This window comes from Equus caballus, chromosome 18, assembly GCF_041296265.1.
Source record: "Equus caballus isolate H_3958 breed thoroughbred chromosome 18, TB-T2T, whole genome shotgun sequence".
In the NCBI taxonomy this organism is placed as follows: domain Eukaryota; kingdom Metazoa; phylum Chordata; class Mammalia; order Perissodactyla; family Equidae; genus Equus; species Equus caballus.
In genome coordinates this window covers 45,795,799-45,867,887 of record NC_091701.1, presented here as the reverse complement: position 1 = coordinate 45,867,887, position 72,089 = coordinate 45,795,799, and the positions used below count along the sequence as shown (strand labels likewise).

The window sequence follows — 72,089 nt, the reverse complement described above, 5'->3', positions numbered from 1 at the left end:
AAACTTTAAGGGGAGAAGTAAGAAACAAAAATAAAGTTGCATTTTTATTATAGTGTATTTGCTAGCTATGCCAATGTGTCTTCAAGACAAACAAGGTAACACCACCAACTATCCCCCGCCGCCCAGCCTCTTCATCACTGATTCCAATCACTGGTTCCAATCAGACTGCCTAGAAAATCTTAAAGCTTCCACTACCTCGGTCAATCAGTTATGACTGCAAACAGAGTCATTTTGTTAAAATACAGATGCTGGTGCTCCTTTCTTTGAAATGTGTGTGAGGATAAAGGTAGATATTAAAAATTAAATGTTGAAGACAGAATCTTAGAAAGAGCAAACAGAAACTGTGCACATGAGTTATGCTGTAAGTAGCAGTTAATAGCGTTAAGTAGAGTTAGCCTTTTCTTGTTCCACTGTGCACTGTAGGGGAGGAAGAAATATTTCTCTACCTTCCTAGGTTCTTCTGGCTGCTCTAAGAATTAAATTGACATGAGACAGGGGCTGGCCCAATGGCGCAGCAGTTAAGTGCACACCTTCTGCTTCAGCAGCCTGGGGTGCACTGATTTGGATCCTGGGTGCAGACGTGGCACCACTTGGCAAGCCATGCTGTGGTAGGCGTCCCACATGTAAAGTGGAGGAAGATGGGCACAGATGTTAGCTCAGGGCTGGTCTTCCTCAGCAAAAGGAGGAGGATTGGCAGCAGATGTTAGCTCAGGGCTAATCTCCCTCAAAAATAAATAAATAAATTGACATGAGACAGAATAACAAGAGAAAAATCAAACATGTTTAATAAGTAATATAGTTATTAACATGTATTGTTAGTTTTCTGGGAGAGACACAGGAAAACTGAGTAACTCACCAAAATGGCCAAAGCTACCACCTTAAATACCATCTTCAACCAAAGACAAAGAAGGATGTTGGGGGTAGTGATTTGGGACTTCAAAGGGGAGGAAGGCAATTCACATGGAGATGGAAAAGCAAATGTTTGGTAAACAAATCTTTGCCATGCCTTCCAGAGACAATGGGACACAAAGGGGTCTTTCATCCAAGGGGCTTTGCTAGGTTTCTCCCTGTCTGGACACCTAGTTCATATTACACTATAGTTATCTATGGCAATAGATAGATAGATAGATAGATAGGAGATCCACTCCTTCCCGGAACAGGCCTTCTATCTGAAACTCTTTAGGCAGTTAGGGGGAAGGTCAAAATTTCCTGCTGAGTATTTTATTCTTAAAAATAATCAAGTCAAAACGACCCATTTTGGGGTAGCAAATTCTGTTCCCCTATAGCACCATGAGAAGAGCTTAAGTTCTCCTGCCCGGAAACAGTAAAGACTCAACATCACTACATCCAGCATGGAATCTAGTCTCTAGAAAGTAAAAGGAAGGAAGAATAGATTGAGGAAATGGGTGGAGAGAAGGCAGAAAAAAGAGGAGAGAAAAGAAAGAAAAGGGAATTCCCAGATTCCTTTCTGAGGTGGACTGTATTTGGGCTGACTGGTTACATGATGAGAAAAGTTTTTAAATGTTTGCACCATCCGCTGGACCCCAAATACAACTCTCCAGAGATGCTTTGTAGCCAAATTGGTCTAGAAGATCTCAACTCCCCACAGTATGGGTCCCAGGACCTGGACATCCTGCTTCTTTAAGGACTAAGTCACTGGATTGTATAAAACGAATTATGAATAATTTAACTACTGAAGACCGTGTTTCTCTGACTGAATATTTTTATTATCACTGGAATCACTGAAGGAGTTAAGCCACCCCCCCTTGAATCTTATCAGCAGACACAGCACACAAAAAAAGATGTCAGTTAGTAGCTTACCAGAAAAGTAACTAGAGATTATTTGATCCAACACAGAAACCTACACAAATGGATTAGGGGATAATAATGTTTTCCACTTCATTTTTTTTTACGTGATTTTTAATCCTACCTTTTCCCATAAATATTGGGGAGTAGATAACAAAAGAGACATACATAAAACGAGTATGTATAGTCACATGATACTTTAAATAGAAAATTATTACAAAAGGAATTTCTAAGAGGGAAATATTTCTGCTAACTAGGCTACAGAAAAATGTACAAATGAAAAAAATGTATTTGTTTTTCCATCTAGCTCAATCAATGAAGAGTTATGCTGCCCTGGTAGCCACTGGCTAGTTAACTTAAAGGGGAAAAGTGTACATGATTTATTTTCACTCCCCCAGTATTTAGTTTGATTTGTGTGTGTGTGTTTGTGTGTTTTGGGGGAAGATACACATTAAACATACTAGATTGCTCTTATTTTTCCCCAGAAGTTATCAAAGAGGTAAATTTACAGACTTTTTAGTACGACGTACTTCACACCAAAAAGTTCTCTGATTTTTACAATTAAATTTTACGTTTATCTTTTTTTTTGTTATTTTTTTGTTATTTTATTTTATTTATTTACTTATTTATTTATTTATTTTGAGGAAGATAAGCCCTGAGCTAACTTCTGCCAATCCTCCTCTTTTTGCTGAGGAAGACTGGCCCTGAGCTCACATCCATGTCCATCTTCCTCTACTTTGCATATGGGACACCTACCACAGCATAGCTTGCCAATCGGTGCCATGTCAGCAGACTGGATGTGAACCAGCAAACCCCGGGCTGCCGAAGCAGAACGTGGGCACCTAACCATTGCACCACTGGGCCAGCCCCTACAATTAAATTTAAAACACACACATATATACTGCTTTTTTATGGCTTACTTAACTCTGGTTATTGCTACTAGTCTACATGTCCAATCATTAAGTCCATGGTTTCTTCCCTTTAGATAATTTACATTTTAATTGCACTGTGTTTTACATTATTTAATTACCATTTTTTTTTTTTTTTTTTTGCCTTTCTAGTGGGGACATTTAAGTCCAGGCCAACACCATGCATACAAAAACTTAGCAAGGGCTTTGCTGTCCTGTGTTTCCCACCACATCCGGGTCACGTCCCAATGAAGGAAGGTCATGAGAATGTGGCCGCGGTCTGCCTTGCTTCTTTTCCAGCCCTTAGGGAAATGCAGGTCCTTTTGGACATTAAGTTGAAGAAGGTAGTAGTACTTAGAACAAATATGCATGGATTCTTATCATTCTTGCCCATTCTATTTTAAAACTGCTTTTTATAATCAGGCTGATTTCCTGACTGGCTATGTGGCAAGAGGCCACTTTGTTTACACTGACATTTTTCTAGAAAACATCTCAGATATAGAGTCTCATGTTGAGAAGGAGATAGGTTGGAATCTCTGTGAGAAAGAAACACAGCCAAGGAAGAGAAAACTAAACAAAAATAAACTGAAATTAAAAACAAACGCCTTATAGAAAAGAAAGAAAGAAAAATGGATCAAGTAAAAAAATGCTTCATTCTTGCTTTCACTTCATTTCCCACGTGGCTTTCTATAGAGAGAAATTAGCCACTGGTAGGAACAAAGCCACTTATTACCACACATTATTTTTAACTTCATGAAACACTCATAGTGCTTCATATTTTAAAAAAATATTTTATATCTTCGCAAATTGAATACCTGTTCTATTTTTTGTTTAGTAATACGTGCATGGTACCTCCACAGTTAACAGGAAGAAAGTTAATATTAAAAACTGAAAAGTAATGAGAAATAATAATAAAACTAACTAAAATCTACCTTTATCTAGTTCCAAACACCACATTCTCTTTCTTATTTTATTTACCCCAATAGTAGCTGTTTCTGCCTTATTCCTCATATCAGGAATTGCCATAACCTCCCCTTATCTTACTTTCAATGATCAAGGTCCAACTCAAAACCTACCTCACATAATGGAATTGACGAATTACAAGTTCCAGAGGAAACTTAAAACTGTCTAGTGTCTTCATTTATACTGGTCACGGTTCAGGCCAGTGCTCAGGCTTACCTTTAGCTCAAACTGTTTCCTCAGCCCTATTCCCCAGTGCTTGGCAGGGAAGCCACAGTAGCTGATCCAAGGGTCTGATCATTGACTGGCTGTGGGATTGGAACCTAATCCCAGGAGAACTCATCCGTAAGCTGGCAGCCACCCAGGAGGAGGTGTGGTTCAAACGGCTGTGCTCATCAGAGATGAAGGCATTTGGCTGAACCTGTCAAATTCGCTCCAAACTCTTTTCCTCCAGCAGAATAGAGACTAGCTGGTCACGTGCAAGAGAAGAATAGGTAGGTCCACAGAGAGAACCAAAATTCCATGAGACAAAGATCACGCTAGCCATAATAGACAGCAAAAGCAAATATCCAGGGCTATCTGGAACACTGCAAAATTTTCCAGCCCTAGATCCAGTATATAAATTTTTCTTGTCCCTCCCCATCCATTCCTAAGGAAGTTCAAGTAAGTTTCTATTTGCAAACAAAGAAGAAAATCTTCCTATCCTTTATCATCCCATACAATAATCTATAATACAACATCCCTGCCTGGTTGTCATGCCTATATTTAAATATCTGCAGTAGGAATTTACCACTCAAGTCATTCCAGTATATCTCTAGGTAATTAGATTATAAAGCCATTCCATATATTGAGTAAACCCTTAATCCCCTGAATTTTATATTCTCCAGCTATTTAAAGCTTCAAGAGACTTTTCATCATTCTGATTCTTCTTTTCTGAAAAATTCCTCTCTTCTAAAAACTTGTAAATTTCGCAAATTGTGGCTTCCATAGCTAAAAACAATAGTCCGTGTGTGGTGTAACCAACACAGATAACCAGAACTACCACTTTCCTTGTTCTGTGTAATATATTTCAATTACTGTTGCCTATGACTGCAGTAGACTTTTTTCAAGGAGATTGTTGAATCATTTAAAACTTATTATTAACTAAAAGCACTAATTCATTCTGAAATGAGTTTCAGATAACCCACAAGTTTGCCAGCCTAAATTTTATCTGTTTCCAGTCTGCTATCAAATGTCCCTGACCACCCACTCCAGCCTTTTATGATCACTTGATCCTCTGAATTGCTCTAGCAAATGCATCTATTTCATTCATTTGGTACATCATTCATAGTACTTAATTAAGTTATTCATCTTTTAATGAAGGCTGGCTCCCAAGTACTGAGCTGATATATCTTGTTTTCAGAACCTACAGAGTGCTAAACTCAAAAATCTTATTTGTAGTTAATAATGATCAAAAATGAAAATTGTGACCATATCCAGTAGATCCTACACCTTTTTTCTAGTCAACATCTGTGAGCTTGCAGATACATTACTGGAGTGGGGCTGTGCTGTGGAGCCCAGCACATTCCTAGTACATCCACTCATTGTAGAGGATGAGTGGATAATCCTCTTGAAACATGAGTGGATAATTTTTACCTTCGGCTGTTATTATTTTGGATGTCCTTGACATCTTTCAGCAATATTTCTACTAAACATTTGTAAGACAGACAGTGCCTCTCACAGGTGGCTGAAAAGTGTCATTTGTCTTGAGTCTTCAATGCTTGAAGATTCTCAGATTTAGACATTAACTCAGAAGTAAGTTATACATACAACTATAGAGATATATTAATGAGATTAAATTCTGTCACATGATTAATTTCAAGTCCCATGAAAATGCCATCCCATTTTTATGCATTATGAATAAATATATTTTAATAATCCTATAATTATTGTATAAAAGAATACCACACTGTATTTTGCAGTTAAAAGCAGAGCATTAATTTATTAAATGGGAACACTTAAGACTGTATTACAACTTTGTGTCACCCTTTTCTATAATTTATTTTTTTCAGTATTCTAGTTGCATTAATAAATGGAGATGATCCAGGCCTTTCTCAGCTTCTCAAGGGCCCTGAAGGCAAATGAGCATCATAATCTCATTACTGAAATGTTCTCCTGATGGCCCTTATTTCTGGCCAATTTAAAACTCAGTCTCACTTAACAAGGCTTTTTACAAGCTGATTCCTCTTGAGATTGTTCCTTCCATTTGGTATATTTTTAATGAGCAGTAGAAATTGTATGAATCAGTGTGCTAGGTTCAGTAAACAAAAAACAACATTATCAACAAGAGCAATATAAATGTGATCTTTTCCCTCAAGCAGCTTACTATTTCCATAGACAAGTCCACAATTACCAGTAGCACAGAGTAAAGGATTGGGTATTGCATTTTAGGAATAATCAAAATGATCTAAGACCAGAAAGAAAAAGACATAAATTAGATTAGGAGATTCGGCAAAAGTTTGCCAGCCCCATATTTCTACACTATGGGTAATCCTGGCTCTAGTCACAAAGTTCTTTTTGGTCTATTTGCTCTCACTTTCTGATTTTAACCCCACCTGCCATTCTTTGTGACAAAGAGCATTTCTGGCACATGTCATGCATGAGAAGGCAATGCTTCAGCTGGGAGAGGATACACAGTTACGGTTGTTCCTAATACTTCTGCTGCCAAGGTTCTGCCACATTCTCTGCTCCAGTTCTGCACGTGCTTGAGCTGACGAAGTCAAGAGCACTATCTTGCAGAGTCTCTGATCTTCCTAGGCAGCCCAGCTGAGGGGTACACAATATTCTTTGTCATGGCTTAATTCAACTGACACCAGGCTGAAATATTGCAAATGAAACTTTACTAAAATAAAAGGAGAAGAAAGACCAAAGTAGGCAAATGAGCTCCTATTTATTTTAGTGTAACCTTTATAGATTACCTTGACTAATAGGTACTAAAGAGCATGTAGCACCCAATTTCATCTCTTCAACCTTGTCACTTTGGGTGTGCTCGGGCATATTTATCTATTTATCTATCTATTTATTTATTTATTTATTCTGAGGAAGATTAGCCCTGAGATAACTACTGCTAATCCTCCACTTTTTGCTGAGGAAGACTGGCCCTGAGCTAACACCCATGCCCATCTTCCTCTACTTTATATGTGGGACACCTACCACAGCATGGCGTGCCAAGCAGTGCCATGTCCGCACCCGGGATCCGAACTGGAGAACCCTGGGCCACCGAGAAGCGAAACGTGCAAACTCAACCGCTGCGCCACCGGGCCGGCCCCAGGCATACTTATTAATGAGTGATAAAAACTGGTACTATTTGAATATAAATCTCAGCTTGCTCACCTGTTGTCATGCATCATGCTATTCTAGTGGGCATGAAGTGACTAAGCTGTAATAGCCATTCACCAGCTCCAGCTTCTGGAGTTTGGGAAATGATTCTAATGTTATAAAGTAAATATTGTGAGCTGCAGACATGAAGGATCAAATCTGAGTTTGGATTTCCAATAGAAAAACTTCCTCTGATAGAGACTTAAAATTGCATTCTCTATCATATATGCTGAGAATACAGGCAGTAGAGTGGGAGACGCTGAGAGTGCACTTGAATCAGAGTCAGAGCTGCAGTTTTGCTGATGGGTGCCCAGGTTAATGATCAAGGACTAAGAATTCTTTGTGGTGAGTGATGCAGACCCTGAAGGAAGACATGGACAACCAGTGCTCACCAAACACCTAAGGATCTAAGGATAAGACCAACACAGGACACACAGAAGAGGACCCACGCCATATTAGCAGAGTATTCCCCCAGCCATATTAGCCAAGGTTTCTCACCAGCTCATCAATGAGGCCAAACTGAAAATATCAAAATCTAATGATTTATAGTTTATTATATATGCATGTAATAGTAACTGTATATATTTATTAATATACAGTTTAATTAATCACAAGGAACTCTCCTTTTACTTCCACAACGAATTTGGTTAAAGAACCTCTTTAGGTGGTGTTATATGGAAATGTCTGGATTGGATGAATCTTATTTGACTATTAGAATCAGAGTCTTGGTACCCAGAGGAAGCATGCTAACAAAGATTAGATTTGTCTGTAAATGACAGAAACTCCCAAATAATAGCAGTTTAAACAAGATAAAGTTTATTTCCTTCTCATATCACCTGAACAATCCCAAGCTGCCATATCCACCAGGGACCGAGGCCCCTTCTATCTTGTTATTCTGGGATCTTCAAGATGAAGTTTCCAACAGGTGGTTGTCCAGGATAAAGTTCCCTTTTCAGCCATGTGTCTCTGTACCCCAGTCAGTAGGAAGAAGCAAAGGAGAGAAAAAGATATTACCCATCTCTTTAAAGACATATATTCCTTATGTCCTTAAGAACATATGTCTTTGTGTCCAAGAGGACCTACATCCTTTTGGTCAGAACTTAGTCACAACTGGCTGCAAGTAAAGATGTGAATGTTATTCTTCTTTCTAGGTGGCCACGGTCCGGACAAAAATCAGAGGCTCTATTATGGTGGAAGAAGGGAGAACGGATATTCAGAGCCAGATGGCATTTTCTGCTGCAAGAGTCAAAATTCCCTTTACCTTATACAATTTTGGCCTAATAAAGTATTTATCTGTTTGGATATAGCAGCACGAAACATTTATTGAGAAAATATTATGTGCCAAGCAATTAACTAAAACCTTTTGAAATAGTCTGATAAGTTGAATTGTCACTCAATTAAGATACATTGAAGTCCTAACCCCAAGTACCTGAGAATGTGATCTTTTTTGGAAACAGGGTCTTTGCAGGTGTAGTCAAGTTAAGATGAGGTCTTTAAGATAGGCCCTAATCCAATATGATTGGTAGCCTTATAAAAAGGTGATCCTGGACACAGACACAGAGGGAAGAGAATGTGAAGAGACACAGAGAGAATACCACGTGAAGATGGAGTACTGAAGTGATGCATCTACAAGCCAAGGAACATCAAAGATTGTCAGCAAATCACCAGAATCAAGGAAGAGGCAAAAAAGGATTCCCCTACATGTTTCTGAGACAGCACGGCCTGATAATACCTTGATTTCAGGCTTCTAGCCTCCAGAACTGTGAGAATAAATTTCTGTTGTTTTAGGTCACACAGTTTACCATACTTTGTTATGGCAGCCACACTAACACAAGTAGGGTATCTCATTCGATTCCCACAACTGCTATGAAAGAGGTACTGTTATTCTTCCCTTTTTAAAAATAAGGAAATTAAGGCTTAAAAAGTCACACAACTTGCCAAGATCCCTTGAACTTTTCTGATTCCAGAGCCTCAATTCCTAATCTTCTATACTAAAAAAATTAACTGAAAGTGCATATTTTTTAGATCTTCCATCCCTTCTCAGCTTGGACACCACTAGAGAAAACCCTGAGTGCTATGCAGATATTAAGTGGTGTTATTATCCCTCAGGTGCCTTTGTAGCATGATGTCGTGACATCATCCAAACTGGGACACTTTAGAGAAGGAAAATGATGTTATTCATAATTACACTGGGACAAAACGCCTAAATCAGGACCATCTTGGGCAAACCAGGCTTCCAGTTAAATTAATTTTAACTCATTCCTCAGTGCCCCAACCACTCTGACTTTTAACCAGAAATGCCATTATAGTGGCTTTACGTAATTCTACTAATTAGTTAGAAAACATCAAAATACCTTAACTATGCAATAATAACAATAACATGGTACCACAATAAGATATTCCTTGATAATGAGCAATATATAGACCATAAAAGAGTGTTACGAAAATAATTTTGTAAGATAACTGAGGCATAAAAAGAAAGGATACATTTTGATTATTTGGCCAAAACTGGCTGGGCAGTCCTTCCAGACCTCTAACAACTGAGGACTCCCACCTCTGGAAAGTTAATAAAGGGAAAGAAAGGCCTGTCTTGTTGGAGACTGCATTTTAAGGTTCTACTTGTTACAGCAGCTAAGCCCATAATTGAATACTGTAGAGAATATCAAGCATCTGTTTTTACACAAAACAAAATTATCTCTCATCAAGACTTCTTTCCAAGGTTAAGGAAAAAGTAACTTCCCAGGGATGGGGATTGAAAGTTGTCTCTGGTCTCATCCAAACTTGAACCTTACCAGTGTCAGAAAGGAGTCAGGTTAGCCGTCAGGAAGAACTTTGTAAATTCAGATTTCTGCCAAGATACAGCCTTCTCTGATTATTTCTAAGAGAGAGAGGTGCTCTTAAAAGTCACCTAGTCTGACAGTAACCAAATAATGAAGAAAAGTAATAACCCCACATGAGCATAGTATACTATCTACATAATTATACGATCTGATAAAAAGCTCAAATTAAGGCTGTCTACTTTCCTGAAAGTCTGGCTCCCATGGCCTTTATCTGGGCTAAGACAGACTCAATAAAACCGTTTCTGTGCATGTAAATACGCACTTACCCTCCACATCAAACACTGTATAATCTGAGTAAACTGTAGGGTTCTACAACGTTAGCTGTGTTCACCTCTGCATGGGAAGATTTCCATGATTCTTTGTATTCTATTCTTTCTTCTTCATGTTTTCTCACTGCGAACATAATACTTTTGAAGTTACATGAAATAAATAATACTTTTGAAATTAGAAAAAAGGTCTTTATGAAAGATCATTAAAATATATAAAAAACTTTCAGTTTCTGGTCCAGTATATAACAAGCTGAAATATGCCACTTTGTCCTAAAAATGAGTAAAAAGCTGACCAAACTGAAAAATTGACAACTCTTCTTAGATCCTTCAGAGAAGTGAGGTTACAGGGCAAACTGCTACCCCCAAAATTAGACAGACCAACAGACAAATACAGAGAATTACAAACCTGAGTGGGACCCAGAGCCAAGGTACGGACACCAGAACCGTAACTGACAAACTGCCAGAGGCCTAGCATTACATGTCTGAGAGATAAAAAGTCCAGGGGGACCCAGTCATTAGGGGCCCCCACACTTTTGTGAATTTCACCTTCAGGAGCTCAACCAGGTTCTCACAGTAAATACTAGAGAAAAAATCTCTTGCTTCCTGCGGCAGGAGGGAGAAGGAACCATTTTTAAATACTCCAGAGAATTCTTTGCTTCTTAACAAGGTCTGTCCTCAGGAGAAACTATTTAACCAGAGGCTAACCTGCTGGGATTTAATCAGAGCCTAACTGGCCTGGAGGAAGGAAAACACATAACTCCAGCTTACTCTAACTATCCTATCCCACCTAAGGTCGAGGGGAGTACTGAGAAGCTTGCGTGGAGTTCACAGTCCAGAGGTATGTGCTCACTAAAACATTAAGACCTACTCGTAGGACTACAGAATGCTTCCCAGCCCCCTTCCTCACCATCACATTACCTATTACAGCATTGCCTATTTACAGCAGTTGCTTTTACCCAGTGCATCATGTTCAGCTATCAAGAAAAAATTACAAGACATACTAAAAGGCAAAAAACACAGTGTGAAGAGACAGGGCAAGCATCAGAACCAGACTCTCATATGAGAGGGATGTTGAAATTATCAGACCAGGAATTTAAAACAACTATGATTAAGATGCTAATAGCTCTAATGGGTAAAATAGACAGCACGCAAGAATAGATGGGCAGTGTAAGCAGAGAAATGGAAATCATAAGAAAGAACCAAAATGAAATGATACAGATAAAAAGCACTGTAACAGACATGAGGAATGCCTTTGATGGGCTTATTAGTGGACCAGATGTAGCTGAGGAAAGAATCTCTGAACTTGAGGATATCCAAATAGAAACTTCCAAAAATGAAAAACAAAGAAGAAAAAGAAAAAAAAAAACAGAAAAAAAACACCATGAGAACAGAATATCCAAACTATGGAACAACTACAAGAGGTGTCACATATGCATAATGGTAATACCAGAAGGAGAAGAAAGAGAGAGGAACAGAAGAAATATTTAAAACAATAATGCAATAATCACTAAGAATTTCCCTAAATTAATATCAGACACCAAAACCTTCGATCCAGGAAGCTCAGAGAACACCAAGCATGATAAACACCACAAAAACTATGCCCAGGAATATCATTTCAAGCTATGTAAAAACAAAGATAAAGAAAAAATTCCGAAAGAAGCCAGGGGAGAAAAATACCTGACTAATAGAAGAACAGAGATAAGAATTATATCCAACTTCTCCTCAGGAAGCATGCAAGCAAGAAGAATGTGGAGCGAAATCTTTAAAGTGTTCAGAGAAAAAACCTACCAACCTAGAATTTTATACCCTAATATCCTTCAAAGTGAAAGAGAAATAAGACTTTTTCAGAAAAACAAAAATTGAGAGAATCTGTTGCCAGTAGACCTGCTTTTCAAGAAATGTTACAAGAACTTCCTTAGAGAGAAGGCAAATGATATAAATCAGAAACTTAGGTCCACATAAGCAAGAGAAGAGCAGCAGAGAAGGCTAAGTGAAGGCATAAAAAAATTTTTATTTTTCTTATTCTTAACTAATCTAACAAATGAGTTTGTTCAAAATAACAATAGCAACAATGTAGTCAATCATATATGCTTATGTGTATATTATATACATATATATGTCTATATATGCTTATGTATGCTTATGTATAAGTGAAATGAGTGACAGAAATGATACAAAGGATAGGCAGGAGGAATTAGAATTGTTTTTATTATTGGGAGGTACTTGCACCACCCATGAAGCAGTATAGGGTTCTTTGAAAGTGGACTTGGATTAGGTGTAAATGGATACTGTAAACTCAAGGGCAAGCATTTAAAAAAATTTTTTTAAGCATAACTGATATGCTAAGAAAGGAGAGAAAATGGAATCATACAAAATGCTCAACTAAAACCACAAAAGGCAGAAAAAGCGTGGAAGACAAAAAAAGGAACAAAGAACAGGGGCAACAAAAAGAAAACCGTAAAGAATCTGGTAGATATTAATCCAACTATATCAGCAATCACTTTGAAAGTCAGTGACAAGACAGAGATTGTCAGAGTGTATCAAAAAACAAAACAACTCTATTTTGTATGCAAGAAACTCATTTTAAATATAAAGCATGTACAGATAAAAAGTAAATGGATGGAAATATACTATGCTAACACTAATCAAAATATGAAAACAAGAGTAGCTATATTAATTTCAGACAGAGCAAACTTCAAATCAAAAAAAGTTATCAAAGATAAAGATGGTATTGCATATGATAATGGGGTCACTTCTCCAAGAAGTCATAACAATCTTTCACATCTATATGCCTAATAATGGCACATTAAAATATGTGAGGCAAAAACAGACAGAAATGCAAGGAAAAATAGATGAATAGGCTATTATTGCTGGAGATTCCAACTATATTAGAAATGGACATACCCATCAGGCAAAAAATTACTAAGGATATAGTTGAACTCAACAACACAATCAACTGGATATAATTGACATCTACAGACTGCTTCATCCAACAACAGGAGAATACACCTTCCTCTCATGCATACATGGAACATTCATCAAGACAAACAACATTCTGAGCCATAAAACCCATCTTAACAAATTTAAAAGAAGAGAAGTCATATCATGTCTGTTCACAATCACAATAGAATTAAACTAGAAATCAATAAGAGAAAAATAGCTAGAAAATACCAAACATTTGGAGATTAAACAACACACTTCTGAATAACACAGGGTCAAAGCAAAAATCTCAAGAGACAGTTCAAAGTATTTTGAACTAAATTAAAATCAAAACAAAACATCAAAATTTGTGGGATGCAGGGAAAGCAGTGCTTGGAGGGAAATTTATAGCACTGAGTGCATATATTAAAAAGAAAAAGCTCTAAAATCCATCATAGAAGCTTCCACTTTAGGAAACTAGAATAAGAGCAAATTAAATCCAAAGCAGGCAGATGAAAAGAAATAATAAAAATCAGAACAGAGATCAATGAAATTGAAAACAGAAAATCAATACAGAAAAATCAGTGAAACCAAAGCTAGTTCTCTAAAACAATCAATAAAATCTATAAGCCTGTAGCCAGGCTAACTAAGAAAAGAAGGAGAGGGCACAAACTACTAATATAGAAATGAAAGAGGGGATATCACTACAGATGCCATGGACAGTAAAAGGATAATAAAGGAATACTATGAACAACTCTATGCCTACAAATTTGATAACCTAGATGAGATGGACCAATTCCTTCAAACATGCAATCTGCCAAGACTCACAGAAGAAGAAATAGAAAATGTGAATAGGCCTCTATCTATTAAAGAAATTGAATCAGTAATTAACAACCTTCCAAAACAGAAAGAACCAGGCCCAGATGGGTTCAATGGTGAGTTCCACCAAACGCTTAAGGTATAAATTATAACAATTCTCTACAATATCTTTCAGAAAATAGAATCAGGGAGTGTACTTCCTAATTCATTCCATGAGGCCCACACTGACCTAATAACAAACCAGAGAAAGACATTACAAGAAAAAGAAACTACAGACCAGTACCTCTCATGAACATAGATGCAAAAATTCTCAAAAAAAATTGAATCAATTCGATATTGTTCAATTCGATACTGTTCAATAAAAGTAAATTGAATCCAACAGAGTCTAAAAGGAATTATACACCATGACCAAGTGGGATTTATCCCGGGTATACCATGCTAGTCCAGCATTCAGAAATCAATTAATATAATCCATTACATCAACAGGCTAAAGAAGAAAAATCACATGATGATATCAACAGATACATAGAAAACATTAGACAAAGTCCAACACCTATTCCTGATAAAAACTCTCAGGAAACTAGAGATAGTGGGGAACTTCCTCAGCTTGATAAAGAATATCTACAACAAACTTTCAGCTAACATCACGGTCGACGGGGAGAAATTCGAAGCTTTCCGGTTAAGATGAGTAACAAGGCAAGGACGTCCTCTCTCACCACTGCTTTTTCTCTGGGCCTGTTTCCTAGACTGTAATATAAGAGGGGTGAGTAGACGGTCATTTAAGATTCTTTCTAGCTCAGATACTCTAAGTACTTTCCCTTTCCCATCCCCTTATACCGCATCCCACCCCTCTTTAAGGTTCATTACCTGAATCCATTATCAATCCATCTTCCTTTCCCCTCTTGTCTCCTTTTCTGAAAAGTCACCAGGAAACACTTGACCAAAGCATGCTCAGTAATCAAGTTTGCTTAAACTCTAGAAAAGTTTTTTGTTTGTTAGTTTATTTTCCATTTAAAATCAAAGTCCTACATTTTCATCTGTTATTTCTGACATAGAAAAGTGTAGAGAGGAGGGGGAGGTAACAGAAAAGATGCTCCATGGCAGCAGACGTGCTGCTGCATTCTTACCTGGGCATCAGACTCCAGCCAAAGAGCAGCTAACTTGGGAATGAACTAAAATGAGGCCATCGTTAACTCTTTGCACTATCTGGGCAGGGCAGCATGGGCGGCACAAATTGTACTTTGCATCTGGAGTGGGGGGTGGGCAAGAAAGATGCGGTGCGGGGAGGCAGCTGCCCAGATCAGAAACATCGTGCAGCATCTCTGCATGAGAAGAAAGGTGCATTTGGCTGGGCAAGTTCCTAGGGGGAAACTGCCCGGGGCCGCGGGAGTCAAGCGAGCTCGGAGCTGCGCCCGCGCGGCCCGCGGAGGCGCGGAGGCGGAGGCGGGGCCGGGGCGTCCGCAGAACCGCGCGCTCCAGCTCTGCCGCTGCCCGCGCACCCGGGTGTGCGAGGTCGCGGAGGACCTGGTTCAGCTTGAGTGGGATACGCAGCCCCGAGAACCTTCCACGTCCTGAGGACCGCGGTGCGGCCATGGGCTACCAGGGAGAGCGGCCCGCCGTCCCGCCGCAGGTAAAACTGGAGACTGGGGCAGGTTCTGAAGCCGGGTCCCTTCAGGTTTCATTCACCCTGCAACAGAGGTGGCCTCCTTCACCTGGGGTCTTGGTTTAGCACCACGGAAAGTTCTCCGGGAGAAAAAAATTGCCGTGATCTAGTTTTTCTTGGCAGGCACTTTCTAACATAACCCCTTTGATTCACAGAATCACACCTTTGGCTCTCTAACAGATCCTGTACTCTGGGACTCCACGCTGCAGTCTGGGAACATTTTAGGATGGAGATTGTTTCCACAGCTCTGCTGAACTAGTAGCTATTATTGTTATTCTTTATTGTCATCTTCACCGTTTTCTCATTGTTATTGACGTTACTTACTATACTACTAATATCGTGTTAGTCTGCTACATTGCATATTTGTCTGACAATTTTCAAATTCTTTGAGCTACTAAATATTTGTTTGCCATTTTTATATTAAAACAGAGCAATCTAGATGACAGAGAAACGCTCGTTTCTGAACATAAGCACAAAGGGAAAACTTGTCGTCAGTCAGCTGCTGTTTTTAATGTTGTCAACTCAATTATAGGATCAGGTATAATAGGTAAGTGTTTTGGGTTTTTTTCTTTTAATTTTAAGTGAAAAGGCCAAATTTAAGTCTAATTACTAGTGTTCATTAGTTTGAAAGGAAAAGATCTTAAATGATAAAATTGATAACTTTCGTCCTTTTTAAAAACCTTCCCTTTTTTCCAATGTAACAATGAACATCACATCAGTCTCTTATGCTGAAGACGGGATTGTGATTCACACTCCTTCCACATTTGAGAGCATCCTCTGCATGTGGCAGATTAAGGTAGAAGAGCTGCATGTGGGAGATGCTGAGATTTTTTTTTCCGTAGGCTGCACAGTCAATTGATAATATCACCAACCTTACTTTTTTCTCCTCTTCCTGAAGTGTTCACTATTACTTGTCACTTTTCTATGATCAGAATCACCTTTCTATGTCTAGAAAGATGTAAAATCTCCAGATATTTGTAAGTATTGGAGGTACAAAAAGTGTAATGTGTAAACATAACAGTCTTGTGAAAAATTAAACCATACAATATCTCCTTACCCATCTATAGTCTTAAATTTTCAAAGTACAATCTTATTATGATATATTAATTTTAAATATCATTTACTCAATACAGAGAAATTGGTTAAATGAAAACACATTTTTTTTTAACAGAGGAGCCAAATAATCAGAATTGAAAGAAATGAGCAGCTCATATTTTCCCAATTTGAAGCAAGGGTAAAATTCTGACAAAATTAAGTGCATTGCATGACAGTAATAAAGGAGGTTGTTTTTTCGGTGCTTATTATTCTTTTTGTTATTCAAAAACATCCAATTTAAGAAAAAGCAGGGGCAAAACAAAATCCTGCAGTGCTCATTGAGAATATTACTTTTCCTATAAATTTTTGACATTTTAGTCACAGTCACCATTGAACATTTATCTAGATTGAGTCATTTTTCTCACCTTTCACAAGTTGATGCATATCTTGATTTTACTTGTTTCCATATGTAGACTTTTTATTTCAAATGGTACATAAAATGGAAGTGCCTGAGGTGAGGGAGTAGCATGAAGGGGCGAGGCCGCGTTTGAAGTTGTGCCCACATGTACCCCGGAGGTGTGGGCCGCTCCGCTTGGCAAAATTCCAGACTTAATTCCTGAGGTGAACACTGGAAGCTGATCTATGTCAGCAACATTAAAAAGTACCTCTTAATTATGCTCAGCAGGGTTCTTTAAGGGAAATTTTCCGGAGAATAAAAATTCTGGGTGGAAATATTTTAAATATGTTTTATTTGAAATATTTTATTGTCCAGCATGTAAAATTATTTCCAAAAATAATTCATAAGAAATAATTTCATATACCCCCTTCAGCTTTATAAAAAGTACTTCGCCAGCTCATTTTTCTCTCCTTTTCCTATATCGTTACCCATTTTGAGTCCAGAGTGTGTCTTTTCTCACATCCCATAACCCTTCTGTGCTCTTGTCCTCTCTGCTTTCCCAGCCAGCACATGAGAAAAGCTTTGGGTCCTTAGTCTTCACGTTTTCTGGGACATATGTTCCCCTTATCCTGAAGTGAATGTTATTTGTGTGAACTGGCATCTATTTTTCGTTTACTGCTTTCTTATTCCTATTCCATCACCTCTTAAACTTGCTCTCTTGACATATCCTTAGTTATAACATTTTATTCTGAAGTTAGTATTAATACGCTAACATTGAATTTCAGTAGTCATATGCACTGTGTACAACTATGTCATATAAATATGTCAATTTACTTAGCCTATTATATACAGAAATTGGGGAGAAATTTCTGTATTTCTATGTTTTATTAATGTGATGGGTGGGGCATTTTATGTCTTTCCAGGATTGCCTTATTCAATGAAGCAAGCTGGCTTTCCTCTGGGAATATTGCTTTTATTCTGGGTTTCGTATGTTACAGGTAAAATATTATATAATTACTTATTCCCACAAGTTAAGTTGTACAATGACCATTTTACACACACACACACACACACACACACGCACACACACCCTGTAATTGAATTCCCTAATTAAAAGTGCATCAAAAAATCCTAAAGAATTTAGACATTTGTGTCTGAGGAGATTTACTTTTCTTGCTAATCCTCTGAGCAGATTAGAGAAGCATTGTATATTGCCAGGCCTAAATCCTTTTCATGTGCCTTTTTCACTTTATGCAGAAAGTGGTAGATGGAGTCATTTTAAAGGCTGATTAAGGCTGGGAGAGACTGTGCTCTGAAAGTGTAGACGTCGGGGCTTCCTTACCCACAAAACTCATGGGCAGGTACACACGAATGAGCAGCCTTTTCCAGCTATGTTTATGCAGGTGGAACTGAGCGCCCTCGTGCTCAGCCAGCAGGGCTCGCCGCCCCCTCCCCACCTTGCCCATGTCTGCCCGGCTCCCTGCCTGCCGCTATCTTTAAATGCAACAATAAGATGCTTCCACCTCACTTCTTCCCTTCTGCTTCCCTCTTTTCATGTAACGTGTTCATTCACAGCCGCATTTTGCCACTCCCCCTGTAAAGTGTACGCTTTCAACTCATCATCACCTCCTCTCCCTGTTGTCTTCATCCCTGCCCTGTCAACCCGCCAGCTCACCTCATGACAAACTCAGGGTCTTTCCTCCACCTTAGGATCACTGTGGAAGAGGCAGCAATCATACCACCTGCAGTGGCTGCTGCTATGGCAGCCTCTATATGTGTCACCTAGATGCCCTGTTACCAGGTCATGCAGAACACCTCAGCGTCCCCTCTCCAGAGTGTTGACCTGGGCCTCAATGGCTCTGCCTTCCTGTGAGGTTATGACCCACAGCCTTCAGCCAATGACAAAAGCTGGCCTCCTTGCCTCCAGGAGGGACCAAAGTGTGGTGCACTTGGAGCTCCAGAGTGCCACCACCACAGGACTAGGCTGCAGCTCGTCTCCACCTGAGACCTGAGACCACGTCCTTACGGAGCTGTTGCCCCTGCCCTAGCCTCTCCCTCCCCTTCTCCTGAGAGCACTCCCTCAAGACCCTTGCCGGAGAGGCTCTGTCTCAGCTCGGCTCTGGAAACCCTGACCAAGAGCCCTCCCTCATCAAATTTCAGACTTCCAAGACCAGCCTTTAGCTCTGCTGTTGTCCCTTTGGCTGAGGAAGAGAGAGTAAAGCATGCAGTAGGTACCAAAGTCAGAGCTGCAGAGGCACTGGACTCTCTTCCTCCCTGCTTTCTTCTCAGCACCCCAACTCCCAAAATCTAAGCTGCTTTTACCTTCTACAGTTCTAATTTGTAGCTTAAGACCCAGAACATAGTAATGTGGGACCCATTACTTTGTGCTTATTCAGGGTTGCTGGTGTTTAAAAATTGCATTCTATTCATGAGAGCATTTATTACACTGAAAAATCCCATTCAAGGATTTACCCTGTGGGGCTGGCCCAGTGGCATAGCGGTTAAGTTTGCATGTTCTGCATCAGTGGCCCGAAGTTTGCAGGTTCGGATCCCAGGCGCAGACCTACACACTGCTTGGCAAGCCATGCTGTGACAGGCGTCCCACATATAAAGTAGAGGAAAATGGGCACTCAGGGCTAGTCTTCCTCAGCAAAAAGAGGATTGGTGGCAGATGTTAGCTCAGGGCTAATCTTCCTTAAAAAAAAAAAAAAGATTTAATGTTGCCATTTTTAATTTCCTCTTTCCCAGTCAATCAGCACTGACAGATTATTAATTCCCACCCAGGCATAATAACCATGGCTTATTTAAGTGTACTGTAAATATTTGCACACGTTGTAAAGCAGTAGATAGAAAAAATTAAAATACATGTCACCGAAGAATTCAATACTTGAGGGGAGTAAACAGTTTACCAAAGCCAAATCACGTTATACGTAAAGAAATCATACTGTGAGTAACGTCCTCACCTGATGCTGTACGTCAGCCTGCAGCAATGACTGGGAGCAGTGCTTTGCAAAGTCGTATATTGCAAAGTTACCAATCAGTGGAAATTAGCTACTCATTTTAGTTGCATGATCAAAATCCTTAAATAATTTTGATAAAGGGTGGCCACACAGAAGCAAAAAAAATTATAGACTATAATTCCTTTTTTTTTTTTTTTGCCTTTTTCTTCTCCCCAAAGTCCCTCAGTACATAGTTGTATGTTTTACTTGTGAGTGCCACTGGTTGTGCTATGTGGGACGCTGCCTCAACATGGCCTGATGAATAGCGCCATGTCCGCACCCAGGATCCGAACCAATGAAACCCTGGGCCACCAAAGCAGAGCACGTGAACTTAACCACTCGGTCAGGGGGTCAGTCCCCATTTTATTTCTTAATTGGGCTTTTAAGAGCAAAATCTACAAGTAAGGTATAATATTGAGGTTTTTCTCTAAATTGACACTGTAATTACACAATGGTTTGTCTCTACAATTACTATTTTGTCTTTTTAAGGCCTCTAATGGGATATGTCCAAATCAAGAGGTAGTTTTTCTAAGCTCTGTTTTCATGGTTGTGAAATATTGGGTAACAACAAAGAATTATAAATACTTAAGCAAATAGTTTTATTTTAATTTGCTTTAAGATTTTCAAATTTGTTGATTAGAATAAAATAATTTCTTTTTTTGTGGTGATGAAGATTGGCCCTGAGCTAACATCTGTGCCAGTCTTCCTCTATTTGTTGTATTTGAGACACCTCCACAGCATGATGACTTGATGAACGGTGTGTTGGTCTGCGCCCGGGATCTGAACTTGCAAACCCTGGGCCACCGAAGCAGAGCGCGTGAACTTAACTGCTATGCTACTGAGCCAGCCCCTAGAGGAAAATAATTTTTATTGTCCAAGCATACATAATAATTTAAAAGAAAATTTTCCTGTTGAATGACAGACTCATTCAAGGATTATCTAAAATTTTCATACAATATATTTAAAGTGAGATCAAAATGCTATAGTGACTGATATTTCAGCTTTCTAAAACTTTTAAGAGATATATTTGTAGCCTGTATTTTACAAGTAGCTTAAAGCACTTATTATTGACTACATTTTTAGCAAATTGTTAACTAAATTATTGACTCGATTCTTAGCAAATGCTAACTTTAAGTAATATGTTTTGAACTTCCGTAAAAGTCAGCATTCTCATCTCAAGCATATAGTTCTTCCCCAAAATGTCACAACTTCTGTGAAATTGGTTACCTCCTCCCTGTTACTCACGTCTTCATTGATTCTCTTCCCAGGTCAGTATGTTACTGTTCAGTCTTCCTGCCTTTAGCATCCATCCACTCTCTATATTGCTGCAAGAGTTCTCTCTATAAAACCTCAGCCTGATTTCTGTTACTCTCCCCATCAAAACATTCCAAAACTCTGTAATGACAACAGAAAAGAAATGATTGCATTCAAATTTCAAATTTCTGCAGTTTGGCCACAGTCTGCATTTTTAGTCTCCTCTTTCACTAACCTAACTTCTCTTTCACCTTGTCACCAACACTGCCATATGTGGAACTCGCGTTTTAGCCATTCTGGACTATTCCATTCCCCACCTATTGAATATGCTTTTGTGCTGCCTTCTCACGGATAGTCCCTTGCTTGACATTCTTTTTCCTCTCCACCTGATGAAATCCTGTTTATCCTCGAAGGCACTACTCAACTCTTCTATGAAGCTTTTCCCAGTCTTAAACAAAGGAAAATAATTAATTGCTCTGTCCTTTGTGCTTGCAGAATATCTTTAAATATAATTATTAGGTAATTTATCACATTGAATTTGAATCCAATATGTAGACATCTAGCAATTCTGCTCTATTGATCATTGTTTCATTCAACAGATATTTACTGACACTGATGCCATTATAGCCATGAAGAACATTATTCTTACCTGTGTGAAGCTCACAATGTGGTGTGTCAGGCAGACAAAACCACATAATTATAGTACTTCATGAAAAAACACCATAATAAAAATATATGCACGATGATAGGGATACTGGCATTTAACCCAGCCTCAACGGAGCAGGCATTTTTCGGGGTGGAAGAGACACCTCTACTGACCGTTTATGGAAAAGTGTGAGTGAGCGAAGAAAATGGAAGGGTACTCCAAGCAGATGGAGATGTGAAAATGCAAAGGGAACTGTGTAAGTGAACCAGTCTGGCTAGAGTGTAGGCTTGGTGTTCGTGACTGGAGAGAGACGAAGGCAGAGAGGTTTGCAGAGGCATCTATGCAGGCTCCCGTGTAATGCTAATCATGACCGTGTCCTGAGGACCAGCTAGATGCCGAGCATAACTCGGCCACTGCTCTTAAGCCTTCTGACTCCATGAAGTAGGTATTCATGTTCTACTTTTATGAAGGAGGGAATTGAGACTTTAATAGGTTAAAATGACTTGCTCAAGGTCTGCAGTTACTGGTAACAGAGCTGAGATTTTTATAAAGTGCATGGATTCTAGGGCCAGACTACCAGGATCTGAGTCCTGACTCTTCCTTACCAGCTCTGTGAAGTTTGGAATTCGCTTAACCTTCTGCGTCTCCCTTTTCTCATCTATTAAATGGGGGATAATAATGGCACCTACTTAGGATGGTTGTGGAGATTAAAGAAGTTAATATACATAAAGCATTTGGAAAGAGGCCTGGCACGCAGAAAGCCTTGTGAGATTATTTGCTGGTATTTTTGTGGCTATTATCATTATTATTATCACTGTTATTGGACCCCAAAAGCAATGCTTTTTCTACCACCACATGCAGCCTATAGAAGATAACCAAAAATAGCACAGATTCTCATGCATTTTGGCTCTATAATGTGCCAGGCATTTGGTCGCCATTTAAACAGCATAAACCTCACAGACTCTTCAAGGTTGCTGTATTGCCTTACTTTACAGAGGAGACTCAGGAAAGTGAAGTCCTTCGCCTAAGATCACACAGCTAATAAATAATTTTTTTCTGCCTCATGAAAACGAGTTGATTTTTATCCTAAGGCATTAGAGAATTCCCCTGGAGGATTTGTTTTTCCTTCTTTCTTTCTTTTTTTTTTTTTTTTGAGGAAGATTAGCCCTGAGCTAACTGCTGCCAATCCTCCTCTTTGTGCTGAGGAAGACTGGCCCTGAGCTAACATCTATGCCTATCTTCCTCTACTTTATATGTGTGACGCCTACCACAGCATGGCGTGCCAAGCGGTGCCATGTCCACACCCAGGATCCAAACCGGAAAACCCCCGGCCTCCAAAGCGGAACGTGTGCACTTAACTGCTATGCCACCGGGCAGGCCCTGGCGGATTTTAAGCAGAAGACATGAGCAGGTTTACACTGCAGTCAGATCCATCTGGTAGAGGAGGAATGTCAAGAAAGTCTTGGTAGGAAGGGGATGTCAAAAGTGTCTTGATGGAGGGCCAGATTGGTGCCTGAGATTTCTATTAGGAGATGTTGCAGTAATCCAGGTGAGAAGTGATAAAGGCCTAAACCCTCAAATAAAGCAGGTTAGAGATTAGAAGTGAGGGGGTACAGTTGAATAATTTATGATGCAGTAATTAATGGACTTGGTGACCAAGGGAATACAGAAGGTGGTAGATAGAAGTCTAAAGCAATTCTCAAGTTTCTGTTGATACTATTCACAGTTTAGAGAAATGTGGATGGAGACACGGGTTCCAGAACAAACATATACGTTAGAATTGGGGTATTTAAAATAAAGATTCCTATGAGATCTCCAAGTTAAAGTGATTATTAGATAGCTAGATGTAGAAATCTGGAGTTTTAGAGGAATCTGGGTTAGAGATACCAATTTGGGGTTTACTAACATCGTTTGAAAATTGAAACCCCAGGCAAGAATACAATCACAGTGGGACATCTCAAAGAGTGAGAAAAAAGTCCAAGAAGCCGGGGGTTGAACAGAGTAAAAGAAACTGGTAAGAAACTGAGTATAAATTGCCAAAAAGGTAGGAGGAAATTCAACAGAAAGTGATGTCATAAAGGCCAAAGGAGGATGGTTGAGAAAGGGGAATGGTAAACAGGAGAAAAATGCTACTGAAAGAGGAAATAAAATAAAGATTTAGGAGGTGCCAGTTGGATTTATGAACTTGGAGCTTATTGTTGACCTTCTTGGAAGAAGTTTTAATGACATGGAAGGGAATCGAGGTGGAAACCATATTGCAATGATTTGTATTTTCTTCTTTGTATTTTATGCATTTCTAAATCACTTAAAGGATAAAATAAAAAATCACCTGTGATGGAAGCATGAGCAAGAGCAAAGAGAAAGCAAGAAGCGCACGTGTGCATAGCTGTGTACCCAACATGACTGCAGCGTTGTTCACAAGGTGTTCCAAAAATGTTGAGTTAAATGAAAAAAAAGAGAGAGATTAACTTTTAATTATATAATTTATACATATTTTTATCTTTACTTTCAGCTCTAAAATTGGAACTTAAGTCTCTAAAATGTAAATTTAAAAAAAATTCTTAGAGTACTCTCTTAACCATAATAACTATAAAATAAAATTAATAGTTGTACTGTGTTATAAAACAAAGAATTTGATTCCCCTAAGTATATGTTTTTTCTGAATGCTTACAGCGTTTTTCATTTGCAGTCTTTACATGTTGATGCCTATGGAATATTTGATTTTTTCATTCGCAGTCTTTACATGCTGGATGCCTATGAAATATTTGATCTTTTCATTCGCAGTCTTTACATGTTGGATGCCTATGAAATATTTGATTATCTGCATTCTGTTGCTCAGACAATTAGCCACATCCTGTTAACAGTCGTTGCGTTGGTTAGGTTAGGAAAGTAAAATGGAAAAGTGACGCTTTGACTCCAGTCTGCGTACCCTCTTTTGTCAAGTTCATTGCACGGATATGTTAAGTATATTTGCATCTTGATTGAAAAAAATATATGACTGGAAACAGTACTCTTTCATGAAAGATAATGTTTTATGAAAATAAGCCTTGTCATGCTAATCTACTGTAGCATTAAATTAAACTCTTTTTTAAAATTTCCCTTTTTCTTTAAGTCAGAACATGAAAAACCTTTGTATTAAATGTAATCTGACATTTGTTTGTTATTTTGCCACAGACTTTTCCCTGGTTTTATTGGTAAAAGGAGGGACCCTCTCTGGAACAGACACTTACCAGTCTTTGGTCAATAAAACCTTCGGCTTTCCAGGATATCTCGTCCTCTCTGTTCTACAGTTTTTGTATCCTTTTATAGGTAAGATTCGGGTGAAAATGAATATTGTCATTATTTGCATAAAAATACAGCCATCTCTGAATAAAATAGTTTTAATAGGCATTAAATAGTCATTAAGGAATACTAGCCGTTGAAATATTTTCCATGTTAAGTGTTTACATCTTTAGCCATTTTCCCCTTATTTTCTGGTTCTTTTCATTGGTTTTCTGAGTATTTCATTAAAATCAAGTGAGGATGATTTTCAATAGGTTAATGCTTGTGCTTCCAAATTTTGGTGAAAAATACAATGATCAGGAAGTAAAAGTGAGTGAGAGAAATAATAGATTTCTTCTAAGGCTGAAATATGTTTTTTTGAAAACCTAAGGATTTGTGGAAGCTGTCTACAAGGCCAAAATGCTATTTAAAGTTTGTAACATAATGGTGGGAATGTCACCTAGCACTTCTTAAATAAGTAAAATGTTAACATTCACCTATGGCCAAATTGACTTCATTGTTTAAATCAGTAATACAGATGCTATTGTTCAAACCACTAGCTCCTTATGTCTCCACAGAGGCTTAGCATGTGTTTCCCCAAAATCTTCCCGTTTCCAAATGAGGGGATATTTTGGAGCCTTCACAATTTTCTGTTATTGTTCCCTCACTTTGAGTAATACACGTGTTTCTGAAAAAGTATTCGTAAACTGAATTTTAATAACAAAACAAATTGCATTTTATTTGTTTAATTTTTTTGGTGAGGAAGATTGGCCCTGAGCGAACATCTGTCACCAATCTTCCTCTTTTCGCTTGAGGAAGATTGATGCTGAGCTAACATCTGTGCCAATCCTTCTCCACTTTGTATGTGGGATGCCACCACAGCATGGCTTGATGAGTGGTGTGTAGGTCCACACCTGGGATCTGAACCCACAAACCACAGGCCGCTGAAGCAGAGCACACAAACTTAACCACTACACCAGCGGGCTGGCCCCAACAAATTGCATTTTAAATCACGACCAAAACTTAATATTATTAAAGATGTTCTAGAAAGAATCAATTTGTAAAGTGAAAACCTTTCTGTAGCAAAAATTGATATTCTCCCATAAATCTGTGGTCTACTTGTTTTTAAAGTTGTGCATATTCATAATCACAGCATATATTTAAAAGTTGTAAGATTATACCAATATTTGGGAAGTAATAACTGATGACTTTCAGAATATTGAAGATGAAATCTGTGATGGCTTGTTGGTGATGGTATTATTTTAATTATGTTTTTAGCTATGATAAGTTACAACATAATAACTGGCGATACTTTAAGCAAAGTTTTCCAAAGAATACCAGGAGGTAAGCCAATATATTTATTTCATAGAGTTGTTCATAGTTAAAGTGGTTCATAGTAATTTACAAGTAAAATATTTGCAAGTGGAGGAGTTCTTAGCTGTTTAAAAAACATCGTTACTATTCATATAGTTAGAATACTTTATATTTTGCATATCTTACGTGACATATCACCACCTCTCTGTAGTGACATTTTTTCATGTACTCTTTTTACTACACCATTTGTTAAATAAGCAAGCTGAGGGGCTGGCCTGGTAGCGCAGTGGTTAAGTGCACATGTTCCACTTCTTGGCGGCCTGGGGTTCGCTGGTTTGGATCCCAGGTGTGGACATGGCACCGCTTGGCAAAAGCCATGCTGTGGTTGGCATCCCACATATAAAGTAGAGGAAGATGGGCACAGATGTTAGCTCAGGGCCAGGCTCCCTCAGCAAAAAGAGGAGGATTGGCAGTAGTTAGCTCAGGGCCAATCTTCCTCAAAAAAAAAGCAAGCTGACCTTTTCCCCATTATTTAAGGTATAATTTAATATAGTAAAATTAACTCTTATTAATGTATAGTTCTGTGAGTTTTGACAACTGCATATAATCATATAATCACAGCCACAATTGAAATATGGAACAGTGCCATCCCCCTCCCACATTTTCCCTCTTTCCCTGTGTAGTCAAACCTCCCTCGTCTCCAGCCCCTGTCAACCACTGGTCTCATTTCTCTCCCTGGTTTTCCTTGTTCTAGAATGCCAAGTAAATGACATCACATAGTATGTAGGCTTTCGTGTCTGGCTACACTTAGTCCATTTGAGATTCGTCCTTGTTCTGGGGTGTATCAGTCATTTGCTCTTTTTTGTTTTTAATTGTTAAGAAGTGTTCCATTGTATGGCTGCATAACAGTTTATCTGTCACCAGTTGAGGGACATTTGGGTTGTTTCCAGTTTGACATTTATGAAAAAGCCGCTGTGAACATTTCAAGCAGACCTTTTCAGCATGTGCCACAACCCCACTCCCTGTTCAGTCTTTCACCATAGCACGGCTATTTGAATAATTCAGAAACCGTGAGTCTTTTTGCTTTGAAGAGCTTCTCATCCAAGCCACTTATTCCCCATTTCATAGGGACCTAACTCTATAGTTGTTATTACAGTCAAAATTGATGCAAAAACACATTTCCCCTTACTGCTTGAATCACTCCTTCCAGAGACATACAAAACAAAATCTAAAATTAGAAATTGCACCTATTCTTCTCACAGAGTTTAGTGGAAACGGAAATCAGGGAGACTTGACCGTCAAATCAGACCCTCCACTTGCTAGCTGTGTGACCTTGGAAGGGTTAATGCCCTCTCTGAGTTATGGTCTCTTCATCTCTAAATTATGAATTAAAGTATCACCTGCTTCCTAGGATTATTGTGTGAAAAAGAGGTAATACAGACAGTATCTAGCATACAGTAGGCTTATCCCACACTGCAATCTGCAGCTTCTGTCCTAGCCCTCAACCACCAAATCATGTTTTCATAAACTGAGATCATGTGAGTGAATGGAATGCTAAGAAAAAAATGAGCAGAGTATAATACTGTATATACAATATGATCTAAATTATGTAAATTTTCCATTTCCATAAATAAAGAAAAAATATATTCACATGTAAACTGTGGTTTTCTGTTAATTTTGGGACCCCTGGGATTTTTTTATTTTTCATTTTTTCAGAGAAGCATGTATTAATTTGGAAAGAAATATTTTTTGCTTTATTTTCTTATTTGAGAAGTAATTCATATTTATTGGGAAAATATTAGAAAACAGAGATAAGCCAAATAGACGCGATAGAACATACTCATAATCTCTTTCTCTTTAGACAACCAGGTAGGGACCATCCTTCCAAGAACTTCCATCCTTCTGTCCTTCCTTGCTTCCTTTTTAATGTACACATTCAGTTTTTAAGACTGCGTGTACCTTTGGATATTCATGTGAATAAGATAACATTACACATCTTGTTCTGAAACGTGCTTCGTTCTCTTAGACATTCATTAGGAACACATTCTCCTATCATAACATAGAGATCTATCTTATTTGCTTTAATGGCAGTTCAATATTCTGTATAGTATCTACTATACAGGGAGATGGACCATAATTAAATTAATTTCCCCTGAAAGAAACATTTTGATAATTAATTTTTATTTATTTTTAATTTTAAAAATAATATATAAATATATACTCATCGTAAAAATAAAACATCCTAGATAAGGCTAAAGTTCCCTTTGAAACCCCTTCCTGGTTATTAATTTTATAGTCATCAAAAATGACTTTTAAAAAATAGGTCACATTGCAAAGAACACACTTAACTCATCACAGTTTAATCACTGTTCTTGAATGTGATATTTTATAATGTATGCTATGTTTGTATATCTTATAAAGCATAATATAATGCCAAAGTCTTTTTAGAAGTAGAAAAATTCCTTAGCAAAGCTGTACTTTTTTTCCTGAAATATATCACTAATGCTTTAGACTGGCATGTGGTCAAATGCTTATACTTTTCTCAGGTAACCAAAGCCTTGGTTCTTTTTTCTCTTCTTTTTTTGCCAAGGAAGATTTGCCCTGAGCTAACATCTGTAACAACCTTCCTCTGTTTTGTATGTGGGTTTCCACCACACCGTGGCCACTGGTGAGTGGTGGGGGTCCTTGCTTGGGATCAAACCCAGGCCACTGAAGCAGAGCACACCAAACTTAACCACTAGGCCATGGGGCCAGACCTAAAGCCTTTCTTCTTGATACAAGTCAAACTAATGTTGTGTAAAAAGTAGTGTGTTTAAACGATTTTGCAATTTTTCAAAAATTTAAGTATTCGATTTTCTTGACTATTGTTTAAACATTTAAAGTGTGTATCCAGGTGCGTTTTTGTTAGAAGATCAGTATAGGTAATAGATCTCATCATTAGATCATTGGTGAAAAATGTCCTTTCTGCTAAAGAAGATCCTCAGTTATTAGGCTCCTACGTGCTATTCATAGCAGGCTACCTCAGTGTTTTTCTAGGCCTTAGAATTTTCCCAGTGAAGGAAATATATTTTCTACCAAACATATTTAGTAGAGCAAATGGTTTGAAGGTGTAAGTAGAAACAGATATACAAATAACTTAATTCAGATTATGTTCACCAGACAGACGTGAACAGTTGAGTTCAGGGTTTGGGAAACTTTAACTTCCTATTTTCTTATTTAATTCACAATTTTATCATGATTGTTTAGTTATAGCTGAGTTGAACAAATACTAATGATTAAGTATTCCATTCTAGTATGTGTGTGTGTGAAATTTATGCCCTTTTGAAATTCCTAGCTTGAAACTTCCTTGTAAGTTAGTTTATTGGCCATATCAGAAAATTAGTCTCACTTTTTAGAGTAACAGCTCTTTTTTTAAAAAATCTCACTTATTTGACTTGACTTCTATAGACTTTAGACTTTGCAGAAATTAATGCATAAAGATTTGGTAGGTACCACTGAAGACATTTCAAAAATATAATGACATGATCTCTGAAAGAATTCAGAATGAGCTAAAAAAATTTAAACAATAGTGTCTTCATTGGAATAGATGTACAGCTCCTGAAGTGAATACTGTGATTAGCACAGCTTAAAAATATATAAAGCCTTGTAGGTATGTTTATTTTATGTTTACAGATTTTGTTTGTGTTTGATGATAGACACACACACACACACAGACTGTTATCTGCTCATTCTGATAGGCAAGAGTCTGCGGTGTATACCAGACCCAGCAGCTTCCCTGTGACTTCTCTATCCAAGTTTCTTCTGTCTGCTTTCCTTCCGGGAAAACACTTCTCTCTCAACAAAAGGATAGAAATTTGTGAATATTTTTATCCGAACCTTGATTTTTGAAATTTTGCTGAAGTTTTACTGTTCAAGTCTCTCTTGGATACAGAAGTTAAAAAAAAAAAAGGCACCTCAGAAAATGCCTTTCCTCATGTAGCTTACTTTCTCAATGTAGGATTCTGGTATTAGAGGGTCTGGGACGGGAAGTGACGTAATGGTTTTAGCCTTTGGAAAGGAGCTCTGTAGTTTCTAGATTAAGAATATATTCTAAAAGGACAATGGAAAGTAGAAGCAGGGAAACTGATTAGGAAGCTATTAAAATAGTTTGAATGCAAAATATTATAAAATTATTTGAACTATAGGTTCATCCTTAAATTATTTTGTATTTACATTTTTGTGAATTCTTTCTATTTTTACATGGTTTTATGGAATTTATTTACCCTTAAAATCTTTGCCATTTAGGTAGCACTTAATGTTATTTAAGTCATTTTTATCATTAAATGTTTGGCTATTTGCTTGTGTCGCTGGTGTGTTACTCATACCTATAAACACTTCCTAACATTGATTGTGTTTCAGTTGATCCTGAGAACGTGTTCATCGGTCGCCACCTGATTATCGTGCTTTCCACGGTCGCTTTTACTTTGCCTCTGTCCTTGTACCGAGACGTAGCGAAGCTCGGAAAGGTAATGTTTACATTTTAAATTGTCACAGAAATGCACTTTGTTACCTGCGTTAATTTAACTACTGTCTATGTGACCAAGTTCTTAATTGCAGTATTCATCTTTGGTTTCTTTCAGTTTACTTCTAATTATGCTAGAGTAAACTCGGGTTGAATCTTTAGCTTATTTTGGGGAACTGATGATTAAATAGTTGATGAGTATGAAATAAATGTGTCCTTTATTTTTCTTTTTTAAGGTAAGTACTCTAACTGACATCAGACAGCATACTTTAAATTTAGAAAATGTAAAGAACTATACTTAAACCAAGTGTAATTTATTGAAAAAATGTTCTATCATTTTTTATAGATAGTAGTTAAATCAATTTAAAAGTAAACAAACTTAAGAGGTAAGGATGAATCACTTCATTGGCTTAAATTTTTTTGTAAGTTACAGTGTCTGTTGTGTCTATTTTTCCTCCAATGAATACAAATGTCAATGTGTTGATTGATCAATTGTTGAGAATTTGGCCAATATTTATGATTCTTATTGCTAAGAAGAAATACTGATTTCTTTCGAATGAAACCAACTAAATAATTGTTCAACTCACTGCGTATGCTCATCTGCATAGTTCAGCCTTTATCTGGCTGTATTTTATTTCCCTACTTTCAAGGAATGTTTGTATTTGACTCAAAATACTGTTGGTGCTGTATCTACACAATGCCAGCCATTCCAATAAAAAAAATATTTGTTATACATTTGACATTTTTAATATTCTATTTTTAAAAATCCAACAGTTGATTGAATGTTACTTTTCACTGGATGTTTGATGTGTATCCACAGTTAGGGAGTTTCTCTGTCCAGGTAGAGCTGAGAGTGGAGACGATGTTCCAGGGTATTTCAACCTCTCCCCCTTCCTTCCCTAACAGTCATCCAGGAATAAACAAGACTGTACAAAAGGGGCTTTTTTTGGTGAATTATCTGAAATAGTTGAAATGTTTTCCATTTCACATGTTCAATGTGGACATAAATGTTATCTTCTGAGAGAAGAAGGCAAGACCTTCATGACAAGAGAGCTACTAATATTCTATCATATCATTAATACCGGAACATTTTTTCTCTAAATGTATCTTAAAAGTCTCATGTTGACATATCTAAATAAATCTCCCAAAGAGCAAAGCAGGTTAATTAGGAGCCCTGATCGGGAGTCAAGCTGCTTGCATTTGAGTTCCCCTTCTGCCGCTTTCTGGCTGTATGACCTTGGGAATGTCACTTAATATCTCTCTTCCTCAGTAGATCAGAGGAATCATGATAGAATCTTCTTTCTAGTCAAAAACTAACAACCTAGAAAACATGGTTGATGACAATCAAATGAAATAAAAGGAATTTTATATTATTTTTTAATCAGAGAAAAAAGTCTAAAATGTGCTTATCCATTAAAAAATTAAGAGCGGAAACAGATCTAATGTAATGATGTAATAAGTGCACAGAACACATGCACACACAGACCAGTGTATATTGTAAGCAGTTGAAGTGGTGGCAGAAGAGAAAGGAAAATGGAAAGGAGAGAAGACTTAGAAACACAGACCAAAGGGCAAAAACACATAGGGAAAATAGACTAACAGAGCTAGCGAGCAGAAAGGAAAAAGCAGAGGCAAAAATGTAAGTGAGGGAATCGGGGATGGGGGTGGCATTGAAGGGAGAGGGTAAGATAAAGACAGAAGCAGAAGATTAAGTATACACAGAAAAAAGGTGCAAGTCAACACTAAGATACAGCCTGAGGAAAAAATAAAGCATAATTTCACTTTATTATTATTATTTTTTTTTGAGGAAGTTTAGCCCTGAGCTAACTGCTACCAATCCTCCTTTTTTTGCTGAGGAAGACTGGCCCTGAGATAACATCCATGCCCATCTTCCTCTACTTTATATGTGGGATGCCTACCACAACATGGCTTGACAAGCAGTGCCATGCCTTCACCTGGGATCTGAACCGGTGAACCCCAGGCCGCCGAGAAGCGGAATGTGCAGACTTAACCTCTGCGCCACCGGGCTGGCCCCTCACTTTTACTTTCATAAACTAAAATCACCAGTTTTGTAGTCTATGCAGGAAGCCATTAAAAGCATTGAAATCCATGTTGCAAGATTACAATAATTGTCATGTATGATACTTGCTCTCCTATTTAGGGGGAAAAAACTAGCACTGTGATCTGATAAGAAGTTATATGCCTGAGATTATCAACACCAATTTATAAGAATAAATTACCAAAGAATTATATTTTTAAAAACAGTACATAAGTTTACTCAGGTAAAAAGAGAAATACCTAATATTTTCAATAAAATAATCTCTATTCAAAGCTAACAATAGCTTTACTTTTTTTTTTTTTTTTTCAGATCTCTCTTATTTCTACAGTTTTAACAACTCTGATTCTTGGAATTGTGATGGCAAGGGTAGTGTCACTGGGTCCATACGTGTAAGTTTTGTTGCTATATTAGTTGGTCTTCAATTTACAGCCTTCCTATAGATAGAGATACATGACATATAAATACTGCGATAGAAAGTCATCATGGTACCAGAAGCATCATTTATCTTTAGTATTTGACACAATAAGAGAAAATAGTTATATGTAAGTAGACATGCATTTTTCAGCTGGACCCTGCATGGCTGAGGAGACTAAACTGAGTTTACTTATTATTTTAACAGCCAGCCCTAAGAATTAGAATAAGGAAGGAATTTTGAATAGTGAGAAATAGGAACATAGCAGAGCTCTCAGAAAGAAAAGGGGTACATTTGGCAGAAATTTCTATATCTACCCCAGAGATGGATTTATTCTTAAAGTTTCACCAGTCTAGGCTGAAATTAGAATAATAAACAATATAGTGGATGCCATTAAGCAAAAGGCAGGCACTTTGAAAACCACCCTTTATCCTCTACTAAGATTACATTCTTTAATTATTTTGTGTTAAAATGCTTTGTCATTTATGAACTGATGGTGATAGCTGATAGTGGTATTTATTTGTTTTTAATATTATTATTTGGCCAAATAAAATTTTGGCAACTTGGTATTGGTGCTCCAATTTTAATTTTGAAAATGTTACTTATCCACGAAATTCAAAGTGTGGCTACTGATGGTCTAAACTACACAATTTTTGTGCTTTGATTGTAGAATAGATTCCCAGGTAAGGACTGGGGAGTTTATATTCATTGACCCAGGAGAATGCTGGAATGAAACTAGCTAAAATTGGCTTTAAGCACAAAATTGGATTCCCACAATGCACAATAAATATTTATTGAATAAATAATACATTATGTAGTTTCCATGAGACTTTAAATATTTTCTCTATCCTAAATAAGACAAAATAAAATTAATTTAAGATGTAATGTTTAGCACAGTGCAAGGAACATGTTGGTCTTCAATGAATGTTATCTGTAAGAAAAAAATGGAAACCTGGTGAACAGCTAGAGTTACTAATGCCATCCCCAAGGCAACATTTTTTTCCTATTGATTAATTGTTCTGCAAAATCACTTCATTTTCAACTGTATGTGCTTATGTCAGTCTTCTTAGTTTACCAGGAAAGTACCAAAAATTATGCCTCAAATTTATCTGGAAGGAAGTATGAAGTATCTGGTCGAACTAAATTTGATATAGCCTTTTCTTTGAAAAAACAAATGCCTGTTTTTTAAAGGAGTTAAAGAAAACGGAAAAGCATAAATAACTATAATGTTTATATTAATGTTCTCTTCAAATAACTTAAATTCAGTTCATAGTTGTAATAGTCAGCTTCAGCTGCTGGAACAAAAAATTACAGACTGGGTGGCTTAAACAACAGGAATTTCTGTTCTTGTAGTTCTGGAGGCTCCCATCGTGGTTAGGTTCTAGCGAGGGATCTCTTCCTGGCTGCAGAAGGCTGCCTTCCCCTTGTGTCTTCACAGGGCAGGGAGTGAGAGAGACAGCAAGCTCTCTGGTGTCTCTTCTCCCCAAAGCCCACCAGTACATAGTTGTAGCTTCTAGTTGTGAGTGCCTCTGGCTGTGCTGTGTGCGATGCTGCCTCAACATGGCCTGATGACCCGTGCCATGTCCATGCCCAGGATCCAAACCACTGAAACCCTGGGCCAATGAAGCGGAGCACACAAACTCAGCCAGTCGGCCACTGGGCCGGCCTGTGGTGTCTCTTCTTAAAAGGGCACTAATCCCAGCAGGAGTGCCCCACCCCCACGATCTCATCTAAACCTAATGATTTCCCAAAGTCCCTATGTCCAGGCACCATCATAGTGCACTGGGGCTTAAGGCTTCAACATAGGAATTTTGTGAGGGGACACAATTCAGTCCATAGCACTACTGTTTTTGAAATGTGCCTGGTTCACTTTAACATGGCCATTTATTCTTTCATTTAGTAAATGCTTCTCAAATGCCTGTTGTTTCTAGCTATTTTGCTGTGCCTGGAAAGAAAAAGAGCAGAGAGGCTGTCAGCACCTGCTGCAAGTTGTTCACAGTCAAGAGTGGAGAAGGGACTTACTTTAAAAACAAAAAAGAAGAAAGAGAGGGGCTGGCCCAGTGACATAGTGATTAAGTTCATGTGCTCCACTTCAGCACCCAGGGTTCACCAGTTCGGATCCCAGGTGCAGACCTACACACCATTCATCAAGCCATGCTGTGGCAGGCATCCCACATATAAAGTAGAGGAAGATGGGCATGGATGTTAGCTCAGGGCCAGTCTTCCTCAGCAAAAAGAGGAAGATTGGCAGCAGATGTTAGCTCAGGGCTAATCTTCCTCAAAAAAGCAAAAAGGAAAAGAAATGACAGCACAGTATGAGAGGTGGAAAATAGAAGCATAAATGAGGGGCAGTGGCAGTGCCGAAGAAAAGAGTGCTTACTAGTCTGTCTGAATCAGGGAGGGCTTCCTGCAGGAAGAGAAGTATGATCTGGGTGTTTTGAAAGATGAATCTGAATTTTTCCAGATAGATAAGGGGTAAAAGGTATTACAGACCTAGGAAACATAAGCATAAAAGCATATATTAAATTCTGCTGACATTTATTTAGTGTCTATTATATTGGTACTGTATTCAGCTCTGGTTTTCAAAAGTTGAAGTCACAGCAACAAAAAGCTAGTAAGTATATTAAAGAGAATACAACAAATAATTTTTGGTTAAAAATTTTGATTGTATAAGGCAACTATTTTAATTGAAGCTTTATTATGAAAAGTGATTCTAGGGAACAAATCACAAAGTTATAATAAAAGGTCTTACAGATTTGGTAAATATAGTACTATGAGGCAATATTGAGGAAAACAAATGTAGTTAAGGGTTGGAGGTAAATAAATTAATCATTAATTGAGCCTCAGGAGAACAGTTGAAAGTAATGATTTTCCACTCTGGCTTCACCTTAGGAATTAGGATTAGAATCACCTTAGGAAATGGCTTTGAAGAGTACTGACCCAGGGAAGCACCTGCAGAGACTGAGAGAGAACTGGTCGAGGAGCTGGGGAACTGGATTTCTTCTTTAACGCTGAACAGGGATCTAGAGCCTCTTGGTTTAAAGAAATTAAAATTGTGAGGGCGCATTTTAACTTATGCATCATTTCTAAAATTAGACTGGAGATTTTGTGTTATTTTAGTTGCTGTTGTATCATTATTTTTCATGATTCATTCTCCACTTTTTTTTCCAGTATCTTTTATATATAAAATATTATTATGAATACAAAGAGAAATAAAATATCTGCTCTCAAGAGGCTCATAGCTTAGAGGGGGAGATAAGGCAACACAAATGAGCATCATATAGGCATTGTATCTTGATACAAAGGAAAGAGGAAGGAGAGACACTTCCTGGTGGCGTAAATGAATTGATTTTATGGCCAAAGGGCTGTTTATTTCTGTTGTAAACAAAATGTGGCCTGTATCTTTCTAACCTTTCTCTAGTGGTGATATCATATTTTATCTGAGCCTTTGAAACTTCTCTAATAACAGGGATTATTTGCTTAACTCTTTCAACATTTAGATGTTAAAGAAGTGTGTTTTTTAATACTGTGCTGCCTTTTATTTCTGTTTGAATACTACTGCAAACAACTTCTGTTTGTCCAGATTTACAGTCAGGCTAATGAAATCCTGTGTTCAGTGGTTGGCTTAGGAGCTAGGCAGGCGGGCGTCTTTCTGAAAATATGACAGCCACGAATGCTTATAATCCATAAAACATGAGAAATTCAATACTCCATGTGTGTTTTCCTCATTCTTGGTTCAGATGAGTGATCAGAAAAGCTGCACTTTTTCATAGGGCTTTTAAAGTGGTGTTGGAAGCAGGTCTTTAAACCCACTATCAGAGCAGAGGAAGGTGTGTCATAGCTACTGGTGTTGACCTTGTTACTATGGAAACACCTTTTTAGTGACTGTATTATAAAAATAAAACACAAAATTCAATTTCCTTTTCTATACCTCATAAGGCTATAAATTCTGCTTTTTGATATGATTTCAAATATCTCACAGTCCAATGGCTTTCATTTCTTTTTGGAAATAATGTTCAGTTTTATTGTATTTTCTAACCTTTTGCTTTCTAAAAACTGAGGTGGCAAGGCAATTTAATTGCTTCCCAGAAAGTGTGCTAGTATCAAAATACAGTAACACAGGTCTCTCATTTCTTTTCCAAACTACAATCAGAAGCATTATCACTGTGAAAACCTTCATTCTGTGCCTTATCAGTATTCAATTCTTTACATTCAGGATGGAAATGATAGCATGCAGTCCAAATTGACGACTGTGTTCTCTTCATATAACATCTCTTTTATGGCATTTTTAATCAATAGTGTGGTGTTCAAAACATAATTCTGAAAAGTGTACCTTTACTTTCAACAGGTATTTATGCATATAAAACGTGCCTTCCCCAACGATCTCAACACCTATTAGTTTCTTTGCCCTTTATCCAGTCTAACCCTGAAATTCTACAATTTAATGCCATACAAAAAGAGAAACTAGAGGGAATTAAAGAAAGGATAAGGAAAAAATGGGCAAAGACAGAGGAATACTGCATATTTGAAAAAGGAAACGATTAGTTGTGTCATACAGTGGCCCCTGATTTTTTTGATGATGTATAAATTATTGCCCTTTTTGTTGCAAATGACAACAACCATAGAACCCCAACTGGTTGAAGCAAAAGAGAATATATTGACTCACATAAGTTCAAGGGTATTTCTGTTATTAGATTTAGTTAGATTTAGGAGGTCAATCAATGAAATCAGACGTAGTTTCTCTTTTTTCATCTTGGCTTTGCTTCCTGTTTTGGCTCTAGTTTCTGAAAGGTTTACCCCTCATTGCGACAAGATGGAAACAACAGTCTTAGCCTATATCCACTCAAGTCCAAGTCCATAAAAAGAAAAAGAGCTTTTTCTTTTAGGTTACCTCTAACCTCACTTCCAGTATTCGTTCTGATTAACTCTAATGAGGACCCATGCCAATCCCAAACCCTGTTGTCATGGCCTGTGTGGAGTTGCTTATATTTAGGTTACATCCCTCCCTTGATGCTAAGGTTAGGGTCAGCCCATCTAAAAGCATGTGAACTGAGAGTAGGGGAGAGGGTGGTCCCAAAGGAAATGAAGGCAATGATGCCTGGAGAAGAGAGATTAGCCATTGCATGGTGCAAACTACAGATGTCCAATTCAGGTGAAATGAGGTGACTGGTACCCTTCAGGAGCTTCAATCAAATGATATGGGTGGAAGCCAAGTTAGAATTAAGATGTAAGTGAAGGATAGGGAAGTGAATTTGGCAAATCTCCCCCTCTTTTTGTTTTTTAAGAGCATCACTGAATGAAAATAACATGACAAAACAGTGGGTTGAGGCAGTCAGAACCCTAAAAAATACCTTTTTTACCATGGGAGATATTGAACATGTTATAGACCAAGCCAAAAGATGGAGCTCAAGTCCCCTAAGAGATCCTGAAAAGTTGGAATTGCTAATATAGAGTAATCCTTGGAGAGGAACTGGGATACTTCTCCCTCTTGAAACAATAAGATAAGACTATGGAGAGTGAACTATGGACAGATTCTGAAGACCAGTGAAGGGAATTTGAGTGTTCATGCCTAATAGCCTCTATTTTTTCAGAGACGAGATTACTATCTGAGAGTGTGGTAGACAAGGGTATGTTCAGGACCTGAATCCTTTACTTGGTTAAATTTGGAACTTTCACCATAGGAAGTGAGAAGGGATCTACACATAGAAATAAAACAATCATGCTATATGTCAGACTATCTTTATTGATCTTTTATGTGTTTTCTTGTATTTTATGTCTTTCCCACCATATTGTAAGCTCCAGGAGAACAGGGATCACATTTGCTTTTTCACACTGTATACCCATTACTCAGCACAGTGCCTAACACAGAATTAGAATTCAACAAAGAACTGTTGAATGATCAGTTGAATAAGTGAGTGAATCCATGTGCCTTCTGGTTTTAGTTGATTCACCTTAGAGATCAACTGACCCAAATTTTGAAGTAATAAGACAATAAAAATCATCTTGAGACAATAAAAATTTTACGTAAAAACATTTCTCGTCAGAGAAAATTTTCCTAAGGTTGCTTCCATGCTAGCAAAATTGCTAACTCATTTGCCAAAATAGCATTTGACTCCAAGTTCTGCAGCCCTATCAGAGTTAATGGTAAGTCTTAGCTGACCAGTTGCCTACATGAAGCAATAGAGAGAACCATCATTTGACTTGAGTCTACGTGAAAACAGGAAAAACAGCTGCAAGACAATATATTCTCAGAAAGGATTAGTCCAGTCGCTGTGTTAGTGGAGCTGGAGGAACAGCCTAGGCTGCCCAGGGTTAGGAACTCATTCCACTCATTATCCATTATGTTCGTAAATGGCTGCCTCAGTAAGCTTTGCCACTTGTCTGTTATCTCCAAGTAGAAGCCAAACTGGTCTCTGGTGTAGATTCACAACCTGAGAGCAAAATAGAGTAGCCTGTTCTTTCAGCCAACAGGCATTTATTAAATGTCTTGCTGGTGCCAGTAAATCTTCTAGATATGGGGGCTACAAAGACGAAGAAAGCACAGTCCCTGACCTCAGATGTCTACACTTTGTAGATGGGGAAAATAGACATTTAAAGACAATCTCCACATAATATTTAACAGAATTATGGGAAAGTGCCATGGAAACAGAGGAGAGGCCCTTTACCCAACCTGGGCAGGCAAGAAATATTTTAAGATAAGACAATATCTCATCTGCTGCTTGGAAAAATGTACTAACATTAATTGGGTCAAAAAGGAAGGGAGGAGAGGTCGGAAGCTTTGGTTAGCAGAAGTGTGTGAGGCCCAGAGGTGTGATGCATATAATGGTAGAAGCAGTTCAGGGTTCTAACATTAGGAGGGCCCAGGACAGGAGGGTCACCACCGTTGGTTAGGGGAACTATCAAATAAAAATAAAGGTGCTTTCTCTGAGAATTTTCTCATAAACTCTATCTTACTTTTATGTTGCTCCTCAAATATATGTTTTATCACAGTTCTAACAACAGTCATGTCTCCATATAATCCTTTTTGAAAAACTGCTGAAGATGCTGCCTACCTAATCCACTGACCCCCACTCTCCCATCACCACCACCTATACAGCTTCTGTGTTTAGGAAGTAATTAGAGTTTTGTTTATTCTGAGCTGGAAGTTTGGCTAAAGGGTACAAAGGAATGATCGATCGTAGAGAGGTTGGCAGAGACCACCATGAGAGGAAAGCTTCGTGTGTAGTGCTGAGAAACTTGGATTTGGTCTTTAGTTGATGGGGCACTGAAAGTTCTTCAGCAGAAGAGGAACCAGAGCAAGTCTCCATTTCAATTGGACTGCTCTCACAGCAGAGGTGAGGTGAGGCTAGATTGGGGGTATGAAGACCTGGAAGGAGGCTATCTATAGCAAGCATCCAGGCTAAAGACAACTGCAACAGTATGAAGGCAAGGCTGGTAGAATCAAGAGGAAAAAAAGACGAGAGTGATGCCAAGGTTTCCAGCTTGGTCAAGCAGGCTGGTGTATGGTCCAGAACTCACCACCAAAAGGAGGAAATGGAAGAGTGTGTTCAGTCAATAGCATTTACTAAACACTTACTGGGTCAGTCACTTTTCTGGTACTGGGTCTGTGAAGATATAGCACAATCCCTTTCTGCAGGTCTCTTAAAATTTACTGAGGGCAAGGTCGGGTGGATAAACACATAAAAGATAACCTTAATAGATTAATAGAATTATGAGAAGGGTGCTACGGAAACACAGAGAAAGGACCCCAGCTTCTTTTAAGTTGTTACCCAGGATAGGAGAGGAAGCAGATTTGGGAAAAACGTAAGTTTTTACTATTTTAATATCTTGATTTTGAGTAACTTCCTTGGCATGGGGAGAGAGGGTAAAGAAGGAGGAGAAGTCACCCAGAGTTTTGGAAATGCAAGTCTGGAGTTTAGGGAGGGTCTGGTATGGACAAGATTGCACAGGGACAGCATGTAACGTGATGAGAGGTGAAACCCAAGGAGAACACCAGTGGAAAATAATTATCTGGAGCTCATATATGAAACTACATTTATTTTAATATAAACACATTATATTTTAATTTAATTTTGTTTTGTGAAAAACACAGTAGAGAACCAAAGCAACACCCATGGTTCTAACAAGTTTTTGTTGTATTAAAAAGTGGAATCCTGCCCCCTCCCCTCCACTCCCTGCCCTTTCAATCCCAACCCGCAAAAACAGTTAACACCCATTTTTAAAGAGTTGACAGAGGAATTGGAGTTAATAGTGGGGAAAAATAAGTAGGTGACAGAATAAGGATCAAAGGAGTTTGTTGCGCAAATGGCAAAAAGGAAATATTTGTGCTGTTTATGGTGCCAAACCATGCAAGGTTTTTATATGATTCATATGAAAAATCAAAATTACATTTTGGCCCAAAAATATCAACACAAAGTTTTATGTAAATTTTAACTCAAAGTCAACTCTGTTTAAAATTTGTGTTTAAAGAAAAAATTGCCAGTTTGATGTTTAGAGTGATTCCCAAGAAGAATTTTCTTTAACAGCTTTGTCTGTTCACATAAGACACGATTGTCTGCAGAAGAGAATCGGAAGTGAGCTGGGAGTGAGGAAGTGGCAGAGAGCCGTCAGCTGAGGCCGAGCTGAGGAAGTGGGCAGATCTGCCTATGTCTTTAATAGCTTGTGGCGTGACAGGAAACGTGGAGCCTTTGTGTGCCAGCCAGAGCACTTCACTCTCAGACGTGTCTGGGTGAAGAGGTGAATATGTAAAGCTCTCCTAACAGAAACGCAGGCTCTGCCGAGATTGTATGATTTGGAAGGTACCCGTATTTAGCCAAAAGGAGTTTGGACAGGTGCCACAGAGAAGTGTGCTGTTTTTTGGTCCTCCTGATCAGAAGTCTGATGTTCTGGGGATCAGAAGCAATTGCCCTGAAGCTTGTTTTCATGTCTGTGAAGGATGGAGATGTGTTCAGTAGGACTGTTTCCTAGGGCTTATTAACTGCTCAGCTGTTGTGAAGCTAAGGCAGAGTGTATCTTTCAAAATAGGATGAAACGCCTGAATCCAAGAATCCAAACTGAGATGACTTTGCAAAATGAATTTAACGCCCCAAAACCTCCCCACTCCCACCCCTTACACACAAAGGTTTCTAGAAAGTATATAACCTAAGCATCTGTCTGAATTTTTCAGAGGAAAGGAAGCAATCATTCTTTTAAAAGTATTTGTCATCCCAAGACTGCAAACTGCTGTAAGCCAGTCTCTGTTTTTGTTAGCATTAAAATATATTAAAACACTTGAAGCATTCGTTGCTCCTTAAATGAGCTGAACCTTATAGTAAACATCCATTATGTGGCCATAATGGCAAAGCTTCAATCTGTTCAAAGCTTTGTAAGACATTTTAAATGATCCTACTTCTTCCCAGTACTGCCTTCATTTGGATTTATTTTTGCTCAAAAGAATACATTCACATATTTTTCAAAATCAAGCATTACAAATAACTTTTAAGAAAATAGAGCAGCCTCCCACCAAATCCTTCCCTATTTCACTGTCTCTTTTGGCATTTACATCTTTCCTTCCAGGTAATTTGGAATTATAACTGCTATTTTTGGTATCTCACTGTTGCCTTATTATGTGCTAGATGAGGATTTAGCTCTCTCAAATTTTCTTACCTCTACTATGTGGTAATACATGGAGATATAACACAACTTCCAAAATTAACTAGTTATATTTCTCTTCTTGTACATTTTTTTCTAGAATTAATGCTTGCTTTCAGTTTGTTTTTAACCATATTTAGCTGGATGTTCAGTTTAGGTTTTTTTTAAGACTTTTTTTTAGAGCAGTTTTAGGTTCTCAGCAAAGTTGAGAGGAAGGTACAGAGATTTCCTGTATACCCCCTACCCACACACACACATAGCCTCCCCCATTATCAACATTCTCCACCAGGGTGGTAACACTAGTTACAGTGATGAACCTGGATTAGTACATCACAATCACCCAAAGTCCACAGTTTACATCAGAGATCACTCTTGGTGTGGTACATTCTGTGGGTTTAGACAGATGTGTGATGCCATATATCCATCATTATATTAGCATTCAGAGTATTCTCACTGCCCTAGAAATTCTCTGTGCTCTGCCTGTTCATCCCTCTCCCCCACCCCCAACCCCTGACAACCACTGATCTTTCTACTGTCTCCAAGTGTTGCCTTTTCCAGAATGAAATATAGTTGGAATCATACAAGATGAAGCCTTTCAGATTGGCTTCATGCACTTAATAATATATGTTTAAGTTTCCTCCATGTCTTTTCATGGCTTGATAGCTCATTTCTTTTTAGCACTGAATAGCATTCCATCGTCAAGATGTATCAGTTGTCTTCATCCATTTGCCTACTGAAGAACATCTCGGTTGCCTCCACATTTGGGCAATTGCGAATAAAGCTGCTGTAAACATCTATGTGTACGTTTTCAGATCCTTTGGGTAAATACCAAGGATTATGGTCACTGCATCATATACTAGGAGTATGTTTAGTTTTGCAAGAAACTGCCAAACTCTCTTCCAAAATGACTGTACCATTTGGCATTTCCACCAGCAATGAATGAAAGTTCCTGTTGCTCCACATCCTTGTCAGCATTTGGTGTTGTCAGTGTTCTGGATTTCGGCCATTTGAATAGCTGTGTAGTGGTATCTCATCGTTGTTTTAATTTGCATTTACCTGATAGCATATGATGTGGAGTGTCTTTTCATAAGCTTGCTCCTTTCAGTATATCTTCTTTGAGGAGATGTCTGTTAGGTTTCAATGGGTCTTTGGCCCGTTTTTTTAATTGAGTTGTTTGTGTTGAATTTTAAGTGTTCTTTGTGTACTTTAGATAAAAGTCCTTCATGAATTGTGTCTTTTGCAAATATTTTCTCCTAGTTTAGCTTTTGATTTTGATCATTTTCTTTATTCTTTTTCCAAATGCTCAAACATATAAGGTAATTTATCAATTTTATTATTTTTCCTGGACAACTCCCTCCCAGAACATTCTGTATTCTTGTTCATTTCTAGATGGATTGATGTCTCAGTTTGCTGTCCCACTGTTATTCCAGGACTTCCTTTACCTCATTTTTGTGTTAGATACGTTGTATCCAGCATTGTGATCTTTATTTTTCTCTATTTTCTCTTTTTGCTGGAGCATCCTGAGTAGCTTTGTGGTGTCTCTGAGTCCTGCACACACAGGGGTTTAGCAAAATGAAATCAGCTCCTTCACATCATTAGCTTCTTCTGTGTGGTGGTAACTTCTCCATTCTCAGCAGTTACCATGTAGGCGTCTGCTTTCCTTTTCCCAAAATGTCATCTCCCCTGGTGTCTCTTCTCCCACTATCCCCTCCCTCATGGATTAATCTCCCTTTTAAATTCATTTAGTAGCATTCTTGTGAGGTCTGAGGAGAGAAAGAAGAAAAGTTTATGTGTTCCATCCACCATATTTAATTGGATGTCCAAGTTTAACTTTCAATTATTAATTTGCCTGAGGATTGAAGTACAAATTCAAACATTCTATTTAAAATATATTTTCCTCAGAGAGATTATTTCATTGTTTGTGGGGTTTGCACTATGCCTTGAAGGAAAGCAGACCTCGTGTACTGGAGGAAGATGATTAGAAAATTCTCTAAAAATTTATCTGATTACTAGCTTATCTGGTCCCCTTGTTTACCTCTTAGTTTACAGCCAGTTTTACTTTCTACTTGATCAAGAATTTAGGAAAGAAAAGGAAGAACAAACACTATCTCTATTAGCACTTAATTGAAAGCTTTGGGAAGAGATATGGGTGAAAAACAATGACTAGAATAAGATTTTATCTTGTTTTGCTAGATATTTCTTTATTTAGCACCCGCAATTGGGAATCGTATACTGCTGCCTGTTATTCATGCATTCAGTGAAAGTTACCATGTCTTCACTTTGGTAAAAATCATGACAGATTAATTTTCCATTGCTTCCAAAGACCGTTCAACACCTACACACACCTTAAGATTTTACAAGATGTGCAAGGCCATTTCACCTTATTAAAACAAAATTCAGGACCCCCAAATAATTCCTGAAAGTGAAAGTCTCAGTTTCCTGATCAAGTAGGGTAGTCTCTGTCTCTCTATAAGAAGGTAGTGCTAAGTGATCAAGAAATAAATGTCACTGCACTTATATTTTATCAATGTCAATGGTGAAATATAAATATATGCCTTCATAATATTTCCCTGTGGTGAAATGCAAAAGGAAGAAATTTTATCTTTTCCACACTGACAGAATAAAACTCTTTCTATAAGCAGAAAATTATATAACAAAAAAGTAATAAGAATCACTCAATTTGTGTATGTGTGTGTGTGTAGACAGAAGCTTAAAAATGTAAAAGGTTAATTTTATACTTTATTTTCCTTCAAGTGATTAGTCTCAGATGTTATCCTGTGATTAAATAATCAGGCAATTTGCTTCTCTATCCATTTTAGATGTCAAATATCTTAAGGTTTAATGAGTGTCCTCTTTTGCTCAAATGTTTAATTATCTTCCATTGGTGGTAGTCTCCACACCAGTGTAGCAAAATTTATTATATCGCCACAGAGCTACAGCTCAGCGGGGGAGACTGATGGCTGGCCTAAGATATAATCCCTGGAGGGAGGTGAGCAGCTCCAAATCCCCGGAGATTGTCTAAAATGGCTTTAAAATTCACCTGGAAGTTGCACCAATTTGGCAGACCCAGTTGTGCAGAAAATTGTATGGGATATGGTGTATGGGATAGAATATCGAATGTTTACTGTGAATATCCAAAACGTGAACGAAGCATTTCATCTTTTTCATTATCATCCAAATGGCTGCCCTTTCGGTTGCATGTATATTATTACGATTAATCATCCATTTATTTTAAATAAGATAGCTTGCCTTCCCCAAGGTCTCTTCATTCTCTACAAGAATATGAATACCATGATGAAGATTGCATTTCATGTATGTGCAGGTCCTTACATCCAAACTAAGACGTGTATCATTACTTTAATGATAAAATAAGGAACGAAAGAAAGCGTGGAAGGTGGTTTCATTCAACATTGATTGTCCACTATATACCACTCTCTTTCATTCATTATGTCATTTAACCTTTAAGTCAGATATGTAAAATTCAATTATTAACATTGTCTGTGTTCTATAGCAGAGAAAACTGAGACCAGTGTCGTTGAGTAATGTGCCCAAAGTCACTCTGGGCACAGTATAGTATATCATAAAGTTAAGATTTAAATCAAGGTCTGTCTGGCCCCAAAACCTGTATTGTTTCCCAATGCCACTTGCTGTATTCCATATGGTTTTCCTTAGTCAAGAGCAAGTTTGTCCTTCACAATGGAAGTGAAGTTCATTATTGTTCTAGTTGTCTTTTTTTTTTTTTTAAAGATTTTATTTTTTCCTTTTTCTCCCCAAAGCCCCCCGGTACATAGTTGTGTATTCTTCGTTGTGGGTTCTTCTAGTTGTGGCATGTGGGACGCTGCCTCAGCGTGGTCCGATGAGCAGTGCCATGTCCGCGCCCAGGATTCTAACCAACGAAACACTGGGCCGCCTGCAGCGGAGCGCGCGAACTTAACCACTCGGCCACGGGGCCAGCCCCTGTTCTAGTTGTCTTTTTATCGATAATATTAACCACGGTTTGATCTGTAGCCAGCAAATAATCACATTAAATGAAAGAAGCAGGTAGGAGCCAAAGGAGGGTACAGAGCTGTTCCATTCATTAGCAAGTAGCATGAACACTTGCTGAAGAGATGCTGTTGACTACAGAGGACTAATTTCAGAACTATTGGCTTCCTTTGCAAACTCTAGACACACATCAATAAGTGAGGTTTGTTTCAGTTCCTCAGGGAAATTAATTTCGAAAGTGGCAACAGAAGAATCTAAAACAAGAAGAAATTGGAGAGTAGTTCTTATTTTGGGGTTTCTTCAGAAGAAAACTGACCTCACTTTATGCAAAAGAAATACTGCTAAAGAGTTGTATGTTAATTAATATGTTTGAATTTGAATAATCATTTGAAAGCTATTCCCTGTTTACAAGTAACTTATTATAAATTACGCTTTAAAATTAAAAAAGGAAAAAGCTCATCCTATATTAATCATTTTGTAATAACAAATGAAGTTTTTAGTTGATTGACATTTTGCAATATTTCAATATCACCATTAGGTACTATGTTTTTCCAGTCTTTATTCATAATGACAATTTTGATTTGTTTCTCCAAGTTTGTTGTTTTTTGCTTTTATTTCAAATTCTCTAATAGCCGTGATTTGTTATAAGTTAATAAAGTATTCTTGTTACTTATTGTTATACTCAACTCCTCCATTCTTCTCCTTGCCTCTCAGAAAGTTCAAGTGGTAGATAGTAGCTGAAACTTATGACATAAACTACACCACAAGAAAAATTAAACCTTTTTAAGTAATTTCTTTAACTCTTTTAGACCATTAGAAGATAATTACATTTTCTGAAACAAAAATTACCTACACGACTTCATGCAGATCTGTGTTATCCAATACAGTAGCAACTAGCCACGTGAGACTATTCATATTAGATAAAATTAAATAAAATTAAAAATTAATTCCCCAGTTGCACTAGCCATAATTGTAAATGCTCAATAGTCTTGTGCGTCTTAGTGCTAACCATATTGGCCAGCATGGAGATAGAACATTTCCACCTGCACAGAAAGCACTATTGTATAGGGCTGTTCTACATTATGATATAGAATATAAACCAAAATATTTCTTTCTTTTGTCTTTTTCTCTGCGGCATCCCTAGTGATTATCACAGTGACTGCCACATCACTAGTGCTCAGCAAATATTTGTTGAAAATTGAATGAATTGAATAAGTGACTGGAAAGCAGGAGGAATGTAGTTTCAGTTATAGAATATTTATGGAAAATCACGGTTAAAAATTAAGTTCAGATCCGAAAAGATTTTATGTAGAAAATATTGTATAATTATATAAAGTTCAGGGAGCAGTAAATTCGGCTAGGTCTTTTTGAAATAATTTTCTATATTTCGTTCCACTCTTTATCAACAATAGGCTATCATATTTAAAAGTCGATTTATTTCTCTTTCCCAGAGGTAACTATTATTCTTAAGTTGGATTCATTTCTCTTTCTTAGAGGAAATTATTATCTTTAAGTTGGTTTGAATCATTCCTGTTCTTTCTTTTATACTTATGCTGTGCATTTATATATTGACAAAATATGTAGTATGGATTAGTATGTTTGTAAAATATACATAAATAATTACTATGGTAGAAAAATGTACATTCCCTTCTATAACTCACTATTTTCCTCTATATACTGTATTCTATACGTTTCCATTTTGATACACTTCGCACTGAATGACTCTTTTTAATTGCTCTATAGCACACAATCTTATGGTGGTGCCATATTTTAGTTATGGATTTATTTATCAATTCTATTGCTGGACATTGAGCTTGTTTCCAAAGTTTGGCTAATATGAACAATGCAGCAGTAAACATCCTTATCCAGATCCCCGTGTGCACATGTGCCCTACAGACCTAGAAATGTAATTGTTTGCTTACAAGCTTTGAGTACCTTCCACTTTACTAGATGCTCCCCAATTCTTCTCCAGAGTGTTTGACAGTTTACAGTTCCCTCCATAATAATTGCAAGTTGTTCTTTCCCAGCAATTTATCAACTTTTCAATTATTGAATTAGATGTAAAATGCTCTTTTTTGTGGATTTCACTTGAGTTTCTCTAATTATTAAGGAAGCAAGCAACTTGTAGCATATTTATTGGCCATTTTTATTTCCTTTTCTATCAATTAACTGTTGTCTACTGCTCACTGGAATATCATTGTCTAATTGATTTGCAGGAGCTTGTACTATACACTGAATAGTCACCCTTTCTTTGTTATATGCATAACAAATCTCATCTCTCGGTTTTTAGCTTTTCTTTATTTTTTAACTTTGTATATGAATTACTTTATCATATAGACATTTTATCTTATCTGCCACTAGTTACATCAGATTTATCAATCTTTACCTTTATGATTTTAGCTTTTATGGGTTTTTTTAAAAAGTCTTTCTTCCCTCAATATCATATTTTATGTATTTATTTATTTATTTATTTGGGAGGAAGACTGGCCCTGAGCTAACGTCTGTGCCCATCCTCCTCTATTTAATACGTGGGACGCCTGCCATGGCATGGCTTGATAGGCAGTGCATAGTTCTGCACCCGGGATCCAAACCAGTGAATCCTGGGCCGCCAAAGTGCAGCGCATGAACTTAACCGCTATGCCACCGTGCTGGCCCCCAATATTTTATCTTTTGAATTTAAATATTAATTTGGAGAGAATTGACATCTGTATGATATTGAGTCTTCTCATTCATCCATATGGTTATGGTTTATCTCTCCATTTATTTGTGACTTTCAATAAAATTATATAATGCCATTAAGATTATGCATATCTTTAAACGTACTTAGTGTTTTTGTTGTCACTGTCATTTAAAAGACTTTTTAATTGGTTGTTATTTGTGTCCATCAACTCTATTGATTTTTGTGTATGTAGCTTGTATCCAGTAACATTTCTGAATACTCTTATTAATTCCAATAGCTTGTCAGTAGATGCCCCTGAATTTTCTGGGTACATATATTGTGTACAAATATTTTATCACTTTCCAATGATTACATGTCTTATTGCTTCTTATTTTCTTGTATCAGCTAGGAATTCCAGTAATACATTCTGAAAGCAGTGAGAGTGAACATCGTTATCTGGTTTCTGCCTTTAATTGTAATATTTCTAACTTTTCACTTCTAAATATGTCATTTGCTATTGGTTTTGGTAGATATTCTTTATCAGGTTAAGGAAGTTCTATTTTATTAATAGCTTACTTAGTGTGCTTATCAAATTGAATACTTTTCTATGTATTTTGAAATAGTCATAAGCTATTTTTCTCCATTAATCTGTTAATGTGATGAATTACTTTAATAGATTTTTCTATTATTGAACTTCCTTGCATTCATTGTAAAAACTCTTCTTGATTTTTTCTTATACACTGCTTGATTGCATTCGATAATATTTCAGTTTCTATTTGAGCATCTATAGTCTAAAGTCAGAGCGGTCTATAACTCCATTTTCTCATCCACATTGGGTATCATGGTTTCAGCAACCTTATATAATAGACCGAGGAACTTGCTCTTTCTTTTCTGTGGAATTGGTTGTTTCTGGAGCTCAATCCCAGGCTATTGTATAAAAGATTGGAAAACCATATTCACTGTCTCTTTCCTTCTCCTTATCTAGATTTGGAAATACACTTTTTCCTTTCTGTAGCATGTTTTTTGGTACTTTCCATCTTATAAAATCAGCATCATTAAGATGAACACAGAAAATCCAAAATTATCTCTAGGTGCATTTCACACTCCATCTCATCTAGGAATATATTCAAGGAACCATATGAATCAGGAAAAATTTCATAAATTTAAATAGAATAAATAAGATGAAAATCAAATTCCTCCTACGTTTTCATTACTAATATAAGAGTTAAAAAGTAGGACACCACCATCATCTGTACTGGAGGGAAAGATGAGTATTATTGACATGCAAATACCCTAACAGGGAAGGTAGATCATTTCAAACATATTAGAAAGAGAAAGATCTTTAAGCTTCTACGGTTGTCAGTGCTGCCTTTTCTAAATGATTTTTTGTTTAAGGATCATGGACAAAGTTGGCATTTTTCCATGTTGACTTTGGGACTTGACAGGTATGCTGCAGCTGGTGGTGTTCGCTGCAATGAGTGGAGTGGAGGCAGCAGGTGGCAGCAGCTCCCACTCAAAAAGCTGTGGGACTCGGAGCAAGCTGTCCCTGCCGGAGGCCTCCCTCGTAGGCCAGCTAGTACCCTCTTTGTCTGTATAACTGCTCATTTCAAATACGGAAAGAAATGATACAACACATAAATCCCACTAACTTTCACAAAACAAATGGTATTTTTTTATGTCTGCTTTACGTCGAGAATGAATAACAGACACAAAATAGATGGCTTTACACTTAGTGCCTTTGTGCTTTCTAGACTCTTCTCCCCCATCCCCTTCATCTATCTTCATGCATTCTTTTGGGTCTCACTCAGGCCTTTCCTCTTCAGGGAAGCTGGCCATACTTTCAGATTTTTTGCTACCTTTTATTAAATGATAGTGGATAATAACAATATTAATATATAAGCTAATACTAATGACCATTTATTGAACACTTACTATATGCTAGGCTCTCTTCTAGAAGTTTTACATATTTTATCTCATTTAATTCACACAATAACTCAATGAATTAGGTACTATTATTATTATCCCCGTTTTATAGATATCAAAAGTGAAGCACAGAAAGGTTAAGTAACCTGCCTAAGATCACACAGCTAACAAGTGGACAGGGCCAGAAGACCAACACAGGCTGTCTGACCTTGGAGCCTTTGCTCTTCACCATTACTCAAGGATCCATTAATCAGGGAGACCAATCCTTGCCAATAAACAGGTTGGCAAGTGTTTTAATTCCACTAAGAAATAGATTTCTTCAAGCTATTTCAAGTGTGTATATTTCCAAAACCTCTTTGAGAAGTATATCCACAACTGGGAATTTGAGGCCACTGATGGAAGAGATATTGGGATGGACAGACCAAGGAGAGAAATCTCAACTTCTTCACTTACTATGTGTGGAAGCTTGACAAGTTCTGTCACCACCCAGAGCTTAACCTTTCTAATGTATTAAATAGTGATAATAGTACTTAAGTGTTACTGTGAAGCTTGAGATAACATAGGATAGTTGCCAGAGCATAGTTAAATGCATCCTCAATTAATATTAGTCCATGTCCATATTCCTCAATAAACTGTGGTGCCAACTAAGCATTTCCTTTGGGTGTGATGAGCCTGGGAGAATGAGTTAGAGGGGAATAAGGGCAGCGTTGATTAACTGAGGAAGAACGTAGCATTATTAATTTTTGTATCTCCCTCAATGAGTATCTCAAATGAAGAGTGCATAAAAATGTTTGTTGTTAAATTGATGAGTAAAGAAAGTCACAAAATTAAGTAGTCAGTGGAAATGCATTTTAGAAGACTAGGGTTAACAGGTAACGTTAATATTCCTGGGAAATTTATTTACAATCAGTGGGGGCCTCTTATTAATTTCTCTCTTAAAGATATTCAGGTTGTATTGTGTCATCATTTCTTGTTCTCTGATATGCTTATGCTTGCATTTCTTTAATCATTGATCAAATTAACTAATGTCTCTTCTAGACCAAAAACAGAAGATGCCTGGGTATTCGCAAAGCCCAATGCCATCCAGGCCGTCGGTGTTATGTCGTTTGGTGAGTGTATATAGTTTCAAAGGCCCTTTCTCAATATGGAGGCTTCTGAGCAATGAAAAAGCACTGTTTCATGTTTGTGTCTGGAGAGCAGATGTCCTAAGTTTTAGACTTCCTATTAGCGGCACATGATCTAGTTTATGCCAACATAAAATGAGGCTCAAACTTCTCTCACTCATCACTAAAATTTGCTTCAATTTGGACAAGTCTCTTTCTCATGCATAAAACTCATTTAAGTCATTTTTTTTTTTATCTTGAAAATCTAGCAAGTGTTATGGCCTTCTTCAAACCTTGCACACAAAGTATTACAAATTGGCCAGACATCTGAAACTACTCTGCCACATCCCAGATTAGAAAGGAAGCCACAGACTGAAAATGTGGTGTTGTTGAGATTTCCCTTAAGATTGGAAAGGCCACTAGGAAATGGAAAATGGGAGAGAAAGTTGGATAGACCTGGTCTGTATCAAGAGTGACATGAAGAGACCACATAAGCCTAACGTGAATGAAATTTCTCATTCCTGGAGCTGTTAGAAAGATTATTTTCTGACATAGCTAGTAAATTAGTATATTTGAACTTCGGTTCATTAGCATTCCAAAGTAGCATATATCTCTGAATTTTCAGAAGTAAAAAGAGAACCGTGGTGCTTACTTTAATAATGCTTTTTTTTTTTTTTTTGTATTGCAGCGTTTATTTGCCACCATAACTGTTTCTTAGTTTATGGTTCTTTGGAAGAACCCACAGTAGCTAAGTGGTCCCGCATCATCCATGTGTCCACCTTGATTTCTGTATTCATCAGTATTCTCTTTGCTACGTGTGGATACTTGACATTTACTGGCTTCACCCAAGGTAAAATGAGAGATTCGGTCTTAACATATTTTGGATTTCACGTGGAGTGGTGCTATCACTTCTCATTTCGGGTACAGTTATACCCAATGTTCTGCTTCAAAGGATCACTATGTCTTCTACCCACTCTCTCCTCTACCTTCCTGCCTCTCTGCTATTTCTGTTTCCTAATTTTCTCCTTTTTAAACTGCTAAATGTCTTTCTGCACTCTATTCGCTCTCCTTTCGTGCTTTCACTTCAAAGCACGTGAGTTCTGGCTTCCTCCTCTACTACACCACTGCAACCTCACTTTCAAAGACACCAATATCTTCCTGCTCTTGAAAGCTAATAATCTTCTTGGTTCTGATTCTCATGGACCTCTCTGAATCACTGAAGAGTTCTAAACATTCTTTCTTTCCTCTCGTAGAGAAAAGAGCACTACCACACCATTATCCACTCTGTTAATATTTTTTTCTCGCTGTCATTCACCTTTGCTTTCTCCTACCTCCTCTCCCTCTTCTCTTCTGCCTACCCCCTATTAACTGGCTCGGACAAGTTACCTTTTTTTCTCTCAACAAATTCTCTGGAGATTTTCATTGTTTTAACTCTAGTCCAGATATTTCTTTTCCTTTCCAGCCTCTTGCCTGCAGGACATTTTTACTTAGTTGTCCCATTCTTACCTTAAACACAAAAATCATCTTTCCCACAAAACCAGAGCCCCTCCCACCCCTCCCCCCACTGCCCACACCCAGGTTACCTCCCTTTTCTTCTGTTCACCCAGGCGCAACTGAGTGGTCACCTCTTCTGCTTCCTTTGACCCTGACATTCCCACATCTATGTAGTAGGCTATTCAGGGTATCCTGACAGCCTGCTGAATGCTGTGATTCATGCATTTCACAGCTTTTGCAGGTCTATTATCTCACTTGACCTTCAAACAACCCTATGAAGGCAAGTGGAATAACTAGTTTTACCCCCTGCTTAAAACACAAAGAGGTGAACTAACTTGCCCAAGCTGCTGGTGACAAAGTAGAAAACAAGTCTCCTGACTTCCAGTCCAATTTTCTTTCCCTTTTACCTTGCTATCTACCCCATTTTGGTCAAATATGACTCATTGAAAGCTATCTCTTAGCCTCCAGCTCCTCTTACCTTAGTTTTCTGATGACGCTGAAAACTGGGTGGATGGTGGATGGTACATTGCGTGCTAGTGCATTGTTTCAAGTAGAGGTTACTGGTGACTGACTTATAGGCAAAGATTTCTCAAGAAATAAAGAAAGATGGCTTCAAAAAAGAGTGATTAACGTAATTCCTGTGCAGTCAAAAATAGAATACACGTGTGTGCCATTAGAGTACAGTAATGGAGTACCTTGAAAGTCTTGGTAAGAATTGTGTTTCAAAACATTTCTGCCACGTGTCACTATTGCCAAGACAAATGACCTGGAGGCTCTGGTCTGTACAAAACCTTGGTTTTTAAATGCCTTCTCTGTAAAAAAGACATAAACCCTTTTTCTTAGTCATACCTTACCGGTGGTATGACTCAGATATAATTAAATCTTTACATAACAAAGCTGACAGGTTGGTTTTGGTTTTTAGTTTTCGGGTTTTTTTCCTAGCCATAATTCCCTAAAATCCACTTAGACTCAATCTGGACTAAACTGACATTGTTGCTTCAGGCCATTTCACCTTAGGCAAATCTGGTCTTGTTTGTGCAAACTGCCTTCTTCTTTTCTTTTCCGTTTCCGTAGATAAATTCCAGCTTGTGAGGCAGTAAGAATTCTAGATTGTTCTTGATACTCCCTGGGACTTTTGAAAAGGTGCAGGCCCATTTTTCTAGTGGAGGTTAGTGAACAGGGAGCTTCAGTCCTTTTTTTCTCAGACTGCTGGAGCCTTTCCAGTCAACCTCAGGGCAGGTGTCTGCCACTACTGCTTTGTGGTTGAATCCTCTTCTGCCCAAAAGGGACACTAAAAAGTAATGTACATTTGTTCTAGTTGGTGGGAGGAGAGAAGAGTCACTTTACGTCTTGGGAAGCAGTAAGACATTTAGCTTTTTCATGAAAAAAGAGTACAGAAGTATTGTTTTGTTTTCTTTTTAAACAATGTAGTACTGTGTGGCTTTTATCTAATTTTTGATTCAGTCTAATTGAAAAATGTGACCAAGATTATAAAACGTAAGCATGTTATATTTAGGAAATAAACAGGCCCAAATATTCCTTGTTTCAGCATGGGAAATTCTTTTTTGCTAATATGACTTCTACGCCCTCTTTAGTCCCTGTATCTCTTCATAGGTATCTGAGAAAACACAGTCTGTAAATAAGAATTGGCTCAAGAGAGATATATATATATATATGGTCCATCATTTAGTTTGGAACTAATAAAATATAGTGGTCTTCCTGGGAAATAAGCATATTTTCATAGTTTTGAATCGGTGCATTTCCACTTGTGTTTGTTGGATGCCATGAAACATAATGCATGCTTGGGTTCCTTGCTGTGACCCTGTGTTTGTGACTGAACCCATAGTGTGGTGAGCAGGAAATTCAGCTCCCCACACGTACTGGTCTACTCTCCCTTCAGGATTGTCCTTGATCTAAGAACGGCAGTTCAAAAGGAAATTTGTTTATTTTAACAGAACTTTTTTAAAAAAAAAAAAATAATGAAGTCATTTACTTACCAGAAACAAAGACCAGAAGTAAGTTTATAAAACCAATGCACAAGAATTTAGGGAGTTGATTCTGTGTGAACACAAGACAATGGATAAAAGCATTTTTTAGAAGTTGGTACAAATTTAAGGAAAATCTGCCAAAAACAAACAATGAGAATAAGAGAAAAACTATTAATGATGAATTCATCTTAAAGTGGAACATGTACTAGTTTTACTATCAGTCAATAATTATGTAGTTACTGAGTGTAAAAACATATGTAGACATTCTATTCTATTAAATTAAATGAAGTTTCTGTAGCTTCACTTACATAATAAATATCCAATATCTCACTTATGACATATTTATCTTAGATATTCAGTATCTATTTTATGTTATTCTTTAGGAGACTTATTCGAAAATTATTGCAGAAATGATGACCTAGTAACATTTGGAAGGTTTTGCTATGGAGTCACTGTCATTTTGACGTACCCAATGGAGTGCTTTGTGACGAGAGAGGTAAGCACGATTCCTTTCCAACACTACCTGGATGATCTCCTTACTATATTTAATTTAGGCAGATTTGCAAATAACTCGATTCTACAGATTCCAAAGTGCATGACAAGTAATATAATTTACAAAATTTTCTTTTTCAACCAGTTTAAAGATAAATTTATATTCAAATGTTTACAAAATATTTTTTCAAAAGTTAGATTTGAAAATTCTGTTTGGTGGTTTAGTTTATATTAGCTTAAGTATAAATATTTGTACAACTGCATTCCAAAATGAATGCCAGCCTTTAATACGGCCAAAGTTTTCTTAAAAACATTCTTGCAAAGAAATTAAGTACTAAGGTTTAAAATGTGTTTTACAAAATTATCTTTTGCTAAGACGTTTTATAAGTCGACATGTATTAAAAACACCATAGAACAGATTCTGATTAGTTTTGTTATTTTTAAAAAACTAAAATGTTTTCCACGGGAAACCAAAATTTCATTTAAACCATTAGTTTTCTAGATATATGTTATTTGTATTAATATGTTTATTTATTTATATTTGTATACCATATGAATAATATAGGTGGTATATTATTCATATCTATATTTCATTTCTACATCAACACCAAGTATGTTACATAGTCCACTGGATTTGTGGAGGAAGATTAGGTGAAAGAGAACTAATTCTTTTTGTGTAAAATTGGACAAGGACTTGTCGGGAATCCCTTGTGCAGTCGGCTACAAGGCCACTGTACCAGTTAGCAGAAAAACATGATCCTGCTCACAGTGGTTCTTTCAGGAATCACACTGAAAAGTGCTTAGTCTTAGAATCTATTCCTAGAGGCTGTTTACACAGGGGCACCATCTGAATGGGTCTAATGTGTGAAGCAAAACACCTACAGTGCTTTGGGTATACTAACTGATCGGCAGGTTTCTTGAGGCAGACCAGTGCTTACCTTACGCCAATTATGGGCATAAGGAACTGTCCAGGGAAATGGAATAAGGAAATGCTCAGCACTGTGTATGGCCTTTACAATTAGCATTTGTCCTCACTTAGAAATGTGCAACTCACAGGAAAGTTCTCCACCTCGACTATAAGGGAGAAGTAAACTGAACTATTTTATGAAGATTTTTAAAATCTAAGGGGCTTTAAAAATCTTGCTAACTTTTGTTGGATGCAGGAAATGGTTTTATTTTAGCTTCTGCCCAGTGTTTTGGGTTCCGATCTGATCTCTAGATCAGCAGTAACAGATGGCTCGTCCTCCTGCGGTTTCTGGTGAACTGCTTGTGGAAGGTCTGAGTCACTCCACCTGCGCAGCTTATGTCTTCAGTACTTGGAACTTGTGTTTCCTTTCTAGCTGCCATGACAGGAAGACAGAACTAAATCAAGATCTCTGCCATGGTAGCAAATGCTAGACAGAGAGACCGTGCATACGCCTTGCCCATTCACTTCCTTTCTCTCTCTCTCCTTTCTAGAGACACACACATACACACAGACACACAGACACGCACACACACAATATACAGTTGGTATAAACATATAAACAGAATCAAAGCCATTTCTATTCATAGGTGAGGTGGCCAACCACATACAAGGGTGGCAAAAAGCCTGTTTACCCCTAATAAATCTCTCTCACTAGCTTGCCTCACTAAGTGATTTTCCACTATTAACAATCATATTTTAGAGGCATCTATAAAAATGAATTTTAAATAAGATAGTATTAAGAAAGACATTACCAACTGTAAACCATACATAAGTAAAAGTTGTTAGTATCCCCATTAAATTGTGAGCAGAGTTATGGCAGCATCTAGTCTATGGGGAGTGTTACTTATCATAGTTTGGAGAGTTGGTTTTAAGGTCCCCCAGCATCTGACCCTCTCCTACCATTTCCAACTCTTGTCTCCTTGTTCTTTTGCACAGTCACCACCCTATTCAGTGTCTCCTCCTTGTCCTCTCCATAGTTATCTTTCTTGTTCTTACCTCTTTGCTTTTTCACACTGTTGCTTCAGTCTGTAATTCTGCTCTAAATCCTATCCATGTTTCAAGCCCCATGTCAAGCCAAGGTGGGACGAGTACATTTCTGGAATGCTGTAAAGCCAATTACTCTAAGGGAGACAGCTCTAGATACCCAAAGCTCCTTCTAGTTCTAAATTGTATTTGATCTTTTTTATCCTCTCATAAATTGATTGCTTATTTGTTTTATTAGATTGGTTGGATCTCTCCAAATAGAATGTTAATTCTTGAGAATAGGAATCATCTCCTAGGCATTTTCTCTTTGCAAATCATGTCTAAGTGTGAGATGCATTAAATAGGTAACTGTTGATTGATTTCCTTATCCGAATATCAGTGGAAAATGGTGATCAACTCTTCTTCATTTTTGTTGAGGAAAGGCAAGATAAAATAGAATTAAATTATATCAAATAGGATTTATTTTATATAAAATTAATTTCCTGTTACTAAAGGATATTACACATCTATTACTGTTAAAGGAAATTGTGTAACTCTTTCCTTAGAGGTCATTCAAATAATCTGAATAGCGTCTGTAGTTTGTATTAGTGGTAATCTTGTTGGACTCAGGGAAGAAGGATAAGGTAACCTCCCAAGTCTCTCTTATACTTGAGAAAGATATTTATTCACACATTCATGTGCTGTGTCCTGAGTCTGTAATATAATCCATTGCCTGTCTAATAGTTCAACAAAGAATACTTGTTATTGATATGTGTGAGTACAATGTGTAAATACTTTGGAAAAGATAGAACATTCATAGTGACTTAAGATTTAATTGATTGCCATATAGGTTGTGTTTTATACAGCCCTAGGTGCTATAATATGAAATACTCTCTTAATAAGTCTTGCATGCGTCTGAGAGTGCCTCTCTAAATAATCTGTTTATTTGGCAGGTAATTGCTAATGTGTTTTTTGGTGGGACTCTTTCATCAGTTGTCCATATTGTTGTAACAGTGGTTATCATTACTGTTGCCACACTTGTGTCATTGCTGATTGATTGCCTTGGAATAGTTTTAGAACTCAACGTAAGTACATTTAAAGATTTACTCCTTCCATTCTAAAAGTCCCTTTAAAAGATAATGTTTACGTTTAACATCAGGTGTCTTTTCTTTAACAAGGTATCACTTTCTGAAGTGAAATGAAAATGCGCTTGTTATATTATAGTAAATATTCCTAATAACGATGCTGTGTACTTCATAGGACTGTATACTTTCAGAGCAGTGGTTTTCCAATGGGGGAATTTTGCCTCTCCTCCCCCAGGGGGCATTTAGCAATGTCTAGAGACATTTTCGGTTGTCACGGGCTAGGCGGGTGCTCCTGGCATCTGGTGGGTAGAGGCCAAGATGCTGCTAAACATCCCACAGTGGATAGGACAACCCATTACAAAGAATTATCCAACCAAAAATGTCAGTGACGCTGAGGTTGAGAACCCCTGGTTTAGAGCACTTTTACATATTTTATTTTCTATAATATATAGATATTCCTAAAAAATAACTATAAATTAAATAGCTCTAGAATGTTCTTTGCTGAGAAAATAGGTCTAGAGGGATTCATTAAAAACATGTCAATGAAGAGAGCTTGCTCCATACTCCACATTCACTTACCATGGCCCAAGTTCTTTTTCCTTAAAATATTTTTCTTCTCTCTCTAGACCTTTCCTTTGGAATCTCTACTGCTACATCTCAAATATAGGTCCTCATCTGAATTAATAGCGGCTTTTTGCTTCAACTAGCACATATTTAAGTTCGGCTTCCAATATTTCACTATTTTGTTTAAAAACGTTCACTTTCCAGCCAGAGCAAGTGTAAACTCTGTTGCCTCTAAAATCTGAGCCCATGCTTCCTATGGAAAGTTATTTACTATTTACTTCCCCAAATCTACCCTTAGCTCTAGCCAATCTTATTTTTGACCTGTCAGTAAGCCATATTAATTCTTCCTTTTATCCTTTGGCTTATCTGTTTATCCTTTCCTGTAATTATTATTTTCCTTTCATTTCTGTCCAAATCTTACAAAGATTTAAGGTCTAATGTAATTTCTAGCTCGTTTATTCGTTGATCAGATATATACTGGGTAATTACTAAGTGCCACACAATAGAGATACAATGATGGGAGGAAATCAGGAAGGATGCATGCTTTCATAGAATTTACAGCCTCACAAATAAATGTAAAAGTTCAGCTGCTATATAGATGATGAAGAAGAGAAAGGGAAGTAGATGGGCTCCCAAAAGACATTTTTGAGAAAAGATTTGGTGGACAGGTTCCATTGGGAGCACAGAGGGATAGAGGGACATATCAAGAGTGATGCCTTGGTTCAGTTTTGTGGAACCAGGATAATGATGCCGTTTGGTGAGATGAATCGAAGTAGCTCTCCCACTCTAGGATCATTAATCTTCCTCTTCTACAATCCTTATGGAATTTCTATTCAGAATCACACCATTTAGCATTTATTAGTCATGCACCATGAGGAGGACACACTTTTACAAGTGAGATCCCAAGTCATCATTTACTCATTCCATTGAGAGTTGAGGGATAGACCAAGGTATTAATTGTCAGTGCCCAAGTTACTATTCCCTTCAGATGTCATGTGGATTTGAAGTTTCAGACAAAGGCGGTAGGAGATTCAGTCAAGAGCACGCTATTGGGGATTTTCTTACAGCAGAGTAAATGGAAAGTAGGGAGTAGACAGCTTCCCCAAAACACAGGGGACTGGGGAATCATCTATTCCACCAGTAAAGAAAAGAGAGCTCATAAGAGAGGTGGGTAAATATTATCAAAGGAACCTTTACCTCCTTCCCAATTTTGCATAGGCCAAAGGCTAGTAGGTCCACTCAAAATCATTTCATGTTCCAACTTTGATTTGTATAAATGGATGACTGCTGACTTAATGCACTATCTCATGTCATGTACTGTTTGTACTGTCCATAAGCTTGCCTTCTTTACCAAATTGTAAGCTTTTTGAAGACAAGAATGAATTCAGCTGCCTTCTACATCCTCCACAACACCTGGCGTAGTGCTAAGAACACAGTGCTCAAATTGCTGCCTGGGCGATTGCCACTTAGGACCGCAGTTCAGGAACTGTTTCTACAAATGCTCCTGGACATAAGAGACACTCTTTAGTGTAGCACCAGGAAATTAAATGTTGCAAAAAATGGTTGGTGTTGACAGTAATAGTAATCCTTCAACTGTGCTGAGATGATCAACATAATCATTCCCAGCTCTATTATTTCTTGTTTTTTGAAATGACTCATTTGAATTCACATGTTTGGGCTGTTTTTTAATATGTAGGATGTTGATATGAGAGAAAATATGTTTATCAGGTGCCTGACCATTCACCACATCTTGATAGCCTAACAACTTTTTGTTCCCTTTAAGTTAACCAAGCACACATATATTGCTTATTTTTTAGGAATGATGTATTTTTGTAAATTTGACCATTACTTTCTGTTAGTTGCTAATCTCCCTGACACTTGCACAACAAAATCATAAGCACATAATGACATTAAATATTCTCTCCTGTACTTATGTTGAAACTTTTTTGTGGTTAAGACAGAATTCTGGTATTGTAGAGTAATCAGAGAATATTTGGTGAATATCTGTTATAAAGTCAAGATCTGAGCTGGCTGTATAGGACTACTTTTTAAAATTTAAAACATGATTCTAAATCCTTAGATTTTCTAAAACCTGGTTATATAGATATTCATAAAAAAAACAATTAAAGAGTGCTAAGTTATCTGTTATGATCTAATAACCAAAGACAATTACACTAGTTTTAAAGCACTTTGTAGGAATTGTTAAAATCTAGGATCTCCATTCTCTTTCAGACCACCTGATTGTATGTTTTTCCAGTCAACAAAAGTCTTTTGGTGTGCACAATAACGTATTCAGGTCTTTACTCAACTCCCTTTTGTGTGGGCATTTGTCATGTTTAATAGAGCCAGATCAAGCATCATTTCTGTCAGTAATTAATGCAGGCTGGGTCATGCATCACATTAGAAGTAACCAAAGCATGCTGTCTTCCACTTCAGAACGACAATGTGAGCCAACATGTATTGAGTATTTACTCTGTGCCAAGTGTGTTGCATGTGTTATCTCCCTTGATCTATATTAATTTTACAGATGAAGAAACTGAGGCACGGGGTGATTAAATAGGTCACACTAGTTGTAAGTGGCAGAATCAAGATTTGAACATAGGCTCTTGGACCCTATAGCCCATATTTTTAATCAGTATGCTAGTCTTAGGTTTCCTAAGTATAGGCTTTAAATTATGTAAAATAATTACATTCACTTCTCTATCCATTTTTTAAATTAAAAGATCTATGCATTGAGCTTACCTGTAAGTAAGGTTAAGAGTAATCTGTAACACGCACAGATAGACTTGAATAATGAGTTAAAATAAATATCAGGCGATGAAATAAAATGGAACTAAAACTTTTTCATCTAAATTAATAATTGTTAGCCAACAGTTTTTATCCTAGTTAACAACTGTAGTACTTTTGGAATTCTTTTCTATTGTGGCTTCTGAATCATCACTAAGTAGATAATAATCTTCATAAATGAGACACGTAATAGAGTCAGACCTACAATTTGCAAAGTTAGGGAAATGCTGTTACTGAGTATAACTAAAATAATATAGGATAAATTATTTGTGGTTGTATTAGTTATTTAATAAAAAGCAAAACCCTGGTTAGAACTTAGCTTCCCTTTTATTTCATTGTTTTCACAGGGTAGACACAATGACATATTTTTCCAAAGCAAACGCACTCTCAATTTTACAGGATTCATTTTAGAAGCAAATAAAATAACTTGGTGATAAGAATCCAGCATCTTGGCACTGATGTTAGTGTTAGAGAAAAGAGGCATCTGCAGTAATTGGGCCCTATGGGTTTCTACTTGCAGCAGTACAAAGAGAAAAGATGAAGCAGCTGGTCCCTGTGGCCAGAGTAACCAGCCCAACAAGCATTGTGTGCAGCTTACAGTGGAGGGAAGGAAGCAAGCCAATTACCCAGCAAGAGCCCAGATAGAGAGATACAGTCATGAGGGTGAGCAAGCCATAGTCCCAGCTACCAAAGACCTCTTGAGCTAGAGAGATTTTCTTTTTAAGGTATAAGAATACATATCATGAGTCCACATTGATGACAAAGCATACATTTAAAAGTTGTATAAGCATTATTTAAACTTAGCTTTCAGCTGCCTTGTATCATTTGAGAGGTTTCTATTCAGGTAGGAAATTTCAGATACTTTTCCAATCTGTATTGCCAGTAAAAATCTTTAACATCTTCTGCTATTTCCCTACAGCAAACTGCAAAATGCCATGGCCTCCATCGTATTATCATCAAAGGATAGAGCTATTCTGCCTTTATAAATGTGACTATATTTTATTGTCTCTTTAATAAACAGTTATAGTATTTACATCCTGTCAAGCAATTTCAAAAATTATTTAAAGCCAGTGGTATATTCTCAAGCAAGACTATATTAAACAGATCAAGTAGGCCAGACTAATTCATAGGGAATAGAACAGATGGAATTGCACTATCGTTTTACTGATGGTCTTGGGTCCTAGCAGCAACCTCTTATAAGAATGAGCTTTCAAATATTAGGAAAGTAAGTGCTATCTAGACAAGATACCCAACTGGACTTCTTCCAGTACAAACATCAGCTATATAGTTTTCCCACTAATTGCTGCTTTCTCAACTTTTAGGAATTATAACATAAACAGAACACCCATTGCTTTGCACTGCCCAGCAAGTTAGATTTGGAAGAGTCCCAAAATGCTGACTGATGACAGCTTCTAAGCAGCAGCTGGTGGCAGTTTCATCCTGATAGCATTTTCACACTCTGCAGTTCCAGATGCATTCGCTTCAAGTTTGTTTTTACAAGGGTCTCTCTCTCTCTCTCTACACACACACACACACACACACACACACACACACGTTTGTATTTTAATTACTATTTTATTGTTTTCAAAAACTATTTCAAAGAAATCAAAGGATAATAATTATTGTAAACACACTGAATTCTACAGTATTTCCATAACTTAAACAACATTGCCAGTTTCAAGTGTCATGATACAGTCTAAGGAATCCATAATTCATTTAATTCCAGCCATATGAAAACTCACTTTTTATACACTATGGACCTTTGCAGGTATTCATTTGTATTCAGCTTCTATGAGTAGCAAAATTATATTGTCCATATATTTTAAAATAGAATACAATTTGGTACCTCTTAGTATTTTCTCACTGCTTTATCACTGACGGTAGAAATATTTTCCATGGACTGTGATCCCTCCTGTTTGTCCTCAGATTTTCAGATACTGCCTGGCTAGTCTGATTTCATAGTGTGTCCTCCTTAATTGCCATTTCTCTGGATTGTTGCTGTCTTTGTAAAAAATTAAAAAGTGATATTTTTGGAATCATAGTTGTAATATTTCTGGTATGAGGGTGGTACTTATTATAAAACACAGTAATTTTATTATATGGTGATATTGAAAAAATATTTCTTTTAAACTATTTTTAAAGGATAATCTGTTCTTTTATACCATCCACTTCAAAATCAGTTTTCTGTAATTTTTCCTTGAAAAATCTACCAAAATAATATCAAAAAGCTTTCAAACCATAGGTGGTAGGTATAGAAGCTTTCTTTATACTATTCTTCCTACTTTTCTCTATATTTACAAATTTCCATAATAATTACTTTTTCAAATATAGCAAACATGTATTTTATGGAAAACTTGCTTTTAATTCTAAACCAGTATCGCATTTGCTATTGAGTGTCTGTTTTAAAAAACTTGTGTTTTATGGTTTAAGTGACTATTATTTGTCATAGAATTATATTTAATATATTTTGTTAATAATGTGTTATATTTTGCTTAATATTTAATATAATTAGAAAAATATATTACCTAAAATGCATTAAATTTTAACGTGATTTCATTTGCAAAGTTTCCACAGCAAATTTGGCCTCAAGGGGAAAGTCTCTTTCCTTTGAAGTCAGCAACTCTTGGTATTTTTATGATATTCTCCATAAGCTTCAGCCTGACATTCCCCTTCAGGTTGGACTTCGCCATAAGCTAAAGTGGGGGAGGCTGAGTGAGTCATAAACATTTAGTTCCACTGTCAATTTTCTAGGGTAATTAATGTGTTTAGTTTCACTTGAAAGAAGATTTAGAAATGCTGTTTCATGTTAAGTACCCTTAGGGTTATAGTTTTCATTTCTCATACAGACAGGCACCTACTTTCATACAAACTCAGGTGAAGAGGAAAGACAATATGCCGTAGATACCTCCCAAAAGTCCCCTCGTACACAAATCAGAAATAGATCTCTCAGATTTGACCAGCATAGTAAATACACAGAAATTTGTAATGAAAGGTACAAGGAAATATGATGTAACTGAAAATATGGGAAATTTCAAGAGTTTGCCACAAGTCCGTCCTACGATCTGCTTTATTTTCCATATTATTTTCTGATCATTTTTTCTTAAGTCTGATATACTATTACATTATTTTACTCTCTTTTGTAAATATTCCATCAGAAGAAGAAAAACCTATTCCTCGTCTTTCTTGTAATTCTTTTTCTTTCCTTTGTTTGATTCAACTGAACCTATCAAACTTTTAACAAGTGCAATGACAGATACATTTTGTAAATGTTTTTAGAAAACTACCCCAGGAATGCTCCCTCCAGTGACATTATCTCGTGTCTTGTTTTCAACACTCAGGGTGCGCTCTGTGCAGCTCCTTTAATTTTTATCATTCCATCGGCATGTTATCTGAAGCTGTCTGAAGAACCAAGGACACACTCGGATAAGATTATGTCTTGCGTCATGCTCCCCATCGGTGCGGTGGTGATGGTGGTTGGATTCGTCATGGCCGTCAGAAATCCTCAAGACTGCACCCACGGGCAGGAAATGTTCTACTGCTTTCCTGACAATTTCTCCTTCACAAACATCTCAGTGACTCATTTTCAACTGACAACACAACTTTCAGTTTTAAACGTCACTATCTTTCAGTGAGTTGACTGCTTTAAAAAATACGTATGTTTTCATGGACTTCTAAACCACATGACGTTCACATATGTTTTAGTGTCTATATTGTAAAATTATTACTTTGGCATTTATCAAGACTTGGTTTTCTTTACTCTTCAGCCCAATATAAAAGATAAAGAGGAAAAGAAAGTTGATTGTATTTTGTCTTAAACAGGGACAAAATAAATGTTTTATTTTAATAACTGTGCTACACTAATTCCAACTGCAGAAGGAGCAGTGAAGCCTTTGGCATCAGCTGCCATTCTCTCAAAGCATTATTCTTTTATTTAATACATGAGCCGACATATTGCGCTCCCAAATAAGTAGAAGATTATGGGTTGGAATTGTGTGTGTCCTTTATGAGAAAAAAAAGTGTTTTAAAGTTAATGGAATTGAAGGGAAGGGAAAAAAAATTATTAAAGAGAGTAGATATTTCGAGAGCAAAGTGAAGCTCTCCATTATAATTTCAGCTGCATCCTTGTTTAGAGAGAATTGACTCCCTGGAGAAATGAGTAAAGTTCTTTTCTTTCCATGTTAAGAAGCACGAATAATAGATTGAATATACAGAGCAAGGTGTGTGAGAAATCAAAATTACCTCCCAAGTTTTGATCCTGTGGGAATACGATGGTAGTGCCGTTAACTAAATTATAAAACAGGAAAAAGTACCTCACAAGTTGTTCTTAGGCACGAGCCCAAGAGATCTGTTATCCATCAGCCTTGGACTGGTTGAATTTGAAATGCTGGCAGGAATATACACCTGGAAGCTGAACTTTCAGACTAGAAGCTTGCAAGAAGAATCAGGGCTACAGAAGAGGCATTCTTACTCCTCCGGGAGCCCTCAGAGAGATTCTCAGGAGCTCTTGTTGGCTGGAACCTCCAGAAGCAGACACTAAGATGGAGTCCGGCATGCAGGATGGTTATTAGGGATCATAGCTACTGGGAAAGAGGGGCAAAGCAGGACTGGGAGGGCAAAATGGACATGCAATGTAGGCTGACAAACCCTCAGCCATACCCAAAAGGGAGTCTAGAACATAGGTGGTCCTTCAGAGTTGTCCCTGTTCAGGGGAAATAGCCGGGTTTTAACACTGCTCTCTCCAGCAGTCCTTGTAGGTGCGCACCTGTGGAAGGACAAGCCCTTGGGCTAGGCAGTTCTTTGCAGCTGAGCAAACCCTCAAGGAACTGAGAGCTGGAGGCTGGTAGGTGGGGCACCACACGCTTCCTTGTAGGAGATCTGGGAGGCCCAGCTGTGTCGACCACAGCTGCCCTCAGTTTTTAATGCGGGCTTTATATCTCTCAATGAGGATTTCATGTCTTCATATCTATGAAAATCTTTAAAAAGTAACAGAATAAAATTGGGAACCATCTGCTTGGCTACCTTAGGTTGATATATAATATATTAAGTATCACCCAAGACTTGGGCTCTCACCTTTTTCATTTGTATTTCCATCAAGTTGACAATCCATAGTACTATATTAATTGTTGCCAAATAGAAAGTATCACAAGCAGAGTTAATATACACAAAGTCTTTGTACAAATCACAGCCCCCCCCCCAAAAAAAAATCCCACAGGAATTGTATAAAGGATGGTTTCACAGCAGTTTGAATAAAGAAGTGGTGAGCGCTGAGTCATCGTGTTACTCATGTTAAGAAAGGCCTATTGAACACGAAGGAAGTTGCACCTTAGCAGGCAGAAGCAGGCTCCGGCTTTGAGTGGTGATTTTGCCTTCATTAAACATTATTTATGCCACTAAATTGATTTAAATTCTATTGGCTGTATAGCTTTTCTGTATTTAATTTGTAAATCTGTTTTATATAGTTGTTTAAGAATCCTAACGTTAAGTGGCTTGTACCTATTTTTAGATTGATGTATGTTTTGGTAAAATAATGATAAAAATACTTTCATTCCTTCTGAGGGAATATAAGAAATTTCTGCAGCAGTCCATCCCTACATTACTCAAGAGTGAGAAACACTGACCTACATAGTTATTAGATAGAGTCATGAGAGATGAGATTTCCAAGAGAGTACAAAGAGAAGTACGTCAAGGATAACGTAATATAGCACTTAGCCTCTATTATCATGAACTCTTGGTGTTGCTTCAGATTCCTTAACCTTGACTCTTCAAATAGATAAAAAGTTCCTGGTAGGAACTGAGTGCCATATTAATGCCTAATAAATACTTGTTCTGTTTTTTTTTCGTAATCAACTGTGGAACAAGACTACCTTTCACCCAGTTATTAGCTGCATGGATTACCAACATCTTTCAAATTATGATAAAATAAATCTTAGGAACTCAAGTCTATTTTGCAAGAATACTCGTCTTTTTATTTTACCACCATGCAGAACTTCAAGAACCACCCCCCCCCCCATCTATTTCTTGCCTCAGTTTAATAAGAGATTTCCAGTGAGACTCATTTGCTCCCTGCTACTTCTTGCCCCTGACAAAGCAACTGGAAGATTTTAAACCAATTTTTAAAGTTGTCACTACGTTTAAACTTATAAAGTCCTTCTTAATTTACAAAAGGAGGAGAGGGGCTAATATCTTTACACACTAATGTAAACATCCAGCAATACGTTTCCTTTGAGGGTATAAATTGGACGGCATCTGTATAACTTATGCATGGGGTCCTTGTCTACTTCACTTCTAATAGAACCTTTGCTCTCAACCCTCACTTGAGATCTCCAAATATCAGAACAGGTAGACTGCCTCTCCTCTGATTGTTTCCAACAATGTCAAGCAATAATTGTTGCTTCTTATCTGTCCTAAAAGGACTCTGAAATCCAGGTTATCCAACTAAGAAAATCCCAACTAGTCTGCTGGAGTCATACTGCATTCATCTACCTAATGAAACAGTAACTTATTGGACAGGAGCAGCCTTCCTTCTGTTTATCTGCTGTACTCTTCACAGGAAAGCAGTGTTCGTCTGTTTTTCAATAAAGCTGGCCACTGACTGGGCCAGGTGTTGTCAGGTCGTCCACGTGTGGTTTGAGCATGAATCAGCCAGTGACCATGAGGTGTTGAGAGTAATAATTAGCGACACCAATCCAATAAGCTCCTTTAAGAATTTATAATTACTCTAAAAAGTATTTAAAGGATTTGCCAGGATAACAGAGCCAACCTGTAGAGTGGATGAGAGATACCATGAGCTGGAGAACACAGAGGGGGAGAAAGAAAGAATACATTCATTGTCTGGAGCAGTGGTTCTCAGACTTCGACATGTGTCAGAGCCACCAGAAGGAATTGTTAAAATGCAGATTACTGGGCCTCACCTTCAGAGTTTCTATTCAGTACTCTGGAGTGAGGCCTGAGAATTTGTGTTTCTGAGGAGTTACCAGGTGATGCTACTACTGTTGGTCTCAAGATCATATTTGAATAATGTTAGAGGTTGGACATAAGAGAGATGCTGGATAGGGCCATCTGTTTAGAGGCTGGGTCAAAACACAATCAAGATGTAGAGATGCCATGCGGGAGCTCAAGGAAGAAACTGCGGCCAGAGACATAGGACGGAGAGCTATTGGCACATATTAAATACACTTATCCTGTGCCTCTTTTAAAAAAACATTTAGAGAAGCTTACAGAGGGGACAGGAGAAACCAAGACAGCAAGATTAGTGAAGAGTAATGACAAGAGAGAGGAGGAGAGTTAAGAACAAAGGAGAAAACAGATTACGGTCTAAAGTCAACACAGCTGCAGTGGTTAAGCTGAAAGTCTGGTCTGGAGCCTGTCGGCATTCAGGGACGATTGCCTAAGCGTCATCCTCTTAGTACGAGAAGGAAGAAAATATACCAGTTTCTCAAAAGTACACCAAGTTTTCCTAGGACCAGACTCTCCCTGGAATGTCTTAACTTGGAAAATTACATAAGGAATCGAGTAAAACTGGGTTATACTCATAACAACGTCATGCAGGTAAAGAATTCATGTCGCTGTCTTTTATAGGACACTTTAATAATCATTCCATTAATGTTTGCTCCCTGACAATGATCAGTATCAATAAATTTAGCTTTGGAATTTTTATTATATTATTCATTTATAGTGATATGTTAAATGCTCCATTTAAAAAAAGAAGCACAATGGCTGGCCAGTGGCACAGTGGTCGAGCTCACTGGCTCCACTTCAGTGGTCCGGTGTTCATGGGTTCAGATCCCGGGTGCATTCCTACACACCACTCATCAAGCCATGCTGTGGCGGCGCCCCACATACAAAACAGAGGAAGATTGGCATGGATGTTACCTCAGGGTGAATCTTCCTCACCAAAAAAATTGAAATAAAATAAATAAGTAAAAATTAAAAATAAAAAAAGAAGCACATACAGATTTAGTCTGTCCTTTACTCCTAACTCCCACCTGATTCTGGTCCTTACCACCTCCCACTCAGACTTATGCCATGGCCTCTTACCTGAGCATTCTGCCTTCAGGCTCTTCTCCCTTCAAGATGATTTATGCATCACTTTAAGAATCCTCTTATTAACCTGATGCTTTGATAACACTACTTGGTTGCTCAAAAGCTTTCCATGAAACTCTCGTGCTTTTAAAGACAAACTCCATAGCCTGTATTCGAAGCTTTCATAATAATATGGACTCAACATGTCATTCTGGCCTTATCTCTTCTATCTGTGGGAAGGAACCTTTATTCTAGCATAACTAAAACATTACTTCATACAGAAATTGCTCTGTGCCTTTGCATTTGTCCCTGAATTATTGCCATTCTGTAATCAGAAATGTCCAAACCCCCCATCAAAACTCTGTCAATCGATCCGTCTTCTCCTTGTGCCATCCCTGACAACTCTAACTGCAAGTCAGTTCCTCCTCCTTTGGAATTCTGTAATTCTTGTAGTTAGATTATATGAAAAAACCTTGTGGGGCCAACCAGGCAGACAGTGTGTTTTAAAGAGAGATCACTGTGTTTTAAAACCTCTTTTTATTCTTTATAGCCCATGGCATGGTGCCTTAAATGTAGTAAACACTTAAGTATTTGAAGTGAGATTGATGATATGAAAAAGAAAATGGTTAATTGTACCAATGGCCATACAAATTATTTTATTAGATTTTTCCAGCTATAATGATTGTCATTCAGTAAAGTAGCGATTTAATGTGATGCAGTCATTCATCCAACACGCCGGTTTAGATAATTAAGTTGGGTTTCTTATTTTGCTTTATTATGCCTAGACCCTTCAGAGAAACTGTTTGAAATACTCTTAAAAGGACTCTTTAAGTGCATACCAATTGGTGCTTATCTTCTCACTTATGTTGACTGCTAATTAAACATTTACTTGTATCTTTCTTAATTATAAGCTCCTTAGGACCTAAGACCATGTCATATTTAAGCTTATTTTTTGCCAGATGCTCATATTTCTTACTCATTCAAGATGCTCAATAAACATTTAATGACT

At 37.5% G+C, this 72,089-nt stretch overlaps 1 protein-coding gene across 2 annotated transcripts; it reads left to right on the top strand.

The window, feature by feature from the left end:
• Nucleotides 1-15,127: 15,127 nt before the first annotated feature.
• Nucleotides 15,128-69,001, top strand: SLC38A11 (solute carrier family 38 member 11). 2 transcript variants are annotated; one of them, XM_005601556.4, is made up of 12 exons: nt 15,128-15,508; nt 15,971-16,088; nt 17,897-17,971; nt 25,047-25,181; nt 26,412-26,477; nt 30,846-30,952; nt 33,317-33,396; nt 52,654-52,724; nt 53,407-53,568; nt 56,584-56,696; nt 59,576-59,707; nt 66,397-69,001. In XM_005601556.4, the coding sequence occupies exons 1-12, from the start codon at nt 15,470-15,472 to the stop codon at nt 66,688-66,690; spliced, it is 1,392 nt and encodes a 463-aa protein (XP_005601613.2). In that variant the 5' UTR covers nt 15,128-15,469; the 3' UTR covers nt 66,691-69,001. The 2 variants fall into 2 exon arrangements, with proteins under 2 accessions (XP_005601613.2, XP_070098072.1); XM_070241971.1 differs by lacking the exon at nt 53,407-53,568.
• Nucleotides 69,002-72,089: the final 3,088 nt, after the last annotated feature.

Bases quoted from the DNA above. Each gene is read 5' to 3' on its own strand.
- SLC38A11 (XM_005601556.4), top strand. From the start codon at position 15,470: ATGGGCTACCAGGGAGAGCGGCCCGCCGTCCCGCCGCAG. The intron at 33,397-52,653 runs GTAAGTTTTGTT...TGTCTCTTCTAG, and splicing joins GTGTCACTGGGTCCATACGT to ACCAAAAACAGAAGATGCCT. The intron at 52,725-53,406 runs GTGAGTGTATAT...TTTGTATTGCAG, and splicing joins CGTCGGTGTTATGTCGTTTG to CGTTTATTTGCCACCATAAC.